The 72,089-nt window shown below is 36.4% G+C and overlaps 2 protein-coding genes and 1 pseudogene across 3 annotated transcripts; all 3 read right to left on the reverse strand.

The window, feature by feature from the left end:
* Positions 1–37,372: 37,372 nt before the first annotated feature.
* Positions 37,373–42,857, reverse strand: LOC137237557 (uncharacterized). Of its 2 annotated transcripts, XM_067761323.1 has the most exons (5): positions 42,807–42,857; positions 42,568–42,736; positions 40,918–41,685; positions 40,757–40,856; positions 38,231–38,277 (listed from the first exon to the last, which is right to left on the reverse strand). In XM_067761323.1, exons 2-3 carry the CDS (start codon positions 42,724–42,726, stop codon positions 41,176–41,178), a joined length of 669 nt encoding a protein of 222 aa, XP_067617424.1. In that variant the 5' UTR covers positions 42,727–42,736; positions 42,807–42,857; the 3' UTR covers positions 38,231–38,277; positions 40,757–40,856; positions 40,918–41,175. The 2 variants fall into 2 exon arrangements, 1 of the variants encoding a protein (XP_067617424.1); XR_010948981.1 differs by lacking the exons at positions 40,918–41,685; positions 42,568–42,736; positions 42,807–42,857 and adding an exon at positions 37,373–37,855 and having other exon boundaries at positions 37,915–38,277; positions 40,757–40,900.
* Positions 42,808–43,348, reverse strand: LOC137237636 (tRNA (guanine(26)-N(2))-dimethyltransferase-like). The gene is made up of 3 exons (XM_067761511.1): positions 43,253–43,348; positions 42,847–43,184; positions 42,808–42,812 (listed from the first exon to the last, which is right to left on the reverse strand). Exons 1-3 carry the CDS (start codon positions 43,303–43,305, stop codon positions 42,808–42,810), a joined length of 396 nt encoding a protein of 131 aa, XP_067617612.1. The 5' UTR covers positions 43,306–43,348.
* Positions 43,349–48,305: 4,957 nt separating this feature from the next.
* LOC137237644 (putative nuclease HARBI1) lies at positions 48,306–60,161 on the reverse strand (annotated as a pseudogene).
* Between the last annotated feature and the right edge of the window lie 11,928 nt (positions 60,162–72,089).

Here is a 72,089-nt window from a genome sequence, read left to right on the forward strand (position 1 = left end):
TCGTACAAACATTCTAGAGTCACCCCTGGTCCACCTTTATGGCGATTTCTCGAAAAGGCGTTCACCTATAGAACTAAAGCCCATTCCCTTTTAAAATACTCATTACCACCTTTTTTTATAAAGGAGGTACGGGGGATTAATAATAACTCCAGTTTTCCAACAATTACTGCTTAAAGGCTGCGATACACGTTTTTTTGGTAATTTTTAAGTTAATGCAGTATTTACTGATATTTGGGCGATCATGAAAGCTTAAACATTATTTTATGTTTGTGTTGCTTCTCAAGAAAATTCAAGATAAACTGAAATGTCATAGAAAATGGTTCGTGTTCATCCAAACTGTCATCACCCGTTTGAAATAAATTGGGGATGCTCGTTTTCACGAAATATCTCGCTCCTATCCCATGTAATAAGATTTGATTGCAATATTTTGCGCCACTGGAATGCGGAAACGTAATCAAAATGCAAAATGAAGTTTAAAATCTTTCAATTGGTATGACATGTCGTATGATGAACATTTTATGAACTAACAACTTCTTCGTGAAACTATTCATTTGAGCGAGTTTAAACTCCAGAAAGGGTAGATGGAACAATAAAATGTTTTGTTATTGACAATGGCAAGGTTAAACACAGCTTAATTTGTACTTTTACTATAGTTCAGACTTGCCCTAAAAAACTTGACATAAGGGCAGCTCAAGAACACTGTTTGCCTTCTAATCGTTTGTAACTCTGCAGGTAGTTTATTAAATAATATACATGATAATGTGGTGTAGAGTTACGAAAAGGAGTGGTGCGAAAGCTAGGTGCGGATATAAGACGATTTGCTTCTTAGTTCGTAGCGATTGTACATAGGGATTTCCCTCAATTAAAGAAAACGTTTAAAACTTTTCAATAATATAAGTGTCGTAAGGGAAGGATATTAAGTTTTCTGAAATGATCCTTTGAGTGCGTTAGACGACCAGTGTTGCAAAATCTTCGAATAAGACACATCTGAGGCACTAAGAGAGATTTTCTTAACGCTGTAGGCACCATCCAAGCATACTTTTTTTTAAAGTATAGAAAGAAGGTACGCCTGATAGCATATACTTTTCGACAGCAGAGATATGCGATCACCAATTTTGATTCAATTATTATAACCAAACATTTCTCGAAGCATTTCTTGTCGCATCTTGATATCTGGTAAAAAATTACAGAAGAGTTCGGCTGGATACAATTATTTGAGCACAAACTGTGACGCATGCAATCTGATGCATGAAAGATTATTTAGGATCTCGGTATTTCCATACCGCAAAGGCTAAAAAACATTAATACACATCATAATTTACATCATCAAAAAGGTTAAATGAGTTATTAGACCCGTATGCGATGGCAAGTTCATCAGCAAATGCCGTAAATTTACCAATAAATAGTACCGGAAATATAGAGTTAATATAGATTAAAAACAAAACTGGCCCAATAACCGAGCCCTGCGGTACTCCTAGTGTTATAGCCTCGGTTTTCTTAGACTATTTCCAACTCTTACTTTTTGAACTCTATTTGTTAGGTAGGATTCAAACCAACTGAGGATGTTTCCTCGAAAACCAGCGAAATTAAGCTTCTTGATTAGAATATTGTGGTCCACCATATCAAATGCCTTTGTGATGTCCACAAAAAGGCTTGCACAACTTTTCCTATCATCAATTGCCTTATAAATAAATGAATAAAACTCTAAGAGAGCAGAAAGGCCGGATCTAAAACCAAATTGCATTGAGCTAAAGTAATGTAATTTCTCTAGATAGGCTAATATTTTGCTTTTGATTGCCTTCTCGAAAACTTTTGAGATAGAAGATAGCAGAGATATAGGCCTGTAATTATTTTGGTATTTTTACATTCAGCGTGCTTTGCACACAGAGTGTGTTAATTTGATTGGATAACGGTTGGATGTACAGGTAAACGGAATCGAGATAGATATAGACTTCCATATATCAAAATCATCAGTGTCGAAAAAAAATTTGATTGAGCCATGTCCGTCTGTCCTTCTGTCCGTTAAAACGATAACTTGAGTAAATATTAAGATATCTTCACCAAATTACACGAGCTTATCTAGACCCAGAATAGATTGGTATTGAAAGTAAGCGAAATAGCATGATAACCACGCCCACTTTTTATATATGTATATAACATTTTGGAAAACAAAATGATCTGATTATTTAGTAAATAATACACACAGAATGTTGAAATTTGACGTGTGGACTGATATTGAGACTCTTGATAAAAATTAAAATTTTTTTTTTTAAATGGGCGTGGCACCACCCACTTGTGATAAAATCAATTTTACAAATATTATTAATCATAAATCAAAAATCGTTAAATCTGTCGTAACAAAATTCGGCAGAGTGGTTGCCTTTACTATAAGGAATGCTTTCAAGAAAAATTAACGAAATCGGTTAAGGACCACACCCACTTGTATATAAAAGATTTTTAAAAGAGTCGTGGATGAATAAAATAAGCTATATATTTGCAAAAAAAGCTTTATATCAATTTAATTGTCTTGTTGTTTATTATTTGTAAGGCAATCAATTGCTTTGTATATTTCCCAAAAAAATTCACATAATTTCATTGACCACCTTTTGCATTTTTATACTCAGTTGAGCAGAGCTCACAGAGTATATTAAGTTTGATTGGATAACGGTTGGTTGTACATATATAAAGGAATCGAGATAGATATAGACTTACATATATCAAAATAATCAGGATCGAAAAAAAATTTGATTGAGCCATGTCCGTCCGTCCGTCCGTCCGTCCGTTAACACGATAACTTGAGTAAATTTTGAGGTATATTGATGAAATTTGGTATGTAGGTTCCTGAGCACTCATCTCAGATCGCTATTTAAAATGAACGATATCGGACTATAACCACGCCCACTTTTTCGATATCGAAAATTTCGAAAAACCGAAAAAGTGCGATAATTCATTACAAAAGGCCGTTAAATCGACGAAACTTGGTAGATGAGTTGAACTTATGACGCAAAATAGAAAATTAGTAAAATTTTGGACAATGGGCGTGGCACCGCCCACTTTTAAAAGAAGGTAATTTAAAATTTTTGCAAGCTGTAATTTGGCAGTCGTTGAAGATATCATGATGAAATTTAGCAGGGACGTTACTCTTATTACTATATGTACGCTTAATAAAAATTAGCAAAATCGGGGAAGGACCACGCCCACTTTTAAAAAAAAATTTTTTTTAAAGTAAAATTTTTACAAAAAATTTAATATCTTTACAGTATATAAGTAAATTATGTCAACATTCAACTCCAGTAATGATATGGTGCAACAAAATACAAAAATGAAAGAAAATTTCAAAATGGGCGTGGCTCCGCCCTTTTTCATTTAATTTGTCTAGGATACTTTTAACGCCATAAGTCGAACAAAAATTAACCAATCCTTTTGAAATTTGGTAGTGGAGTAGATTTTACGACGTTAACTGTTTTCTGTGAAAATGGGCGAAATCGGTTGATACCACGCCCAGTTTTTATACACAGTCGTCCGTCCGTCCGTCCGTCTGCCCGTTAACACGATAACTTGAGTAAATTTTGAGGTATCTTCATGAAATTTGGTATATATGTTCCTGGGCACTCATCTCAGATCGCTGTTTAAAATGAACGATATCGGACAATAACCACGCCCAATTTTTCGATATCGAAAATTTCGAAAAATCAAAAAAGTGCGATAATTCATTACCAAATACGTATTAAGCGATGAAACTTGGTAGATGAGTTGAGCTTATGACGCAGAATAGAAAACTAGTAAAATTTTGGCCATTGGGCGTGGCACCGCCCACTTTTAAATGAAGGTAATTTAGAAGTTTTGCAAGCTGTAATTTGGCAGTCGTTAAAGATATCATGATGAAATTTGGCAGAAACATTACCCTTATTACTTTATGTCTGCCTAATAAAAATTAGCAAAATCGCAGAACGACCACGCCCACTTTTTAAAAAATTTTTTTTTAAATTCAAATTTTAAAAGAAGAGTTAATATCTTTACAGCATATAAGTAAATTATGCCAACATTCAACTCCAGTAATGATGTGCTGGAACAAATTACAAAAATAAAAGAAAATTTCAAAATGGGCGTGGCTCCGCCCTTTTTCATTTAATTTGTCTAGGATGCTTTTAATTCCATAAGTCGAACAAAAATTAACCAATCCTTGTGAAATTTGGTAGAGGCTTGGCTCCTAGGACGATAACTGTTTTCTGTGAAAAAGGGCGAAATCGGTTGAAGCCACGCCCAGTTTTTATACACAGTCCTTCCGCTCGGCCGTTAACACAATAACTTGAGCAAAAATCGATATATCTTTACTAAACTTAGCACACGTACTTATCTGAACTCACTTTATCTCGATATAAAAAATGGCCGAAATCCGACCATAACCACGCCCACTTTATCGATATCGAAAATTACGAAAAATAAAAAAATGCCATAATTCTATACCAAATACGAAAAAAGGGATGAAACATTGTAACTGGATTGGTTTATTGACGCAAAATATAACTTTGGAAAAAACTTTGTAAAATGGGTGTGACACCTACCATATTAAGTAGAAGAAAATGAAAAAGTTCTACAAGGCGAAATCAACAGCCCTTGGAATCTTGGCAGGAATACTGTTAGTGGTATTCCATATATAAATAAATTAGCAGTACCCGACAGATGATTTTCTGGATCACCTGGTCCACATTTTGGTCGATATCCCGAGAACGCCTTCACATATACATCTAAGGGCCACTCGCTTTTAAAACCCTCATTAATACCTTTAATTTGATATCCATATCGTACAAACACATTCTAGAGTCACCCCTGGCCCACCCTAATGCCGATATCTCGAAAAGGCGTCCACCTATAGACCTAATGCCCCCTCCCTATTAAAATGCTCAGTAACACCTTTCGTTTGATACCCATATCGTACAAACATTCTAGAGTCACCCCTGGCCCACCCTAATAGCGATATCTCGAAAAGGCGTCCACCTATAGACCTAATGCCCACTCCCTATTAAAATGCTCAGTAACACCTTTCGTTTGATACCCATATCGTACAAACATTCTAGAGTCACCCCTGGCCCACCCTAATGGCGATATCTCGAAAAGGCGTCCACCTATAGACCTAATGTCCACTCCCTCTTAAAATGCTCAGTAACACCTTTCGTTTCATATCCATATCGTACAAGCATTCTAGAGTCACCCCTGGCCCACCCTAATGGCGATATCTCGAAAAGACGTCCACCTATAGACCTAATGCCCACACTCTCTTGAAATGCTCAGTAACACCTTTCGTTTGATACCCATATCGTACAAACATTCTAGAGTCACCCTTGGTCCACCTTTATGGCGATATCTCGAAAAGGCCTCCACCTATTGAACTAAGGATTACTCCCTTTTAAAATACTCATTACCACCTTTCATTTGATACCCATATCGTACAAACACATTCTAGAGTCACTTCTGGCCACCCCTAATGGCGATATCTCGAAAAGGCGTCCACCTATAGACCTAATGCCCACTCCCTCTTAAAATGCTCAGTAACACCTTTCGTTTGATACCCATATCGTACAAACATTCTAGAGTCACCCCTGGTCCACCTTTATGGCGATTTCTCGAAAAGGCGTTCACCTATAGAACTAAAGCCCATTCCCTTTTAAAATACTCATTACCACCTTTTTTTATAAAGGAGGTACGGGGGATTAATAATAACTCCAGTTTTCCAACAATTACTGCTTAAAGGCTGCGATACACGTTTTTTTGGTAATTTTTAAGTTAATGCAGTATTTACTGATATTTGGGCGATCATGAAAGCTTAAACATTATTTTATGTTTGTGTTGCTTCTCAAGAAAATTCAAGATAAACTGAAATGTCATAGAAAATGGTTCGTGTTCATCCAAACTGTCATCACCCGTTTGAAATAAATTGGGGATGCTCGTTTTCACGAAATATCTCGCTCCTATCCCATGTAATAAGATTTGATTGCAATATTTTGCGCCACTGGAATGCGGAAACGTAATCAAAATGCAAAATGAAGTTTAAAATCTTTCAATTGGTATGACATGTCGTATGATGAACATTTTATGAACTAACAACTTCTTCGTGAAACTATTCATTTGAGCGAGTTTAAACTCCAGAAAGGGTAGATGGAACAATAAAATGTTTTGTTATTGACAATGGCAAGGTTAAACACAGCTTAATTTGTACTTTTACTATAGTTCAGACTTGCCCTAAAAAACTTGACATAAGGGCAGCTCAAGAACACTGTTTGCCTTCTAATCGTTTGTAACTCTGCAGGTAGTTTATTAAATAATATACATGATAATGTGGTGTAGAGTTACGAAAAGGAGTGGTGCGAAAGCTAGGTGCGGATATAAGACGATTTGCTTCTTAGTTCGTAGCGATTGTACATAGGGATTTCCCTCAATTAAAGAAAACGTTTAAAACTTTTCAATAATATAAGTGTCGTAAGGGAAGGATATTAAGTTTTCTGAAATGATCCTTTGAGTGCGTTAGACGACCAGTGTTGCAAAATCTTCGAATAAGACACATCTGAGGCACTAAGAGAGATTTTCTTAACGCTGTAGGCACCATCCAAGCATACTTTTTTTTAAAGTATAGAAAGAAGGTACGCCTGATAGCATATACTTTTCGACAGCAGAGATATGCGATCACCAATTTTGATTCAATTATTATAACCAAACATTTCTCGAAGCATTTCTTGTCGCATCTTGATATCTGGTAAAAAATTACAGAAGAGTTCGGCTGGATACAATTATTTGAGCACAAACTGTGACGCATGCAATCTGATGCATGAAAGATTATTTAGGATCTCGGTATTTCCATACCGCAAAGGCTAAAAAACATTAATACACATCATAATTTACATCATCAAAAAGGTTAAATGAGTTATTAGACCCGTATGCGATGGCAAGTTCATCAGCAAATGCCGTAAATTTACCAATAAATAGTACCGGAAATATAGAGTTAATATAGATTAAAAACAAAACTGGCCCAATAACCGAGCCCTGCGGTACTCCTAGTGTTATAGCCTCGGTTTTCTTAGACTATTTCCAACTCTTATTTTTTGAACTCTATTTGTTAGGTAGGATTCAAACCAACTGAGGGTGTTTCCTCGAAAACCAGCGAAATTAAGCTTCTTGATTAGAATATTGTGGTCCACCATATCAAATGCCTTTGTGATGTCCACAAAAAGGCTTGCACAACTTTTCCTATCATCAATTGCCTTATAAATAAATGAATAAAACTCTAAGAGAGCAGAAAGGCCGGATCTAAAACCAAATTGCATTGAGCTAAAGTAATGTAATTTCTCTAGATAGGCTAATATTTTGCTTTTGATTGCCTTCTCGAAAACTTTTGAGATAGAAGATAGCAGAGATATAGGCCTGTAATTATTTTGGTATTTTTACATTCAGCGTGCTTTGCACACAGAGTGTGTTAATTTGATTGGATAACGGTTGGATGTACAGGTAAACGGAATCGAGATAGATATAGACTTCCATATATCAAAATCATCAGTGTCGAAAAAAAATTTGATTGAGCCATGTCCGTCTGTTCTTCTGTCCGTTAAAACGATAACTTGAGTAAATATTAAGATATCTTCACCAAATTACACGAGCTTATCTAGACCCAGAATAGATTGGTATTGAAAGTAAGCGAAATAGCATGATAACCACGCCCACTTTTTATATATGTATATAACATTTTGGAAAACAAAATGATCTGATTATTTAGTAAATAATACACACAGAATGTTGAAATTTGACGTGTGGACTGATATTGAGACTCTTGATAAAAATTAAAATTTTTTTTTTTAAATGGGCGTGGCACCACCCACTTGTGATAAAATCAATTTTACAAATATTATTAATCATAAATCAAAAATCGTTAAATCTGTCGTAACAAAATTCGGCAGAGTGGTTGCCTTTACTATAAGGAATGCTTTCAAGAAAAATTAACGAAATCGGTTAAGGACCACACCCACTTGTATATAAAAGATTTTTAAAAGAGTCGTGGATGAATAAAATAAGCTATATATTTGCAAAAAAAGCTTTATATCAATTTAATTGTCTTGTTGTTTATTATTTGTAAGGCAATCAATTGCTTTGTATATTTCCCAAAAAAATTCACATAATTTCATTGACCACCTTTTGCATTTTTATACTCAGTTGAGCAGAGCTCACAGAGTATATTAAGTTTGATTGGATAACGGTTGGTTGTACATATATAAAGGAATCGAGATAGATATAGACTTACATATATCAAAATAATCAGGATCGAAAAAAAAGCGATGAAACTTGGTAGGTGAGTTGAGCTTATGACGCAGAATAGAAAGCTAGTAAAATTTTGCCCATTGGGCGTGGCACCGCCCACTTTTAAATGAAGGTAATTTAGAAGTTTTGCAAGCTGTAATTTGGCAGTCGTTAAAGATATCATGATGAAATTTGGCAGGAACATTACCCTTATTACTTTATGTCTGCCTAATAAAAATTAGCAAAATCGCAGAACGACCACGCCCACTTTTTAAAAAAATTTTTTTTTAAATTCAAATTTTAAAAGAAGAGTTAATATCTTTACAGCATATAAGTAAATTATGCCAACATTCAACTCCAGTAATGATGTGCTGGAACAAATTACAAAAATAAAAGAAAATTTCAAAATGGGCGTGGCTCCGCCCTTTTTCATTTAATTTGTCTAGGATGCTTTTAATTCCATAAGTCGAACAAAAATTAACCAATCCTTGTGAAATTTGGTAGAGGCTTGGCTCCTAGGACGATAACTGTTTTCTGTGAAAAAGGGCGAAATCGGTTGAAGCCACGCCCAGTTTTTATACACAGTCCTTCCGCTCGGCCGTTAACACAATAACTTGAGCAAAAATCGATATATCTTTACTAAGCTTAGCACACGTACTTATCTGAACTCACTTTATCTCGATATAAAAAATGGCCGAAATCCGACCATAACCACGCCCACTTTATCGATATCGAAAATTACGAAAAATAAAAAAATGCCATAATTCTATACCAAATACGAAAAAAGGGATGAAACATTGTAACTGGATTGGTTTATTGACGCAAAATATAACTTTGGAAAAAACTTTGTAAAATGGGTGTGACACCTACCATATTAAGTAGAAGAAAATGAAAAAGTTCTACAAGGCGAAATCAACAGCCCTTGGAATCTTGGCAGGAATACTGTTAGTGGTATTCCATATATAAATAAATTAGCAGTACCCGACAGATGATTTTCTGGATCACCTGGTCCACATTTTGGTCGATATCCCGAGAACGCCTTCACATATACATCTAAGGGCCACTCGCTTTTAAAACCCTCATTAATACCTTTAATTTGATATCCATATCGTACAAACACATTCTAGAGTCACCCCTGGCCCACCGTAATGGCGATATCTCGAAAAGGCGTCCACCTATAGACCTAATGCCCCCTCCCTATTAAAATGCTCAGTAACACCTTTCGTTTGATACCCATATCGTACAAACATTCTAGAGTCACCCCTGGCCCACCCTAATAGCGATATCTCGAAAAGGCGTCCACCTATAGACCTAATGCCCACTCCCTATTAAAATGCTCAGTAACACCTTTCGTTTGATACCCATATCGTACAAACATTCTAGAGTCACCCCTGGCCCACCCTAATGGCGGTATCTCGAAAAGGCGTCCACCTATAGACCTAATGTCCACTCCCTCTTAAAATGCTCAGTAACACCTTTCGTTTGATACCCATATCGTACAAACATTCTAGAGTCACCCCTGGCCCACCCTAATGGCGATATCTCGAAAAGGCGTCCACCTATAGACCTAATGTCCACTCCCTCTTAAAATGCTCAGTAACACCTTTCGTTTCATATCCATATCGTACAAGCATTCTAGAGTCACCCCTGGCCCACCCTAATGGCGATATCTCGAAAAGACGTCCACCTATAGACCTAATGCCCACACTCTCTTGAAATGCTCAGTAACACCTTTCGTTTGATACCCATATCGTACAAACATTCTAGAGTCACCCTTGGTCCACCTTTATGGCGATATCTCGAAAAGGCCTCCACCTATTGAACTAAGGATTACTCCCTTTTAAAATACTCATTACCACCTTTCATTTGATACCCATATCGTACAAACACATTCTAGAGTTACTTCTGGCCACCCCTAATGGCGATATCTCGAAAAGGCGTCCACTTATAGACCTAATGCCCACTCCCTCTTAAAATGCTCAGTAACACCTTTCGTTTGATACCCATATCGTACAAACATTCTAGAGTCACCCCTGGTCCACCTTTATGGCGATTTCTCGAAAAGGCGTTCACCTATAGAACTAAAGCCCATTCCCTTTTAAAATACTCATTACCACCTTTGATATCCATATCGTACAAACACATTCTAGAGTCACCCCTAGTCCACCTTAATGGCGATATCTCGAAAAGGCGTCCACCGATAGACCTAATGCCCACTCCCTCTTAAAATGCTCAGTAACACTTTTCGTTTGATACCCATATCGTACAAACATTCTAGAGTCACCTCTGGCCCACCCTAATGGCGATATCTCGAAAAGGCGTCCACCTATAGACCTAATGCCCACTCCCTCTTAAAATGCTCAGTAACACCTTTCATTTGATTCTCATATCGTACAAACACATTCTAGAGACACCCCTGGTCCACCTTTATGGCGATATCTCGAAACGGCGTCGACCTATGGAACTAAGGATCACTCCTTTTCAAAATACTCATCAACAGCTTTCATTCGATACCCATATCGTACAAACATATTCTAGAGTCACCCCTGGTCCACCTTTATGGCGATTTCTCGAAAAGGCGTTCACCTATAGAACTAAAGCCCATTCCCTTTTAAAATACTCGTTACCACCTTTGATACCCATATCGTACAAACAAATTCTAGAGTCAGCCCTGGTCCACCTTTATGGCGATATCCCTAAATGGCGTCCATCAATAGAACTCTCTCTTTAATACCTTCCATTTGATATACATGTCATACAACCACATTCCAGGGTTACCCTAGGTCCATTTTCCTACATGGTGATTTCCCTTATTTTGTCTCCATAGCTCTCAACTGAGTATGTAATGTTCGGTTACACCCGAACTTAGCCTTCCTTACTTGTTTTGGTTAGTACCACACCAAAAAGAAAGACGAGCGTGCATTTGAATAGAGACCAATTACTTTCGCTCATTTGAAATCGTCCGTCTCTGTTTGTTAACGATGAAATAGAATTTGATAATTTTTTCATAAGCGTCGGTTTTTCCTCTTTTAAATCAATTTCAAGATCAGCCACATCGGTGTTATCAGTCATGTTTGCCGCTTATTGATGCTTCTCCGAATGTATCAAATTCTGTGTGGGATCAGTTGATTGGTGTAAGTGGTATTGCGCTCGGTTGGACTTTTATTTAGTTTATTACTCGTTTAAGCTTCGATTTCTTTAATTACTATTACTATTTTTTTTATTTTTGGTATTTTATTTCCCAATAAATAGGAAAAACTTCAAATTAAAAAAATGGGCGTGGCACCGCCCCTTTTATGACTAAGGAATTTTCTATGTTTCGAGAGTCATAACTCGAAGAAAAATTAACGGATCGTAATAAAACTGGAAAAAAGGGAATAAAAAAGTAAAAGTGTCTAAGTTCGGGTGTAAACGAACATTATATACTCAGCGTGAGCTTCAATTGCACATTTCATTTAAGATAAATTACTTTTCTACATAACACGTGACATCGCCCGTTTAAAAAGAACTGTCTCCCCATTTTATCTTACAATAAAACTTGATAACTGAAATATCATTGATTCAAAACTATTTTTTGCTAAGTTATAGCTTATTATTCTAGTCTACGAACTTTTTAAACTTAATTTATATCTAAGTTGCCATGGTCTTTAACCGACCCCGGCCATTTTTACTAGAAATATTTTCTAATATAGGGAAAATTTTTGTACCATATTTTATTATGATCCTTTAATTTTTCTTCGAGTTATGGCTCCCGAAACATAGAAGATTGCTTAGTCATAAAAGGGGCGGTGCCACGCCCGTTTTTTTTTAATTTGAAGTTTTTCCTATTTATTGTTATAAATCCACTTGGGAAATGAAATATGCACTAAAATGGAATTTTCTCGAAAAGCGCTCGGGGAAGTGTCGTAAAATTTTGGTGCTGAGCTGCTTTCGCTCTTAAGACATAAATTCGCAAAAAAAGCTGAGGCGGTATGACTTCGAATTAAAGCATAATTGATGCACACCGGAATATCCATTTTGGCTACGGGCACTTTGCTATACAGAAGTAAGGTTGTCTAAGAATATTAACATAAGGTGTAACAGAACATTATATACTCAGCGTGAGTTTCAATGTTACAGTTCATTTCAGATATTATTATTCTAATCCTACTGAAGCACATGTAAAACACAAACTATTCCCAAAAAGTCTCTCCCAATTACGACAAAACTTGGTAAGTTAAATATTATTGATACAAAATTATTTTTAGCTAAGATATAGCTTATTATTCTAGACTACGACCTTTTAAACATCTTTTAACCGATCACGACCATTTTTACTAGAAACATTTCACGCTATAAAGAAAATATATATTCCCAGTTTTATTAAGATATGTTAAATTTTCTCCGAGTTATGACTCCCGAAACATAGGAAATTGCTAATCAAAAAATGGGCAGTGCCACGCCCATTTAGAAACACTTTAATATTTTATAACTTTTTGTTATAATTCCACTTGGAAATGAAATATCATTTATATAAAGCACTTTTTGCAAAGATTTGGCTAATTTTATTCGTCCACGACCCTTTTAAAATTCTTTTATATAAAAGTGGGCGTGGTCCTTAACAGAATTCGTTACACTTGCTTGGAAGCATTCCTTATAGTAAAGGCAACATCTCTTGCCGAATTTTGTTATGATAGGTTTAAAGGTTTTTGATTTAAGATTAATAATATTTGTAAAATTGATTTTATCACAAGTGAGCTTTTTATCAAGTCTCAGTGTCAGTCCATACATCCATTTTCAACATTCTAGGTTCATTATTTACTAAATAATCAGGTTTTTGTGTTTTCCAAAATGTTATATATGTAAAAAGTGAGCGTGGTTATCATCCGACTTCGCTCATTTTAAATAGCGATGGGAGGTGAGTGCCAAGGAACCCATATACCAAATTTCAATAAGATATCTTAATATTCACTCGTGTGCACAGGCGGGCGGACGGACGTACATGGCTTAATCAATTCTTTTTTCATCTTGAGCATTTTGGTATATGGAAGTTTATATGATTAATTAAAATCTCTTAACAAAAATTTGTTTTTTTTTTCTTTAATTGGTAAAAATGGATACAAATTTACAGAGCAATAAATAAATTAAATTATTTTTTCTCATTTCCATATGTGTAATACTCCTATATTGCTAATAGAAAATGCTCGCAATGAGTTTCGAATTCGAAATTAAAACAATTTTTGTGATTGTAACAGCATAAGTGTGAAAAAATAAATTTAAATTTAGGTACATTCGTTTATTGAATACAAAAACAAAACCATTCGAACGGCAATATATCGGCACTCCGATGTTTGTGAGTGTACCTAACCTGTAGCAGCAATATAGGAGTATTGCATATGTATATGCTTATTTCGAAACTGTCTTCAAGGAATTTTTCCGCTGAACATGAATCAGGGGTGAAAAACTTTGCACCTTATTCCGTTTTTGAGAAAATGGGGTTGGAGACTCCAAAATTGGTATTATTTGAACAAAGTCCTTGTGTTTAGGGTGCTTATTTTTTTGTTTATTTTTTTTTCTCTTTATTGATGGCGTATTTATAAAATAATACAGAGGTTTTCTCTAAAAATACATTTTGTTTGAGAAGATAGCTTAACATTGTAAGTCATATTTGCTTACTACGCTGTCAATTGCGTTAGTAAAATAAATAAGTATACATGGTTTATACAAGTTTTTTAGTTTACCTTTAATTTACAACAAGTAAGGAAGGTTAAGTTCGGGTGTAACCGAACATTACATACTCAGTTGAGAGCTATGGTGACAACATAAGGGAAAATAACCATGTACGAGGGAAACCTGGAATGTGTTTGTATGACATGTGTATCAAATGAAAGGCATTAAAGAGTATTTTATGAGGGAGTGGGCCATAGTTCTATAGGTGGACGCCATTTAGGGATATAGCCATAAAGGTGGATCAGGGTTGACTCTAGAATGCGTTTGTACGATATGGGTATCAAATGAAAGGTATTATTGAGTATTTTAAATGGGCGTGGACCTAAGTTCTATAGATGGACGCCTTTTCGAGATATCGCCGTAAAGATGGACCAGGGGTGACTCTAGAATGCGTTAGTACGATATGGGTATCAAATGAAAGGTGTTAATGAGCATTTTAAAATGGAGTAATCCTTAGTTCCATAGGTGGACGCCGTTTCGAGATATCGCCATAAAGGTGGACCAGGGGTGACCCTAGAATTTGTTTGCACAATATGGGCATCAAACGAAAGGTGTTAATGAGTATTTTAAAAGGGAGTGGGCCTTAGTTCTATAGGTGGACGCCGTTTCGAGGTATCGCAATAAAGGTGGACCAGGGGTGACTCTAGAATTCGTTTGTGCAATATGGGTATCAAACGAAAGGAGTTAATGAGTATTTTAAGAGGGAGTGGGCCTTAGTTCTATAGGTGGACGCATTTTCGAGGTATCGCAATAAAGGTGGACCAGGGGTGACTCTAGACTTTGTTTGTACGATATGGGTATCAAATGAAAGGTATTAATGAGTATTTTTAAAAGGGAGTGGCCTTCGTTTTATAGGTGTTCGCCTTTTCGAGATATCGCCATAAAGGTGGACCAGGGGTGACTTTAGAATTTGTTTGTATGATATGGGTATCAAATGAAAGGTGTTAATGGTTATTTTAAAAGGGCGTGGGGCTTAGTTCTATAGGTGGACCCCTTTTCGAGATATCGCCATAAAGGTGGACCAGGGGTTACTCTAGAATTCGTTTGTGCAATATGTGTATCAAACGAAAGGAGTTAATGAGTATCTTAAGAGGGAGTGGGCCTTAGTTCTATAGGTGGACGCCTTTTCAAGATATCGCCATAAAGATGGACCAGGTGTGACTCTAGAATGCGCTTGTACGATATGGGTATCAAATGAAAGGTGTTAATGAGTATTTTAAAAGGGAGTAATCCTTAGTTCCATAGGTGGACGCCGTTTCGAGATATCGCCATAAAGGTGGGCCAGGGGTGACTTAGAATTCGTTTGTGCAATATGGGTATCAAACGAAAGGAGTTAATGAGTATTTTAAGAGGGAGTGGGCCTTTCTGGACCAGGGGTGACTCTAGACTTTGTTTGTACGATATGGGTATCAAATGAAAGGTATTAATGACAGTTTTAAAAGGGAGTGGTGGCAGTTGTATACGTGAAGGTGTTTTCCAGATATCGACCAAAATGTGGACCAGGGTGATCCAGAACATCATCTGTTGGATACCGCTAATTTATTTATATATGTAATACCTGCCAAGATTTTAAGGGTTTTTTATTTCGCCCTGCAGAACTTTTTCATTTTCTTCTACTTAATATGGTAGGTGTCACAACCATTTTATAAAGTTTTTTCTAACGTTATATTTCGCGTCAATAAAACAAAACAATTACCTTACCATATTTCATCCCTTTTTTCGTATTTGGTATAGAATTATGGCATTTTTTTCATTTTTCGTAATTTTCGATATCGAAAAAGTGGGCGTGGTCATAGTCGGATTTCGTTCATTTTTCGTACCAAGATAAAGTGAGTTTAGATAAGTACGTGAACTGAGTTTAGTAAAGATATATCGATTTTTGCTCAAGTTATCGTGTTAACGGCCATGCGGAAGGACAGACGGACGACTGTGTATAAAAACTGGGCGTGACATCAACCGATTTCGCCCATTTTCACAGAAAACAGTTAACGCCATAAAATCTATGCCCCTACCAAATTTCAAAAGGATTGGTAAATTTTTGTTCGACTTATGGCATTAAAAGTATCCTATACAAATTAAATGAAAAAGGGCGGAGCCACGCCCATTTTTAAATTTTCTTTTATTTTTGTATTTTGTTGCACCATGTCATTACTGGAGTTGAATCTTGACATAATTTACTTATATACTGTAAAGATATTAAATTTTTTGTTAAAATTTTACTTTAAAAAAAATTTTTTTTTAAAAGTGGGCGTGGTCCTTCTCCGATTTTGCTAATTTTTATTAAGCGTACATATAGCCACCGTGGTGTGATGGTAGCGTGCTCCGCCTATCACACCGTATGCCCTGGGTTCAACTCCCGGGCAAAGCAACATCAAAATTTTAGAAATAAGATTTTTCAATTAGAAGAAAATTTTTCTAAGCGGGGTCGCCCCTCGGCAGTGTCTGGCAAGCGCTCCGATTGTATTTCTGCCATGAAAAGCTCTCAGTGAAAACTCATCTGCCTTGCAGATGCCGTTCGGAGTCGGCATAAAACATGTAGGTCCCGTCCGGCCAATTTGTAGGGAAAAATCAAGAGGAGCACGACGCAAATTGGAAGAGAAGCTCGGCCTTAGATCTCTTCGGAGGTTATCGCGCCTTACATTTATTTTTTATTTTATCTTCAACGACTGCCAAATTACAGCTTGCAAAATTTTAAATTACCTTCTTTTAAAAGTGGGCGGTGCCACGCCCATTGTCCAAAATTTTACTAATTTTCTATTTGCGTCATAAGTTCAACTCATCTACCAAGTTTCGTCGCTTTATCGGTCTTTTGTAATGAATTATCGCACTTTTTCGGTTTTTCGAAATTTTCGATATCGAAAAAGTGGGCGTGGTTATAGTCCGATATCGTTCATTTTAAATAGCGATCTGAGATGAGTGCTCAGGAACCTGCGTACCAAATTTCATCAAGATACCTCAAAATTTACTCAAGTTATCGTGTTAACGGACGGACGGATGGACGGACGGACGGACGGACATGGCTCAATCAAATTTTTTTTCTATCCTTATTATTTTGATATATGGAAGTCTATATCTATCTCGATTCCTTTATATATGTACAACCAACCGTTATTCAATCAAACTTAATATACTCTGTGAGCTCTGCTCAACTGAGTATAAAAACTAAAGAAATACAAGGAAAATAGAATCTAGTTCATTAAAAAAAAACGAGCCAGTTTGTATTTCGATAGGTTTTTTTGACATTCGGCCGTTTTTTCTTAATTTTTTTGTGACACAAGAAAATTTTGTTTTTAGTTTGAAAATTTGGTGCATAAAACACTACTAAAATCAACTTTCTTGTGAAAAAAGTGAACCATCAGAGACCGAAATAATTTTCGCGTGTTATTTGTATTGTTTTAATTGTTAAAAGTGTTAATGTAAAAATAAAATGTAAAACATAAACAAAAACATGTCAAACTCACTAATTTTGGGGGAATAGTGGTCTCGTTTTTTCATGATTGAAAATGTTTTTGTGTTTTGAAGTTCCGATAAAGTTTCGACAGTTTTTTTAGTTTGGAATCCAAGCAAAATTAAAGTAGTGTCATATATGCTTAACAAATCTATGTTTTAGAAACTAACTAAACTCTATATTTTCTAGTCTTGAAAACGTTTCAATAAATTAACATTTAGTTTCAGAGATATTAGAGTCCAAAATTGGTGGTCGAAAAATCGAACAACGGCCAAAAATGGGTTAAGTTTAAATAACGCCTGACAATTTATTTACCGCCTACAGTGGCCGCACACAACTCTTGCTTTTACCAGTGTGTATTTCGATAGGTTTTTTTGACATTCGGCCGTTTTTTCTTTATTTTTTCTGACAAATGAAAATTTTATTTTTAGTTTGAAAATTTTTTGCATAAAAACACAACTGAATTCAATTTTCTTGTGAAAAAAGTGAACCATCAGAGATCGAAATCCTTTTCCCGTGCTATTTGCATTGCTTTTATTGCCGAAAATGTTAATAAAACATAAAATTTAAAACATAAACAAAAACATGTCAAACTCACTAATTTTGGGGGAATAGTGGTCTTGTTTTCTCATGGTAGAACTTGTTTTTGTATTTTGAAATTCCGATAAGGTTTCGTGAGTTTTTCTAGCTTGGAATCCAAGACGTGTCATATAGGTATTATTGAAAAATTTACCCTACGCTATATCTCAGAATTTTATTCGAAATATTTGAAATCAAGGAATCAACATAGAGACTGTATAAGCAATAAAAAGTGGCACGAGAACTTAGAAACAACAATATTTTCCTAAAAGCAATATTTAGTTCTAAAACTTGACGTTATATGTATATTGAATTATTTGTTTTAGAACTCATTCAGCGAAGTACTTTCAATGGTGAAAAATGTATAGAAATTGATGTATTAACAAGTAAGGAAGGCTAAGTTCGGGTGTAACCGAACATTACATACTCAGTAGAGAGCTATGGAGACAAAATAAGGGAAATCACCATGTAGGAAAATGGACCTAGGGTAACCCTGGAATGTGGTTGTATGACATGTCGCCATAAGGTGGACCAGGGGTGACTCTAGAATATGTTTGTACGATATGGGTATCGAATGAAAGCTGTTAATGAGTATTTTGAAAAGGAGTGATCCTTAGTTCCATAGGTCGACGCCGTTTCGAGATATCGCCATAAAGGTGGACCAGGGGTGACTCTAGAATGTTTGTACGATATGGGTATCAAACGAAAGGTGTTACTGAGCATTTTAAGAGGGAGTGGGCATTAGGTCTATAGGTGGACGCCTTTTCGAGATATCGCCATTAGGGGTGGCCAGAAGTGACTCTAGAATGTTTGTACGATATGGGTATCAAACGAAAGGTGTTACTGAGCATTTTAATAGGGAGGGGGCATTAGGTCTATAGGTGGACGCCTTTTCGAGATATCGCCATTAGGGTGGGCCAGGGGTGACTCTAGAATGTGTTTGTACGATATGGATATCAAATTAAAGGTATTAATGAGGGTTTTAAAAGCGAGTGGCCCTTAGATGTATATGTGAAGGCGTTCTCGGGATATCGACCAAAATGTGGACCAGGTGATCCAGAAAATCATCTGTCGGGTACTGCTAATTTATTTATATATGGAATACCACTAACAGTATTCCTGCCAAGATTCCAAGGGCTGTTGATTTCGCCTTGTAGAACTTTTTCATTTTCTTCTACTTAATATGGTAGGTGTCACACCCATTTTACAAAGTTTTTTCCAAAGTTATATTTTGCGTCAATAAACCAATCCAGTTACAATGTTTCATCCCTTTTTTCGTATTTGGTATAGAATTATGGCATTTTTTTATTTTTCGTAATTTTCGATATCGATAAAGTGGGCGTGGTTATGGTCGGATTTCGGCCATTTTTTATATCGAGATAAAGTGAGTTCAGATAAGTACGTGTGCTAAGTTTAGTAAAGATATATCGATTTTTGCTCGAGTTATTGTGTTAACGGCCGAGCGGAAGGACAGACGGTGGACTGTGTATAAAAACTGGGCGTGGCTTCAACCGATTTCGCCCTTTTTCACAGAAAACAGTTATCGTCCTAGGAGCCAAGCCTCTACCAAATTTCACAAGGATTGGTTAATTTTTGTTCGACTTATGAAATTAAAAGCATCCTAGACAAATTAAATGAAATAGGGCGGAGCCACGCCCATTTTGAAATTTTCTTTTTTTTTTGTAATTTGTTCCAGCACATCATTACTGGAGTTGAATGTTGGCATAATTTACTTATATGCTGTAAAGATATTAACTCTTCTTTTAAAATTTGAATTTAAAAAAAAATTTTTTTAAAAAGTGGGCGTGGTCGTTCTGCGATTTTGCTAATTTTTATTAAGCAGACATAAAGTAATAAGGGTAATGTTCCTGCCAAATTTCATCATGATATCTTTAACGACTGCCAAATTACAGCTTGCAAAACTTCTAAATTACCTTCATTTAAAAGTGGGCGGTGCCACGCCCAATGGCCAAAATTTTACTAGTTTTCTATTCTGCGTCATAAGCTCAACTCACCTACCAAGTTTCATCGCTTAATGCATATTTGGTAATGAATTATCGCACTTTTTTGATTTTTCGAAATTTTCGATATCGAAAAATTGGGCGTGGTTATTGTCCGATATCGTTCATTTTAAACAGCGATCTGAGATGAGTGCCCAGGAACATATATACCAAATTTCATGAAGATACCTCAAAATTTACTCAAGTTATCGTGTTAACGGGCAGACGGACGGACGGACGGACGACTGTGTATAAAAACTGGGCGTGGTATCAACCTATTTCGCCCATTTTCACAGAAAACAGTTAACGTCGTAAAATCTACTCCCCTACCAAATTTCAAAAGGATTGGTTAATGTTTGTTCGACTTATGGCGTTAAAAGTATCCTAGACAAATTAAATGAAAAAGGGCGGAGCCACGCCCATTTTGAAATTTTCTTTTATTTTTGTATTTTGTTGCACCATATCATTACTGGAGTTGAATGTTGACATAATTTACTTATATACTGTAAAGATATTAAATTTTTTGTAAAAATTTTACTTTAAAAAAAAATTTTTTTTAAAAGTGGGCGTGGTCCTTCCCCGATTTTGCTAATTTTTATTAAGCGTACATATAGTAATAAGAGTAACGTCCCTGCTAAATTTCATTATGATATCTTCAACGACTGCCAAATTACAGCTTGCAAAAATTTTAAATTACCTTCTTTTAAAAGTGGGCGGTGCCACGCCCATTGTCCAAACTTTTACTAATTTTCTATTTTGCGTCATAAGTTCAACTCATCTACCAAGTTTCGTCGATTTATCGGTCTTTTGTAATGAATTATCGCACTTTTTCGGTTTTTCGAAATTTTCGATATCGAAAAAGTGGGCGTGGTTATAGTCCGATATCGTTCATTTTAAATAGCGATCTGAGATGAGTGCTCAGGAACCTACATACCAAATTTCATCAAGATACCTCAAAATTTACTCAAGTTATCGTGTTAACGGACAGACGGACGGACGGACATGGCTCAATCAAATTTTTTTTCGATCCTGATTATTTTGATATATGTAAGTCTATATCTATCTCGATTCCTTTATATATGTACAACCAACCGTTATCCAATCAAACTTAATATACTCTGTGAGCTCTGCTCAACTGAGTATAAAAATAAAGTTTGATTTCACGTAAGTATGTATTGAGTTCTTACCTATTAAAGTGATTATTGTGATACATTTTACTGTTAATATTTTATTATGTGGTTTACAGATCAAAATTATAATTGTGTAGTAGCAGAATTTTAACTTGCCTCTTGAAGTCGATCATATTAACACATATCTTAACATTTTCAGGCAGTTTATTAAACAATATTACACCATAACTACGTATAGAATTTGTGCTTCTTTGCGTTCGGAAATAGCAATTCCTTATATTCAATGCGTCTCTGAATTGATATGTTGGATTCTCTGTGAAGTCTAGGTCAAAGTTATGTTTTATTAGATTACTTTTGATTTTGAAAACAAGTATCAAGGTTTGTAAGATGCTATGCTTATTGACATCTATCCTATCTTCATATAAACTAATTGTAGGGGTAATTTTTGGCAGGAATATTATATTTTTAATTATTTTATTTTGTAGTATTTGTAACTCGCTTATTTTGTTATCTGCGCACCGGCTCCAAAATGTGTTTAAATATGCTATTTGAGACATGAAATATGCCTCGTAAAGTAGCCAGAGTTGCTTTCTGGGTACATTATTTCTACTTCAATATATGGCCAAGGTTAATAGTATCAAATTAAGTTTCACTTAGCTTACATGTATGCTCGTTCCAATTTAAGTTAGAGTGGAACCATACTCCTAGATATTTCCGCTCAGGAACCCTTTTGATGGAAGTGTTTTCAAAGTCGAAACCAGGATAATCACTAATGGTTGGAATCGGTTTATAGTTATTAAATATAATGAAATTGGTTTTTGCTAAATTAATTTTTAGCAAATTGTAATCTTACTTACTTACTTAATTGGCGCTTAACCGTCTAAACGGTTATGGCTGTCCAACAAGGCGCACCAGTCGCTCCTTCGCTCCGCCAACCGGCGCCAATTGGTCACACCAAGGCAGTTTAAATCGTTTTCCACCTGGTCCTTCCAACGGAGTGGGGCCACCCTCTACCTCTGCTTCCATAGGCGGGTTCCGATAGAAACACTTGCTTGGCCGGAGTATCATCTCTCATTCGCATAACATGGCCTAGCCGGCGCAGCCGCTGTGTTTTAATTCGCTGGACTATGTTGATGTCAAATTATAATCAACCACTTTTTTATCTTTTCCAAGTCCATCTTAACTTTGGCTACCAGTTCCTCCAATGTACCTGCAGAGTACATAAACATGCCATCATCAGCATAGAACTGAATGGTACCTTTAAGTTTGAGTTTTAGTTCGTTATTATATAATATACATATGAGTAATGTTGCCGCTAGTTTTGATCCTTGCGAACACCCGTTTCATATCCATAGTAGAGCTTCTAATATTATTTATTTGTACGAACTCGAATATTCTTAGTTCTTTTCCTTCCAACCCTCATTCAGCTAGCTTCCGAACAATTATTTCTAAATTGATTGAATCGAAAGCCTTCCATAAATCCATTGCTACTCTTAATATAGAAACATAATTCCTTTTATCGAGGTTTTCATATATGAATTTTGTACATGATATTTGAGCTTTCTACAAAGCCGAATTGGTTTTTATCAATTATCTCGTTTTGAGTCAGAAATTGTTTGAGATGGTTAAGTAGTATGCTTTCAAATATTTTATCGATCGTGCTAAGCTTGGTTATGGGCCAGTAATTTGAACACAATTCCTTAGTTTATCCTTTATGCACAGGAACCACTGAGATAATCTTAAGCTCATTCGGGTACTGACCTGATCGAAAACAATCGTTTATGAATTTGCTGATCGGATCAGCAAGATCATGTTTATATTTTTTTAAAAAATTTCGCAGATATTCCATCTGAGCCATTGGCGGACTTTACATTCAAAATGTCTATCGCTTTTGTAACTTCTAGGGTATTACATTCTGCTATAGTGAATGGATATATTATATTATTTGCTGGATTATCTATGAAGTTGATATATGCGGTATTTCAACAACTGTGACAAAGTATTCATTGAGACTATTAGCAATATCAGTAACACTTTTAATCTTCTTTCCATAAATAATTTCCTTTATAATTGACCACGTCTTAGTTCCAGAATATATGTTTTCTGTTATTTTATTACCAAAGTATTAATTTTTCAAATAGTTGGACGTGTTTCGAACTTTAATTTTTAGTGAGTTTTACTGACTTTCAAAAACGAGATTGTTCCTATACTGTATTTTCATTTTATAATACTTATTTTTATTTCTAATCATGTTAGCAAGCTCAGAAGTCATCCAGGGATTCCTGCAGTCATCTCTTGATTATTTATCTTTTTTGTATATTTTTTTATACAATTTGATAAAGAGGCATAGAAATCACTAAAAGAAGAAGAGATGATTTCATTGATTGCACTAGTATTTTCAAAGGCACTACAGTCAAATACCTCTAGCAGCCTAACATTATTATCTTTAATAAATTTTTGGTTCATCTCTATGTCAATGTATATAAATCTGTGATCTGAAATCGGATTATCTTGCAGGGAAAAGAAATAATTTAGCACAACTTATCTCATAAAACGTGATCAGTTATACTGCCAATGGAATTTTTCTTTCTTGTAAACATTTCTTGACATAAACTATTCAAGCAAATGAAGCCGTTACTGTAGAACGTGTTGAGGTACCTACTTAACAGTTTCGTTATTATTATTTAGCAAATTTAGATTGAAATCACCAATTATAATAGAACTTTTATATTTCAAAACTTCGTTTTCAATGAAACTGATAAAAGATGCCGTATCTGAAGGAGCATTATTTATTATATTGAAACTATCCATTATACGTGAATACAATATTTAATAGATTTTTTGAATTATGTAGGTATGTATAGAGTTATTTAATTTCTTTATGCCTTCAATAGATTCGATTTTTATTACACCACTGTTTTCTTCTTTTCTAGCCAAGAGTTTAGCACCTCTTACCCACACAAATTTGTATTTTTTTTTTCAAGCTTCTTGCTGCTTTAATAATAATTTTTTAAATAAACCGGTTAACTCTTTTTCCATCAGGTGATGGAAGTTAATATTTTCTCAATCTCGTATTTGTATTGGGCAGTATCTCAGACACATCTATTTGTTTCTCTTTCTTTCTGAATTCCATGCATTTCATTCTGAATTCTTCGTTTCTCATTTTGACAATCAGTGCATATGTTTTAAATTTGTTTTTTTCATTTTGGTATATTTCAACGATTTCGTTGTCATCAACTTGGAGTTTACTTGTTTTCCTATTCCAACCAGTGAGCTGCAATTATTCATCTTTTAAGGTTGTTAGTGGACTAACCAAAAAATTAGTATTAGTGCGTATGCAAACAAAGAATATCAAGCACTTACATCCACTAACACACATTTACATAGTCATGCTTCGTAAAATGAATAACCGCTCATAAGCCTCGAAGCAGTTCAGTATTCAATTAACTTATTGATCAAGAAAGTCAACTGTGTTATACGAAAACACTAATTGGAATAAGTAGGACTGACAGTGCAATAAAATGAATAAAGTCATATCAGTTTCCTGACGCCAGCAACGCAACGATGTACACGAAACTAAGCTGAATACAGCGACAAAGTAAAACCGAAGATAAACGAAGTATACAGTGTATTACACACGAAATCAAAGTGCTACTGAGTTAAAGCGACTATGACAGCAATGGGCAAAACGGCTCGTATGAGCCTTTTGCTCACTCGGGCACGCTTTCCACATTTAAGTGCTTGGTAAGGGTCGATCAAGTAAGTGCTGGTATGTGGGGCGAAGAACACAGGAAGAGAATAATATACAAACACACATAAGATTGATAAAGAGAGAAAATAGAGCTGCCACCGCTCTTACTATTGAATATAGTAAGCATTTTAGGATAAACTAGCCCTTTACCGGGGGCTTCACTCGCACTAAAGGCCACAAATATATAATGGCTCTTTTGTGATTCACAACTCGAACTGAATTTTCAGTTGTAATTTTAAAAGTTCCTTTATGATTCGAATCATAAACAAAGCAAGTTTTAAAATTAGAAAAATTGTCGCCGTAAATCAAACACACATGCAACACATGCTCCAACAATTTTTGCAGTGTGGATTTAACGATATATGTATGTGAGCTGAAGAAATTTGAAAATTCCTCCATAATTTGAAATTTATAAATGAAAGCAGTTATGTTTATAATAAAAATGGTAAAAGCAGTCGTTTTTTATGCGACTGTTACCTTTTTTTATTTGTAAACTGATACATTTCTTTCTAGGCTCACGGCAACACTGCCAACAAGTCTGAAAAGGGTTTCGTTTTCACACGATTGTATACGAAATGTGCATTAATACGCTTTTATACTAGTACTTCCTCTAATGCTACTACTTTAAAAATACTTTTTTAAATACTTTTATGTATATATTGCCAAAGGAATCGTGTTGCATATAATTAAATGTATGTGAAGGCGAAATGAATGGCAATAATGCGCTGCTTAACATAAAGTCGACTTCAGTCTATGGTTATTCCGTTTTTCGTATTTCTTGCCAAAAAATGTATGTAATTGTTTTCGTACTATTGCAACACAGTTTGGGAATTGGTTTTCAAGGTTGAGAGAAAATATTTTCATTTCAGTTTTTTAGTGTTTCCGTAACCTTCTTGCCATAGTGTACCTATACCAAGTGTGTTCACTAAGCGATAAACGTCAAAAATACAAACAGCCTCGCTCACCTGATGGAAATCTCAGGTCTAGAGTCGCATTTTTGGTCTCAACGACAACATTTTTGACTACCAATCGTATCGACTTTTTCAATTTTTCAATCATTCGGCGCACTCGGTAATGGTATCCATTTTGAATTCGCTGTCATTCCGAATCCAGCGAGTGCCTGTCAGAATGCTTGACAGATAAGTCAACACACTTGTACTTGTACACTATGCCTTCTTGCGATGAATATCGTTTGAGACGAAGCGTACGATATTTCCAATGTATTTTTTTACTCTCCTAACACCCCAAAACACACAAACGTCTCACCAAGCACTCGCTGGCATTGAAGGAGCCGAAAAAAGGCCCATCCCTGGACTATGACATCAGTTTATACTCAACAATGTCATATATGAATGAGACATATGTGTTACGGGGCACTCGTATGTATTTTCTATTTTATGTGCTAATCACTCATAGTATTTGTCTGTACTTGACTAAGTACACATTGAGACACAATTTTTTAGCTCATGACTAAGTGCACTAATTGTATTAGTACTGAAAGCAGATCTCTGATTCCAACTACAACGTCCTTCCACGTTGATTTTTTTTTATTTGCGGCAAGTTTGTTATGATTAGATCATTATACCTTTCATGAAAATGAAATGGTATATTAATTTCGTCACGCAACCCAAAATTGTAAGTCCTTAAAGGAAAATAGATAGACCCACCATTAAGTATACCGAAATAATCAGGATGAAGAGCTGAGTTGATTTAGCCATGTTCGTCTGTCCGTCTCTCTGTTTGTATGCAAACTAGTCCCTCAATTTTTGAGATATCTTGATAAAATTTGGTGAGCGGGTGTATTTGGGTGTCCGATTAGACATTTGTCGGAACCGGCCGGATCGGACCACTATAGCATATATCCTCCATACAACCGATTTTTCAGAAAAAGAGGATTTTTGTCATATCTTACTCAATTTAACAGATTGAAGCTTCAAACTCACCATATAATTTCGTATATCGCACATATTGTTGCCTGAAAAAATTGATGAGATCGGTCGTATATATAGTATATATCCCCCACAACCGATTGTTCAGATAAGAAAGTTTTCGTAATTACTGCCCTATTTTAAGAGCTAGAGGCTTCAAATTTCAATGAATGCTTACGCATATCGCATATATTGTTGTCTGAAAAAATCATAAAGATCGGTGGCATATATAGTATATATATGGTGGTATATATAGTATATCAAGCAGTCTTACCGTCATAGGGAATGTGGATGGCAAAGAACGAATACTGACTGTAGATACGGGCGCATCTCATTCCTTGATCCGATCTGACTTGGTCAACAGGAGAGTAAAACCGTTACCTGGAGCAAAGTTGCGAACGGTCACTGGCGAGTATAACCAAGTTCAGGGAGAAGTGATATGTGAAGTATTGATTGGGAAGGTCGTGGTCCTACACAAATTTGTTGTGGCGGAGATTGTTGATGAAGTTATATTGGGAGTAGATTTCTTGGTTGACCATGATATCAAGATCGATATGCAGAGAAGGGTGATGCGTTATGAGAACCAAGATGAGCCACTTAACTTTAGTTTGGAAAAAGGGTTCAGCAGTAATCGGGTACTGGTGGAGAAGACTCGACGAAGGCCACGAAATTCAAAGGTAAAGGTTGATGGAACAAATGGGCCAAACAAATCAAAACCGAAGGTACCTGTGAGAGAAACACTGGTATTGAAAAGCCCTAACGGACGTACTAAAACCAAGAAAGAATGCAATGGTGGTTTCAAGCCAAGGCACACTACTGTTGTGAAGCGTCGGAACGATACTGATTATGCAAAGGAAATCCGTCCAGCGCAAGCTCTGCGAAGTAATTCTTCATTGGCCAAGAAACAGATTGCGAGGGAACGATCCAGAATAATGAGTAGTAAGATACGGCAGGGAAAATAATTCGGAAGGTTTCCGGAATGGAGATTTGGTACTGTTAAACAACCCTCACCGGCGGAAAGGTGTTCCAGCCCAATTTCGGTGCAGTTGGGAAGGCCCGTACAAAGTTGTGAAGAAGATCAGTGATACCATCTACCGCATAAAAACCACTGGGAAACCACGGATTAGAAGGGTGGTACATTTGGAGATGCTAGCGGCGTTTAGATTGGGAGATTTGTCTGATCGGGACGATCAGACTTAGGTGGAGGGCAGTGTTACGAATATTAGCAAAACTGAGGAGCGCTGCCATCTCCAGGCCGATGCTAAGCAGTGACGTGAATTCACATCAATAATTCAATCATTATGTATCTACATAAACGAATCAATAATTGCGTCTACACATATGTACACATTCCGACGAGCAACATTTACATACAAGGCAGCAGAGATGAGATGTCACACACCGATGAATTTACTTATACGCTTATGTGTGTGCGGGAGACTGTAAACTACAAACACATGCATATATCTTATCTGAGTTGTCACAAGAGAGAGCAATAATTTGTGCACGTAGTTGTGGCTGGCGATTTTGTAGCCGAAACAACTAGTAAGTTCTGGAACTCGAAGAGCCTAGAAGTATGCAGCGTAAACTATAAAAGCGGGGCAAGCGAGTAAGAATTAATTCAGTTTGATTTGAGTTGATCAGCAGTTACGACTAAGACGATATCTAGCGAGCAATAGCAGTATTATTTTGATTAGTGGAGTTTCATTTGAGCTATCAGTTTGGTTATTAAGCTATTCGTTGCACAGTTTGAGTGTTATTGTGAAGTACTATAATAAAGGCCATTTTTCCATTGTTCAATATTGGAGTTATTTATTCAACAGTTTAGCGATACGAACCTAGCAAAAGGGCAAATAAGAGGATTTGCAAGTAAATTCGGTACAATATTTTCGCAATTTTAGCCCCATTTTAACAGCTAGAGGCTTCAAATTTCACCGAATGCTTACGTATATAGCATATATTGTTGTCTGAAAAATCATAGCGATCGGTTGTATATATAGTATATATCTCATAAAACCGATTGTTCAGATAAGAAACTTTTCACAATTTCTACCCCCTTCTAACAGCTATAAGCCTCAAATTTCACCGATTGCTTACATATATAGTATATATTGTTGTGTCAAAAAATCATAGAGATCGGTGATATATATAATATATATATGATGGTATATATAGTATATACATATAGCATATATATATTTATACTCAGTTGAGCAGAGCTCACAGAGTATATTAAGTTTGATTGGATAACGGTTGGTTGTACATATATAAAGGAATCGAGATAGATATAGACTTACATATATCAAAATAATCAGGATCGAAAAAAAAATTTGATTGAGCCATGTCCGTCCGTCCGTCCGTCCGTTAACACGATAACTTGAGTAAATTTTGAGGTATCTTGATGAAATTTGGTATGTAGGTTCCTGAGCACTCATCTCAGATCGCTATTTAAAATGAACGATATCGGACTATAACCACGCCCACTTTTTCGATATCGAAAATTTCGAAAAACCGAAAAAGTGCGATAATTCATTACAAAAGACCGATAAATCGACGAAACTTGGTAGATGAGTTGAACTTATGACGCAAAATAGAAAATTAGTAAAATTTTGGACAATGGGCGTGGCACCGCCCACTTTTAAAAGAAGGTAATTTAAAATTTTTGCAAGCTGTAATTTGGCAGTCGTTGAAGATATCATGATGAAATTTAGCAGGGACGTTACTCTTATTACTATATGTACGCTTAATAAAAATTAGCAAAATCGGGGAAGGACCACGCCCACTTTTAAAAAAAATTTTTTTTTAAAGTAAAATTTTTACAAAAAATTTAATATCTTTACAGTATATAAGTAAATTATGTCAACATTCAACTCCAGTAATGATATGGTGCAACAAAATACAAAAATAAAAGAAAATTTCAAAATGGGCGTGGCTCCGCCCTTTTTCATTTAATTTGTCTAGGATACTTTTAACGCCATAAGTCGAACAAAAATTAACCAATCCTTTTAAATTTGGTAGGGGAGTAGATTTTACGACGTTAACTGTTTTCTGTGAAAATGGGCGAAATCGGTTGATACCACGCCCAGTTTTTATACACAGTCGTCCGTCCGTCCGTCCGTCTGCCCGTTAACACGATAACTTGAGTAAATTTTGAGGTATCTTCATGAAATTTGGTATATATGTTCCTGGGCACACATCTCAGATCGCTGTTTAAAATGAACGATATCGGACAATAACCACGCCCAATTTTTCGATATCGAAAATTTCGAAAAATCAAAAAAGTGCGATAATTCATTACCAAATACGCATTAAGCGATGAAACTTGGTAGGTGAGTTGAGCTTATGACGCAGAATAGAAAACTAGTAAAATTTTGGCCATTGGGCGTGGCACCGCCCACTTTTAAATGAAGGTAATTTAGAAGTTTTGCAAGCTGTAATTTGGCAGTCGTTAAAGATATCATGATGAAATTTGGCAGGAACATTACCCTTATTACTTTATGTCTGCTTAATAAAAATTAGCAAAATCGCAGAACGACCACGCCCACTTTTTAAAAAAATTTTTTTTTAAATTCAAATTTTAAAAGAAGAGTTAATATCTTTACAGCATATAAGTAAATTATGCCACCATTCAACTCCAGTAATGATGTGCTGGAACAAATTACAAAAATAAAAGAAAATTTCAAAATGGGCGTGGCTCCGCCCTTTTTCATTTAATTTGTCTAGGATGCTTTTAATTCCATAAGTCGAACAAAAATTAAGCAATCCTTGTGAAATTTGGTAGAGACTTGGCTCCTAGGACGATAACTGTTTTCTGTGAAAAAGAGCGAAATCGGTTGAAGCCACGCCCAGTTTTTATACACAGTCCACCGTCTGTCCTTCCGCTCGGCCGTTAACACAATAACTTGAGCAAAAATCGATATATCTTTACTAAACTTAGCACACGTACTTATCTGAACTCACTTTATCTCGATATAAAAAATAGCCGAAATCCGACCATAACCACGCCCACTTTATCGATATCGAAAATTACGAAAAATAAAAAAATGCCATAATTCTATACCAAATACGAAAAAAGGGATGAAACATTGTAACTGGATTGGTTTATTGACGCAAAATATAACTTTGGAAAAAACTTTGTAAAATGGGTGTGACACCTACCATATTAAGTAGAAGAAAATGAAAAAGTTCTACAAGGCGAAATCAACAGCCCTTGGAATCTTGGCAGGAATACTGTTAGTGGTATTCCATATATAAATAAATTAGCAGTACCCGACAGATGATTTTCTGGATCACCTGGTCCACATTTTGGTCGATATCCCGAGAACGCCTTCACATATACATCTAAGGGCCACTCGCTTTTAAAACCCTCATTAATACCTTTAATTTGATATCCATATCGTACAAACACATTCTAGAGTCACCCCTGGCCCACCCTAATGGCGATATATCGAAAAGGCGTCCACCTATAGACCTAATGCCCCCTTCCTATTAAAATGCTCAGTAACACCTTTCGTTTGATACCCATATCGTACAAACATTCTAGAGTCACCCCTGGCCCACCCTAATAGCGATATCTCGAAAAGGCGTCCACCTATAGACCTAATGCCCACTCCCTATTAAAATGCTCAGTAACACCTTTCGTTTGATACCCATATCGTACAAACATTCTAGAGTCACCCCTGGCCCACCCTAATGGCGGTATCTCGAAAAGGCGTCCACCTATAGACCTAATGTCCACTCCCTCTTAAAATGCTCAGTAACACCTTTCGTTTGATACCCATATCGTACAAACATTCTAGAGTCACCCCTGGCCCACCCTAATGGCGATATCTCGAAAAGGCGTCCACCTATAGACCTAATGTCCACTCCCTCTTAAAATGCTCAGTAACACCTTTCGTTTTATATCCATATCGTACAAGTATTCTAGAGTCACCCCTGGCCCACCCTAATGGCGATATCTCGAAAAGACGTCCACCTATAGACCTAATGCCCACACTCTCTTGAAATGCTCAGTAACACCTTTCGTTTGATACCCATATCGTACAAACATTCTAGAGTCACCCTTGGTCCACCTTTATGGCGATATCTCGAAAAGGCCTCCACCTATTGAACTAAGGATTACTCCCTTTTAAAATACTCATTACCACCTTTCATTTGATACCCATATCGTACAAACACATTCTAGAGTCACTTCTGGCCACCCCTAATGGCGATATCTCGAAAAGGCGTCCACCTATAGACCTAATGCCCACTCCCTCTTAAAATGCTCAGTAACACCTTTCGTTTGATACCCATATCGTACAAACATTCTAGAGTCACCCCTGGTCCACCTTTATGGCGATTTCTCGAAAAGGCGTTCACCTATAGAACTAAAGCCCATTCCCTTTTAAAATACTCATTACCACCTTTGATATCCATATCGTACAAACACATTCTAGAGTCACCCCTAGTCCACCTTAATGGCGATATCTCGAAAAGGCGTCCACCGATAGACCTAATGCCCACTCCCTCTTAAAATGCTCAGTAACACTTTTCGTTTGATACCCATATCGTACAAACATTCTAGAGTCACCTCTGGCCCACCCTAATGGCGATATCTCGAAAAGGCGTCCACCTATAGACCTAATGCCCACTCCCTCTTAAAATGCTCAGTAACACCTTTCATTTGATTCTCATATCGTACAAACACATTCTAGAGACACCCCTGGTCCACCTTTATGGCGATATCTCGAAACGGCGTCGACCTATGGAACTAAGGATCACTCCTTTTCAAAATACTCATTAACAGCTTTCATTCGATACCCATATCGTACAAACATATTCTAGAGTCACCCCTGGTCCACCTTTATGGCGATTTCTCGAAAAGGCGTTCACCTATAGAACTAAAGCCCATTCCCTTTTAAAATACTCATTACCACCTTTGATACCCATATCGTACAAACACATTCTAGAGTCACCCCTAGTCCACCTTAATGGCGATATCTCGAAAAGGCGTCCACCGATAGACCTAAGGCCCACTCCCTCTTAAAATGCTCAGTAACACCTTTCAATTGATACCCATATCGTACAAACAAATTCTAGAGTCAGCCCTGGTCTACCTTTATGGCGATATTCCTAAATGGCGTCCATCAATAGAACTCTCTCTTAAAATACTCTTTAATACCTTCCATTTGATATACATGTCATACAACCACATTCCAGGGTTACCCTAGGTCCATTTTCCTACATGGTGATTTCCCTTATTTTGTCTCCATAGCTCTCAACTGAGTATGTAATGTTCGGTTACACCCGAACTTAGCCTTCCTTACTTGTTTTTTTTTGCGATTTCGGCCCCATCTTAACAGCTAGACGCTTCAAATTTCACCAAATGCTTACGTATATAGCATATATTGTTGTCTGAAAAAATCATAGAGATCGGTGGTATACATATTATATATTTCATATAAACTGTAATTTTTGCCCCTTTTTTACGGCTAGAAGCTTCAAAATTCATCAAATTTCATCAAATAGTTACGTTTGCGTTATATATTTTTGAAATACGTGATTCGTAGTCATAGTTTTTACATGCACACCACAAAAAACGTGAAGCTTTGCATCCTCACACAAAGTACCTACCTATTTTTATACTCAGTTGAGCAGAGCTCACAGAGTATATTAAGTTTCATTGGATAACGGTTGGTTGTACATATATAAAGGAATCGAGATAGATATAGACTTCCATATATCAAAATAATCAGGATCGAAAAAAAATTTGATTGAGCCATGTCCGTCCGTCCGTCCGTCCGTTAACACGATAACTTGAGTAAATTTTGAGGTATCTTGATGAAATTTGGTATGTAGGTTCCTGAGCACTCATCTCAGATCGCTATTTAATATGAACGATATCGGACTATAACCACGCCCACTTTTTCGATATCGGAAATTTCGAAAAACCGAAAAATTGCGATAATTCATTACAAAAGACAGATAAAGCGACGAAACCGGCAGATGAGTTGAACTTATGACGCAGAATAGAAAATTAGTAAAATTTTGGACAACGGGAGTGGCACCGCCCACTTTTAAAAGATGGTAATTTCAAAGTTTTGCAACCTGTAATTTCGCAGTCGTTGAAGATATCATGATGAAATTTGGCAGGAACGTTACTCCTATTACTATATGTACGCTTAATAAAAATTAGCAAAATCGGAGAAGGACCACGCCCACTTAAAAAAAAATGTTTTTAAAGTAAAATTTTAACAAAAAATTTAATATCTTTACAGTATATAAGTAAATTATGTCAACATTCAACTCCAGTAATGATATAGTGCAACAAAATACAAAAATAAAAGAAAATTTCAAAACGGGCGTGGCTCCGCCCTTTTTCATTTAATTTGTCTAGGGTACTTTTAACGCCATAAGTCGAACACAAACTAACCAATTTGAAATTTGGTAGGGGCATAGATTTTATAACGCTAACTCTTTTCTGTGAAAATGGGCGAAATCGGTTGACGCCACGCCCAGTTTTTATACATAGTCGTCCGTCTGTCCTTCCGCATGGCCGTTAACACGATAACTTGAGCAAAAGTCGACATATCTTTAATGAACTTAGTTCACGTGCTTACTTGAACTCACTTTATTTTGGTATGAAAAATGAACGAAATACGACAATGACCACGCCCACTTTTTCGATATCGAAAATTACGAAAAAAATGCCATAATTCTATACCAAATACGAAAAAAGGGATGAAACATGGTAAGGTAATTGGATTGTTTTATTGAAGCGAAATATAACTTTAGAAAAAACTTTATAAAATGGTTGTGACACCTACCATATTAAGCAGAAGAAAATGAAAAAGTTATGCAGGGCGAAATAAAAAACCCTTAAGATCTTGGCAGGTATTACATATGTAAATAAATTAGCGGTATCCAACAGATGATGTTCTGGGTCACCCTGGTCCACATTTTGGTCGATATCTGGAAAACGGCTTCACATATACAACTACCAACACTCCCTTTTAAAACTCTCATTAATACCTTTAGTTTGATACCCATATCGTACAAACTCAATCTAGAGTCACCCCTGGTCCACATTTATGGCGATATCTTGAAAAGGCGTCCACCTATAGAACTAAGGCCCACTCCCTTTTAAAATACTTATTAACTCCTTTCGTTTGATACCCATATTACACAAACGAATTCTAGAGTCACCCCTGGCTCACCTTTATGGCGATATCTCGAAACGGCGTCCACCTATAGAACTAAGGCCCACTCCCTTTTAAAATACTCATTAACACCTTTCTTTTGATACCCATATTATACAAACAAATTCTAGAGTCACCCCTGTCCACCTTTATGGCGATATTTCGAAAATGCGACCACCTATACAACAACCATCACTCCCTTTTAAAACCCTCATTAATACCTTTAATTTGATACCCATATCGTACAAACACATTCTAGAGTCACCCCTGATCCACCTTTATGGCGATATCTCGAAAAGGCGAACACCTATAGAACGAAGGCCCACTCCCTTTTAAAAATACTCATTAACACCTTTCATTTGATACCCATATCGTACTAACAAAGTCTAGAGTCACCCCTGGTCCACCTTTATTGCAATACCTCGAAAAGGCGTCCACATATAGAACTAAGGCCCACTCCCTTTTAAAATACTCATTAACTCCTTTTGTTTGATACCCATATTGCACAAACGAATTCTAGAGTCACCCCTGGCCCACCTTTATGGCGATATCTCGAAACGGCGTCCACCTATGGAACTAAGGATTACTCCCTTTTAAAATACTCATTAATACCTTTCTTTTGATACCCATATTGTACAAACAAATTCTAGAGTCACCCCTGGTCCACCTTTATGGCGATATTTCGAAAATGCGACCACCTATACAACAACCACCACTCCATTTTAAAACCCTCATTAATACCTTTAATTTGATACCCATATCGTACAAATACATTCTAGAGTCACCCCTGGTCCACCTTTATGGCGATATTTCGAAACAGCGTCCATCTATAGAACTAAGGCCCACTCCCTTTTAAAATACTCATTAACACCTTTCATTTCATAACCATATCGTACAAACATATTCTAAAGTCACCCCTGGTCCACCTTTATGGCGATATCTCGAAAAGGCGAACACCTATAGCACGAATACCCACTCCCTTTTAAAAATACTCATTAAAACCTTTCATTTGATACCTATATCGTACTAACAAAGTCCAGAGTCACCCCTGGTCCACCTTTATTGCGATAACTCGAAAAGGCGTCCACCTATAGAACTAAGGCCCACTCGCTTTTAAAATACTCATTAACTCCTTTCGTTTGATACCCATATTGCACAAACGAATTCTAGATTCACCCCTGGCCCACCTTTATGACAATATCTCGAAACGGCGTCCACCTATGGAACTAAGGATTACTCCCTTTTAAAATACTCATTAACACCTTTCATCTGATACCCCCCCCTGCAAAAACTCTCCACGTCATTTTACTAGTCATTTTACGGTCATTGTGACTTTCTGCAGCGGTTATATTCATAGTCACGTTTGCATGGGCGTGATGAACTTTTGTGACCAAATTTTCCGTTTCGTTCCTATTAATGTGATCGTGCATTCCGCTCCCACTTATAGGATGTGAGCATAGCACTGTGCTGCTCACACACGTCACAATGCTCGTCAATTGGCGGTCATTTTTCCGTCATTTCACTCTACATTTTCGAGCCATTTGACAATCAATTTTACTGCGGTTTTACCATTTATATAACCGCCATATAAAGTGAATTTTACCTGCAGATTTACTTTACCTGGAGCAGCCATATGAATAAAATATGAACCAAAAAAATCGAATTTTGAATATTTATTATTTTCAATATTATTATATATGTACGTGAAATTGGAACTTATATTAATCCAGTTCATATAAAACAGAAGAACTTTAATAATAAATAAACTCGCTTAATTGGTTTTTGTTTTCCAATCTCTTCTAAGCGAGCAAAAAAATAATATTAAGCTTTAGACAAACCTCCAATTATTTGAATAATCTACAACTTAAAGCTTAGTAGAAATTCAGATCAAGAATATTCAAAGGTGTCGTGGATCCGATTGCTGTCGTAATTGATGAACTTAAAAATGTACGACTAGTAATTGAGTCAGACTTATTATTGTTCTAAATCTAATCATTCAAGCAATAATTCTGCAACCCATAGCAGGAGTATTGATTGGTTTCAAATCTAATTCCAACAGCAATCGTACCACGGCATACTTTATTATATATGCACATAAAATTGTAACTTAAATTAATACAGTTCATATAAAGAAAAGTAAGTACTTTAATAATAACATAAACTCTCTTAATTGATTTTTGTTTTCAAATTGAAATCTTTTCTAAGCGAGCAGAAAATAATTTTAAGCTTTAGAAAAAACTCCAATTATTTGAATAATCTACAACTGAAAGCTTAGTAGAAATTCAGATTAGGTTTACTCTTTTTTCAGATCAAGAATATTCAAAGGTGTCGTAGAATACGATTGCTGTCGTAATTGATGAATTTAAAAATGTACAACTTGTAATTAAGTCAGACTTATTATTGTTCTAAATCTAATTATTCAAGCAATAATTCTACAACCCTTAGCAGGAGTATTGATTGGTTTCAAATCTAATTCCGACAGCAATCGTATCACATCCCTTATTATATATGTACGTGATATTGCAGCTTAAATTAATACTGTTGATATAAAGAAAAGTAAATACTTTAATAATAAATAAACTCTCTTAATTGGTTTTTGTTTTGCAATTGAAATCTTTTCCTGTGCAAGCACATCGCTAACCTGTGTTGGCAAAAGATATGATTATACTGTCTTCGATAGATAGTCGGGCGAGCCGTTACTCGGCGAAGTAGAGATGACCGTTGTGTCGGTGGCAGCTGTTACAACAGCAGTTTCTAACTTTACACCATCCGTACAGTGTGATGAATGCTTCACTGCCTTTTCCAATTGCTTGGCGCCAGCAATTTTTGCTGTTTGTAAAGCTTTAGCTGTAATGCAAATATATAGATGGGTTAAAGTGGTTTTCGTATGTTATTCAACAACTCACCCTATACCATCATCACAGCCTCCTCATCGATTTTGAATATGTGTACTGTTTCAGTATTCAGACCCAGTTCGTTTGATGCAATATTTTCGATTTGATGAATATGTATACTATCCGTTAGGCAGACAATTAGGTGCGTTCGATTCATTCATATACTGTGGGTATTTGAGCCGTAGACGCAATTGATATATTGTAACATTTGTAAACAGTTGGGTTTCTCTGCTGTCACCATCACCACTAGAGAGCTATTGAAGAAACGCTCGACCAAGATATGTTGCGATTTACAGGTATAGATTTTTTCCACCTTGTCAGTTATTGATGGAGAAAATGCGAAAGCTATATTTACCATCCAATACGGAAATGGAACTGTGGAGGAAGAAACATTTTATAAAATTTAATAAAACCAATAAATGATAGTTGTGTTAAAATGGGGTAAAGTATCGTATGTTAAAGTATAGCGAAGTTTGAATAGGTCTCATTCTTCATTCTTAGAAACATGTACGAAGGTACCTCGTAAGATATTAAAAATCCTCAACGCTTTTTTGCAATAACTTAAAAAAAACTCATATTCATCAAATTTCTGTTTTACTTCTACATATCAATAGCTACCTTTACCACCAGAAGGAGCCAGTATTGCTTCTACACCTATGCTATTGTTTCCTACACCGATGAGCTTTGTAATAAAATAAACAGCTATCTCCCCAATCTCTCCAGTTTTGTCGCCTCGGGAAACCTGATATTGTAACCAACCAAATCATCGGTGATCTTATTTAAAACATGGCCGCGCCAAATGTCGACCATATGACATTACCCTACCGACTGTCTTACACCTTAAAATTTTGGGTGTGATTTTCATCAGGATCTACATTTTGGTGAGCACGCAGCCGCAATTGTTCCGAGAATTCAGAGCCGTACCAAAATCCTCAAATCCCTCGCTGGCAGTACCTGGGGAAAGGATAAAGAAACGCTCATGACTACACACAAAGCAATTAGCCAGCCGATTAAGTGCTATGCGTCACCCATATGGTCGCAAAGCCTAAAAATTACCCACTGGAAGAAGCTACAGGCCTGCCAAAATACTGCTCTCAGAATTGCCACGGGCTGTCTTCTTATGTCCCCAGAACACCATCTGCATAATGAGGCGAGAATACTCCCCATCAGGGAGAGAAATGAGATGCTGACCAAACAGTTCCTGTTGAATACCCAGAAACCTGAGCATCCCAACAGACATCTGATTGGTCAACCAGCACCTCCTAGGGGCCTAAGGAGTTATCTCCGTAAGCATTTTGAGGAAAAACGGCTCCTGAGAACCCAGCCGTATGAAGCGAAAAAACACAAGCAGGTCCTTGGTGAACTCCATAAACAAGCGTCGGACCTTTATGCTAGGAATTGCCCGGTGAATCTAGTACTCAAAGAAAAGTATCCAAACCTCGCGGAAGAGGAACGCATACTCCCCAGAGAAAAGCGAGTCACTCTAGCTCAACTTCGTTCTGGATACTGTAACAGGTTAAACTCTTACCTATCCAGAATCAACCCCGACATACAAACTGTATGCCCCGCTTGCAATGTGTCCCCACATAACACCAACCATCTCTTTAATTGTAATGTGGAACGAACGCCTCTAACACCCCTTTCATTATGGTCCCCCCTGTCGAAACAGCAAGTTTCCTTTGACTCCCGTTAGAGGATATTGATGATAATTTCTGATCGGTCGCACCTATTGGATGGGGCGAAGCACTGCTACAATAACAACGTGTGAAAGATGGTTGCATCATTCGTTTATTGCTCCCTGTTGTTTTGCTTATATTTTTTTTTCTCAATTTTAAACAAATTCGCAACAATAACTAAACTTTTAATTTGTTAACAAAAATAGAAATGCGCAACAAAATTTCAATTGGCAAATCAGCTGACTTCGAAGATTCGAAATTCCTATTCCCCAATTATTGTTCTCTCTAGGAGAAAAGAATTGGAGGAATTTTTCTGCGGTGCTATTAAGGCAATGACCTTTGACCTCGAGTAATTTTTTTTTAGCTCGAATAGGATAGATGGGGACTTTTAATTTTAATATTTTTATGGTAAACTAGAGGTCCTCAATAAAATTTGGCTTTGTAGTAATTTTTGTTATTTTAATTGTCTAAATTAGCCGTTCTAATATTAAAATCACCACTCTCAATACAAATCAAAAAACAAGTATGAAAAAGTTGTTAACGTTACAGTGCTTATGGATTCATTTTAAGAGTGCATTAAAAGAAAAAAGTTTTGTTAAGCACATTTTTAAAAAGGAAAGGAAAGGTCGGTAAAAATGAGACTTACCATATATTCATATCGGCTGCTGAGTGGAATATCACCAAATCTCGGCTGCCGTTCCAAAAACTTCCTTTCTCAGAATTCGTTTGAAGAGCGCCCTATCTTAGAATTTGTTTCATAAACACTCCAGCTATTGTCAAAATGTGTTGTATTTGAGCTCAGATCGGTCATTTTTGAAGCCAAATCTGAGTTAGGGCGCTCTTCAACCGAATTCTGTGATAGGGCTTTTCTAATATACGGGGTTATTCAAATATTTTCTGAGAAAGGTGCTTTTCGAAACGGCACCCGAGACCGGGTGATATTGCTGTAGCAGTGCTTCGCCCCACCTAACTGCTACAACAACAACCGGGTGATATTACAATCAGCAGGCGATATGGATATAAGGTTTCATTTAGTTGTCCCATTTTTACTGAGCTTTTGTTTTTGTGCCTTTCGTTTTACGGATATGTTTAGATATAAGTTTTTTTATTAACTTTTAAAATAAATCCATTTTTAACTGCCGGCCGTTCAAACTCTGAACCCTATTGTATATTCTTACGATTTCAATGAGAATGATTTCCCACACTCTGAGCACGAGTATGGTCGCTCGCCGGTATGCATACGTATATGGCGCTTTAGCTTAGATGAAGTTGTAAAATCTGTGAATTAACGATCAGTAAAATGAATATCATTTACAATCACAGTCTTATAAACCTTTACCCTTGTTGCAGAAATTGCACGTATATTTTCGTTTAGGTTTTGGCGGCTGCTGAATTTTAGTGGCCAAATTTTGCTTTAATTTAGCCTCCTCCTCCTTTAAGGCTGTCATATTTCGCTCCCGCGTTTCTGGATCTTCGTCTTTGTGCGTAGTTAAATGCGTACGTAACTCCGTAAAGTGAGGAAAAGTTGATGGGCAAAACTCACATCTATGAATATTTTTGCCCAGATGTGTACGTAAATGCGACAGCACTGGATCGCTTACAGCAAAGGTGCATTCGCAGTATTCGCATTTGTATGGTTTTCCACCGGTATGAGTACGTATATGACGGCGTAGATTTTAAAATAGTTTCCATCGGCGCTGCGCTTTTTAGCATCTTCTTTAACCATATCCTTGTTCTCGCTATGTATGTACTTAAATAGTGTGCTGTCAGGATCGGATGCTGTTTTATCACACATTTTTTTCAAAGCCATAAAACTTTCATCAGACGTACGTTGCTGTTGGCATTCAAATATAGTTTCGTCACAAGATGTCTTAGTTGAAAAATTATAAGGAATCCTCTTTATAGTGTTTGCATTGTTGGATTTATTTTCATCCTCCATTTCAAATAGTTTGTTCATTGCATTTCCGCTAACAGCAACGTTACTTTCGTGTTGATCCACATTCGCTACATGAGGAGCTGCGCGTGCTTCTAGCAAAGTTTGTAGATCCTCCTCTAAATCCAAGCTAAAGCGTTGGCAAGATACCGGCTCTTTAGCAGGCGTTGTAGCCTTTACAAATGTGTTCGTGAATCGAGAAAAAAATGTTGAAGATATTGTTTGTATTAATTTTTAATAATAGGTATATATTACCATGCTAAAGTGATTTATCTTTTTAAAAGTAAAGTAATAAAGTTCTACAAGCTAGTAGCTACTTTTTAGTCAAAGATTTGGAAAAATTTCAAATTCTTATATAGTAAGCCAATTTACTCTACAGTATTTAAAACATCCATCTCCATGCTCACTCGAATGGTTACTATAAGAAGTTATATTTTGTTGAACCACAGCAGACAAGGCGCGGTAATCTTCCAGGGTTTTCGTTACGAAATATCTTTTCCCGATAAGCTTATACCACTTGAGCACGCTACGTTGTGTTATTATTTTATCCAATAGTTTCTTAATGGTTGCCCCATCATTTGAAATTGTGGCCTTACCACTGGAATCAACAATATGCTTGTCCATATTACGTGAACCCAATGTAGTGCGTACAGCGTCCACAATTGAATGCGAGGTATTGATGTTGGATATAATGAATATTTTTTACATAAAAACTCATGTACCCAATAAAAGTTCAGGCATACCGCCGATAACACACCTTTTAAACGACGTTGTGTCCAAATCACTTAGCGGTTTTTCTTCTATGATTTGTAGCAATTCTTCAACAAACGTTGGATCATGTGTGGGATGCGACCAAAGTGGACCGCGCATCTATATTTGGGAATATAAGAAACAATTTGGTGTGAATAATTGGTGCCAGTTAACCCTCTGAAAAAGCGACTGACGCGCCTTTTTGAACGGACATAACCGTTTAAACGGTTAAGCACCAATTAAGTAAGAAGGAAAAAATTTCATTTATTCGAGTTTAAATACTTAAGTGGGATAGTTGAAACTTACATGATGTTTATCACCGCAATGCGCACAATTTGTATTAACATTTGGTCCAGTTGGTATACCGAATTTTTCTTCCGCATTGCCTTTATCTGAGATCTTGCTTTTTACAATACCCATAGGCTGTAGCGTATAGGTATCACAACCAGTGCATTGAAATACCATTCATTGTTTGCTGTGTTCATAATATAAAGATATGGTAAGTAATTGGATTGTGGTAAAAGGCCAAAATGCTGTATACCAACCTCATGCTATATTTACACTTCGCTTGACTACTATGCATACGCACAAATACGAGTATAGAAAAATTGGCAGAAATGCTCAAAAGTGGCTCAATATATTTTCCATAACGATTAGAGTGCGTTTCAATGCAATGCAATAGTATACGCAATCCCATCTCATGGCAGCATTTCATACGCAAAGGCACAGAACTATATTTGGCATTGCAGGCTTCAGGCGTATTGCCTGCCAGCACAGCCATATCATTCGCAGTTACAAGTAATGAACCCCCACTCGTCAGTGATTGTATAGCGCCATCCAGAAAGCGATTCGGACAACCATAAGGATCTAGGTCTATAACATCGAAACGCTTCTCATATGAAGTTGAAAGGTACATGAGAGTCCTATTGCGAATTTTATTATTGATTATTACAGTTAAATCACTAGCTATTGATTCGTATATCAAACCTACATTGCATCCCCTTCGCTTGGCACAATTAAATGTTCCACTCCATTGTGTCGCATATTTACGCTAATGGAATCTACTGCCGCCTTAGATAGATCATTTGCAACAATTTCACGCACGCCTGCTACTTCTTTTGCATAACTTATGATACGTAAACCTGTTGCAGCAAGCGCTTCCAATATTCGCAGTCCATCGTCGTATTTTACACCACCAGCCGTGTATGGTTTCTTGTCATTAGCATTGCTTGCTTTCCTTTGTATTTTGTGGATTTTTATGCGCCGCCGCTTCCCGCTCTCTTATCAACCGCTTTGAGTATACATTAAGTACTGAAATACTTAAATCACAATTAAATTCGTGTACTGGATTGTAGAATACGGCCCCGCCGGCAATAATTTCTGTAGTGCTTTCTTTGATCACACGTTCGGGTGCTTTGTCGTTCGTAGCGATCTGTTAATTCATAAAATTTAGGGCGATTTTGTTAATAACGCGAAACATATATTTACCTTATTTTCAGATATTTCCTCAACTTCCATTTTGGCTTTAAACTGCTGTGCATCCAAGTTTTTGTTATCAGCTGTTCGGTGGTGGCATACGCTGGCTGCTGCTTTCGTTGAATAGTGAATCGTGGAAACTGTTTCAACAGAGGAAATATTTAAGCATTAAAGATGCACAACGCTGTTTTTTTATAAATCAACGATGATAGCCAGCCTTGGGAGGTTGTTGCTGCTGCTATCGTGGCCTTGCATTACCCGGTTGCTAATGTGGTATATACCTTGGTATAACTGGATGTGGCGTCATTGCCCCACTTGGTCCAGTTGATGCGGACCACGAACAACAACCACCACGACCTACACTGTTTGGGTTCACTTTGCTGCTGCAAACACACCTCCGTCACAATAATTAATGGAGACCATGGAGGGGTATCTCAACAAGAGAGGCTATTTTATTGCACACATAGCCGTTTTTTTACACCGAATTTTCTAATCTTTTTTTTTTTCAATTTTGGATAATAAATCTTAATGGTAACAAGAATTTTTTTCTTGTATGTATGTGGAAATAAAAATTTACTATTCTGCATTAGAATTGCTCACGATTATTTATACTATGCTATTACATATTTCACTTTCTTTCTTTATAAACATGCACACATTGATACGAGTTTTTTTTGCTAAAACATACTTTAGTAGACCAAAAAATATTAAAGAATGCGTATATTAATTTCTGCAAAATGTAAATCACACAAATTGAAAAAATTTTCCACTTTTCTGCAGAATTAGAAATGGCGGATTTTTCGCACGCAAAAATGACGTATTTTGTTATCCCTATGAAAATAATAGGTGCGAGAGAGCACGATACATTGTGGGAAAGCAAAATTTGTCAGCATGCTATTTCATTTGCACAATTTTTCATTCCAAATCGTCACCCTTGTCAAAAATTCGTGTGGCTGTGTGCTTTTTTGGTCACACGACTTTTGCAGGGCCATATCGTACAAACGCATTCTAGAGTCACCCCTGGTCCATCTTTATGGCGATATCTCGAAAAGGCGACCACCTATACAACAACCACCACCTGTAATACCTTTAATTTGATACCCATATCGTACAAACACATTCTAGTGTCTACCCTGGTCCACCTTTATGGCGATATTTCGAAACGGCATCCACCTATAGAACTAAGGCCCACTCCCTTTTAAAATACTCATTAACACCATTCGTTTGATGCCCATATTGTACAAACAAATTCTAGGGTCACCCCTGTTCCACCTTTGTGGCGATATCTCGAAACGGCGTCCACCTATGGAACTAAGGATTACTCCATTTTAAAATACTCATTAACACCTTTAAAGTATATATCTCATACAACCGATTGTTCAGATAAGAAACTTTGCGCAATTTCTGCCCCATTTTAACAGCTAGAAGCTTCAAATTTCATCAAATGCTTACGTATATAGCATATATTGTTGTCTGAAAAAATCATAGAGATCGGTGGTATATATATTATATACCCCATATAAACTGTAATTTTTGCCCCTTTTTTACGGCTAGAAGCTTCAAAATTCATCAGATTTCATCAAATAGTTACGTTTACGTCATATATTGTTGAAATACGTGATTCGTAGTCATAGTTTTTACACGCAGACCACAAAAAACCTGAAACTTTGCATCTTCACACAAAGTACCTATCTGCTTTTTATTTTATATTTATCTTAAAAATCGTTTAGGTATGTAGATCTGTTCACTATATATTTCTTATCTTATACATCCGATTATTCGGAGATTACGAACGGGATAAGATTATTGTTCAGCCCCATTCATGAAAGGTATGAACTCTTCGGCACAGTCCCGTTCTTACTTGTTTTTATGTTCACTTTGTTTAAGTGTAATTATATCTTTTCAACAGTCCTTACTTTTTTTTCATATCAGAGCTTTGAGCTTTAAGCTCCACCAGTTCTTTTTTAATTTGCTTTTCTCCTCCGAGAGTCTAACTATCTCACTCTTGAGCGCATCAAAGCTATCCCTAATATGTTGCTGTGAGTTTTTAATTTTGTTCATAGCTTTTTCTATCCACTCTTATTTATTTGGCGGCCACCGTGGTGTGATGGTAGCGTGCTCCGCCTATCACACCGTATGCCCTGGGTTTAACTCCCGGGCAAAGCAACATCAAAATTTTAAAAATAAGATTTTTCAATTAGAAGAAATTTTTCTAAGCGGGGTCGCCCCTCGGCAGTGTCTGGCAAGCGCTCCGATTGTATTTCTGCCATGAAAAGCTCTCAGTGAAAACTCATCTGCCTTGCAGATGCCGTTCGGAGTCGGCATAAAACATGTAGGTCCCGTCCGGCCAGTTTGTAGGGAAAAATCAAGAGGAGCACGACGCAAATTGGAAGAGAAGCTCGGCCTTAGATCTCTTCGGAGGTTATCGCGCCTTACATTTATTTATTTTTATTTATTTATTCTTATTTATTTAATTCGCAGCACGCTCAAAAAGTAGCACTTGACAGCTTGAAAGCTTTTTTTATTTTTAACTTATAGCGTTTTCTTTTCTGAAATCAATGATTGCCTAAATAAATGGTAAAACCTTAATAGAGTTGCTCCTATCGCTAAAAAGTGGCAACTTTTATCGTGCACAAAACGAACATAACTGGCTACCCCGTGTATCAGCTGATTCTCTAAAGCGCGCTGTCAAGAAATGGTAATAAAAAACCAAATTTACACAATTGTTGTAAAAAAATTACGGAAATGGAGAATTTTATGCATTTTATAAAAATGGACACACAAAATGTTAGCCCATCATTCAAAACTTTACAGCGCAAGTATGAATAATAAATTTAAACTACAATTTCAAAGTTCCACTGGATTTTCCTCTGCAGTGTGGTCAGAAGGTGAAACACGTATCCTCCTCGATAGGTACGCCCAATACTTACCTGATATTCTGATATTGGCCCACTGAAAACACTCAAGAATTAAAAAGATATGTGGGTAAAGATTTCAACAGAAATTGAAGGGAAAATCCCGAAACAGTGCGAGGATCGCTATAAAACGATCATCCGGCGAACGAAAGCAGTTGTGACGAACAGCAACGCAACAGGAGCAAAAAGACAGAAAATAGATTTCAAAAGCGAGCTCGATGAAATTTGTAAAATTGATGACTCCCTTGCACCCGAAATCCAAATGAGCAGCCGTAAAGCTGTCGCTAAATGCAAGGAAGTTGTAAAATGCGAAACAAAGAAAAAAGTAAAATCAATCCACACATTGAAGGAAATTGCACAAAATAAAGAGGAATAACGGGAAAGACGTCATCGGGAAAAAGTTTATTAGAAAAAATACTGGAAAATAAAAGTCAATAGAAGTCCTAATTACAGCCATAGTTGTGCACAACTATGATCACAGCACAAAGTTCCTAACCACATCACATTTTAAAGACTGAATTCACTTTTTATTTTGTTTAACAAAAGAATGCATTTACTTAATTTTTGTATTTATTTATTGAAATAAAAATCAAATGATTATTTACATATGTATGTTGTTGTACCAGCACTCCGGTCTGCTTCATCGGAAGCCATACGGATATTAGTCTGTACAAATAAAATTTTACAGATCGAAGTTGCGATACAGTAACTCACGTCTCTCTTGGTAGGTTGCTTTCTTTTGGCTGTAGGTAGTTTATTAGATACTATTTACTGACGATTTGATTACCTTACACAATAGATGGCATTCAGGAGTTATGAGAAGACATCCAGTCGCAGTTTTGAGTGAGGTATTATGGCAGGCTTGCAGCTTCTTCCATTGGGCGTCATGTAATGCAGGTGACCATATTGGCGACGTGTAGCACAGTACCGACTGGCCAATTGCCTTACATGTAGTCAGTAAAGCTTCTTTGTCTTTCTCTACAGAGGCCACACCAAAGATTTTGGTAACCACCCCACGTCACCCCTTGTTTAAACCTTCTGGGCGTAAATATAGCGTTCCTAAATTGAACAGAGGCACGCCTGCCACTGAGATAATTTGCGGTCCAGCTTTTTATACTTGCTGGGAAACCATGTAATAATGCCCGACTGGCTACTGTCCTCTTTAAGACAAAGGCCGACATCACCGCCTCACAGGAAGCGCGATGGAAGTGGCATGACCGAGAGAGAGAGACAATAGGGTCTTGACATGTCTACCACAGTAGCCCCTCACTAGGGTATGCATCTTGTCGTTGGTGTGAGGGCGTATCCGAACTTCATAGCACCCGACTATGAGGCGGATCTGTTTAGGACTGGAATATACGCCGTTTCGCCTCATAGGAGGACGGCGAGATGTCAGTGACAAATAACTGCCAATCCCCTAATCTAGGGTGTTATGCGGACCGAGCCTATTGGATGATTTGCAGCCAGGGGTTAAATTCGGCTGTATTCCAACGGAGCCTTCTCGATACCGGGCCACCTCGAAAAGTATTGATGGCCTTACCACAGTAAGGGGCGCTGCTGTGGCGGACGGTTCTTGCCCCGTATACAATACTGGACCGCTGAGCCCGCCTTGTCTGGCAGGTAGTGGTATGGAAAAGATGAAGGACTCATTACCTAATTGTAATAAGGACGATGATAAGAGGACTGAGTCGCATGCCAAGGACGACAACTAAATAAATAAATAAATAAAATGAATAAAGCGCAAATCACGGTACCAAAAGTTAAAGTATGGATATCATGCGTGATGAAGTCGGATTATGGATGGTCTTAATTGGATTAAATTACATACAGACTTAACTAGATGCATCGGCTGATTGTTGAATTGCAGGAAGATTACATCACAATGGGAACTCTACGAGGCCAAGAAATCAGTGGACAGGGGCACGCAGCAGGGAGGGGTGCTATCACCTCTGTTGTGGGCGCTGGTCATCAACCAACTGCTCAGGCGACTCGATGAGGGGCCCGTAAAACTTACGGCTTACGCAGATGACATTGCAATTGTCATAAGTGGAAAGAGCCTTCCAACGATTAGCTCTTTGATGATTCGGGCGTTTCGGGATATTTATACCTGCGCATCTAATGTCGGGTTGAAAATCAACGCGGAGAAGACGGATATGGTCTTGGTTACAAAGAGGCACAAGGTCTTAAATTGGAGCAGGCTCAATTTAGGAGGGGTGACCCTACAGAAGAAACCTTGCACAAACTATCTAGGAATCATCCTAGACAGTAAGCTGTAATTGAAGCTCAACGTGGACGAGAGGGTGAAGAAGGCATCAACGGCACTTTATGCATGTAAAAGAATGCTGGGGTGTACGTGGGGCTTATCGCCCTCTCTTTCTCATTGGGTTTTTACAGCGATTGTAAGCACTATTCTCTACTATAGAGTTCTTGTTTGGTGGAAAGCCACACAAAAACCAACCTACCTCAAAAAATTAGAAGGAGTATGCAGACTTTCAATGCTTAGCATTACGGGAGCCCCGTAAATAACCCAAACGGTTGTACTGTATGCCAATCTGCACATTCCACATATAGACCTGGTAGGAGAGAACTTAGCTTTAACAACTGCAACCAGGCTCGGTGCCTCGGGGCAGCTTCGTTTCGGCACCCGTATTTGGTAGCAGATGAAAAGAGAGACCTCCACTGAGTTCGGGAACAAACTTGGTCTCCCTTGATGTTCCCAATTGGCGTCAGTTATCGCGAAATATGGATGACTGTTGCGAAACGGCCAACTCCGCCTACGTGGCTAAACGCCAATGAATGATGACGACGTAATCATTAAACTATTATGTCGGTATCGTTCCAACGGACCTGCCACACTAGGCCAGGACTGATCACGAAAAAAAAATCTAAATATTTAATAAAACGAATTTCGTAACACTCCGTAACATCTTTTATTTCTTTGAAATATTTATGTTTATGGTTTCGCATGTTGGAAAAATTGTTTCTAATTTCATTCCGCTTTAGCTGCCCCAACTGAGTTAGCAGCTGATCTCTTCTGTCACCCCCGTTGCCGGCGATATCAATGTCACAACTATCATTTCTTGCTATGCAAATGTTGTGAAGTGTGCAGCAAGCTATAATGAACTTCGCCATGGTTTCGACATTGTGAAAATCTAGGCGCATTAGCTGGCGAAACCGAGTTTTTAGGACACCAAACGTGTTTTCTATTTTTACGCGCGTTTGGCAAAATTTTTGATTTACTTCTTCTCTGTTTCGCACATATTTCCATAATCTCGAAATGGTGTCAGTAAATATTCACGAAGAGGATAGCGTAACAGCGCCCTAAACTCAAACACACCACATCAAGCATGCATCAGCTGTTCATGTACGAGTTGACCGAATGCAACCCAGCGCTTGTTTGGCTCGGCAAGAATAATTTGAGACTTTGATACAAGTGGTTGTGCCTAAAAAGATAATTTTACACTATAAATTGGAAAACATTAAAGATAGATATTTAAAGAAACTTTTAAATAAAGTGAAGTATTTTTAACAAGCCGATTTGTGTATTAATACCACTTCGGAGATAAAATGAAGTTTTCAATAAAGGCATATGCTAAAATATGCTAAATGGCGACCGTGAAGCGCGGGCCAGCCGCGAATGGAAATTAAAGGCATACACAAGGGCGTGGAGACAAAATGGTGGCGTACGCCACCACCACGTATTTTTTTCAAGTTTGCAATTTTATGGGGCTGCATCGCATACATCATGCCATTGACAAACAATATATACACGTTTAATTACGGAAATAACGAAAGCTGTGGTAAGCATCTAAAATAACCTCAATTTTTGTGACTGCGGCGCGGGAGCACCTAAAATAACCTAAATTTTTGTGACTGCAGCACCCAAAATAACCTCAATTTTTATAACCACATTGATTTTCACATTTCAAAATTTTTTGACTACATTAGTTTAAATAAGTGATTAAGTCTACAATATAGTTAGCCACATCCATTCGAACATACTACACTTGTTTTGCTTGCATGTGTACAATTATTAGGGGGGCTCATGTAACCGTATAAATGCCTTATAAAGTGTGTAAACGTATAAATTTATCTAGTGCGTAAACGAACTATCAAATTTTGTATGAAAAATCATTTAAACAATTTGTATAAATTTACGCGCACATTTCATTGTGTAAACGCGGTAAACTCAAAGGAATGCAACCTTGCAGACATTACAGCAGGCACTTTTATCAGAAATCTCCAACATCAGCAAGTAATTTACAAGAATATCTTAGTAAAGACGTTTTAGTTTTGATTTTTCAATTAATCTTGGCATTTTTTAATTTGTATAACAATCAAAAAATTTTTGTTTGGCAATATTACAGCTGATAAACAATCAAGTTTATCAAGAGTATTTCTAGGTTGGTTCATATAACAGCGTGTGTAAATGGATATAATTTTACACCTTATAAGTTTATATGCTTTCATGAGTCCCCCTATTATTACACATGTATATTTTCTTTTGCATGTGAACTTTACAGGTTATGTATGTTATAAAGCGATTTATAGTGAATCCAAAAGTGCGATTTTTGCAAACAGTATTTCCCTAAACTCTTAACGTGTTCTTAAACCAATTTTTCAAATAGTCTTCTACAAATATCTTTCTTTTCAAATTTTCGGAAATTTTGACCTATTTCCACGTACATGTGGTAAAGTTTGGATTTTTTCATTACATACGGTAGTTTCAAAAAAAACCAAATAAGATTTTTCATATAAAACGATGGTTCCGGAAAAACCAATTAAGATTTCTTTTAATAAACCGGTGCGTCTGTGATTACCACATACCTATATACTTTTGGACCAATTTCAAATTCAGTTACTTGCTACAGATTTTTCATACCAATAGTGCAGTGTCAATCAAATTTTCCACTGAATTTCTAAATATTTCGTCAACGACAATTCACTGTAAATAAGTTCCTTTTTTTTCAAATTTCTTCTGCTCAACATTTCAACTTCAAATATAAATTTTGACATTCAAACAAGTGCTTCTATAATTCCATAGTTTGAACTGAACTTTTTTGCTATTCCGATAACTACATATGTACAACCTTAGATATAGGAAGCAAGTGCAAAAAACTTCAGATTCAGAATCCGATACCGATAAATCAGCTTCAAGCTACGAAAGTTTAACGTCATCTTCGACCGAAACCGTCACAAACCAGAAAAATAAATTATCCTTGTCGACAGATTTCGCAGGCTTCTAAGATTCTTCTAGTAAAATTTTAACTTCTACTTCAGATCCAAATCTTAACGACGATTCAATTAATACAAAAGTTGCCTCACTTTCTTCTAATTCAGCTTCAGATCTTAACGATCAAATCATGGCAACACTTGAGGAAAATAAAACTTTCATTAGCATGTGTGCTACTTCGATCAGAGAAAACTATAGCGGTATTCATCTAGCACTCGAGACCTTTATAGATAAAATTGAATTACTCGAAGAGTTTGTCGATGAAACTTTAACTGGTACTTTTATAGCATTCCTAAAATCAAAACTGGAGGGTAAAGCTCGTGAAGCAATACCGACGCAAGTATCTTCAGTTAACGAATTTAAAATAGCTCTACGTAATAGGATAAAACCAGACAACTCGAAGTTCGTGGCTGGAAGAATCGTGGCGTTACAAGTAAATAACAACAACTATACTGATTTTGCGGCCACCGTGGTGTGATGGTAGCGTGCTCCGCCTATCACACCGTATGCCCTGGGTTCAACTCCCGGGCAAAGCAACATCAAAATTTTAGAAATAAGATTTTTCAATTAGAAGAAAATTTTTCTAAGCGGGGTCGCCCCTCGGCAGTGTTTGGCAAGCACTCCGGGTGTATTTCTGCCATGAAAAGCTCTCAGTGAAAACTCATCTGCTTTGCAGATGCCGTTCGGAGTCGGCATAAAACATGTAGGTCCCGTCCGGCCAATTTGTAGGGAAAATCAAGAGGAGCACGACGCAAATTGGAAGAGAAGCTCGGCCTTAGATCTCTTCGGAGGTTATCGCGCCTTACATTTATTTTTTTTTTTTATACTGATTTTGCTAGACGTATTGAGGAATTGTCGGACTCATTGGAGCGTTCGTTAATTATTGAGGGTATAACCCAGGCTAAAGCGCATGAAATGGCGATTGAGCAAACTGTAAACCTTTACCGGTTGAATGCAAAGTCAAGCTTCGTTAAGTCAATTCTCGCTTCTACTTCATTCACCGACTCAAACGATGTCGTAGCAAAATTAATAGTTGAACAGTCTAATGAAGTTAAAGAACGCCAAGTACTCGCTTTCAGGTCTCGCGGTAACAGCAATTTTCGAAATTTTCAAGGTGCCTATCGGGGTCGTAATTTTTCCAATCAAAATAATCGTAACTTCAATGGTTACAGGCAAAATAGGCAAAATTTCAATAACTTTCACAATTCAAATCGTGGTAATCAACGTCAAAATTTTCGTTTTTCAAACGGTAACCGTTATCAGAACAACAAGAGCAACAATAGTAGTAATAACTATCGCGTGAATAATGCGAATCGACCAACTTCCACTCTTATGAGTACTAACAACGCAAATGTGCGTGCTTTAAAAAACGCTCATGCCCCTCAGGAGCGAACAGTGGGGGAGCAAGAGACTTACGATTAACCGATTCTTCAAAAAATGTTTCTATAAAAAACATTTATTGTCTAAACCTTAATTTCTCAGACTTTATCCAATTAAATATAACCGGATCTAACAAATGTTGCACCTTTTTAGTCGACACGCAAGCCGATATTTCATTAATTAAAATCTCATGCATTAACAAAAATGTATCAATCAATGATAATGATATAATTAATATTACGGGAGTTACCTCAGATGTGGTTCCTACCTTGGGAACGTTCACAACAAATTTACATTTTCCAAATTTTTTATTCAGCATACGTTGCACGTGGTGAATGACGATTTCAATATTCCGTCCGATGGAATATTAAGTAAAGACTTTTTGAAACAAAACCAATGCGAAATCAGCTATGCGACAAATAGTTTTTCTTTTTGGATAAAAGGCAAAAAAGTCTCACTTCCAATCCTACACGGTACGGAAAGTGACTCTTTTGTTATTCCGCCAAGATGCGAAATTTTCAGAATTTTTGACTTAGGAAAGTCACCAGAACCACTGTTCGTGGACTCAAAAGAAATAGCCGAAGGCGTCTTTACAGCAAGATGCATAATCGATACCGATAATCCGATATTAAAAGTTATAAATACCAAATACAATTAAATGCATAAAAAGTTGCAACATTCGTACAGAAAAACTATCTAAATATAACGTTTACAAAATCAATAAAACAGACAATCGAACCAATCGTGTTAGCGAACTAGAACAAATTTTACAAATCCAAATACCCAAATATGCAGAAAGGAATTTGCTTGAGTTATGTTTAGAGTATTCGGACATTTTTGCGTTAAATAATGACAGAATGACACAAAACAACTTCTACGAACAAAAACTCCGACTTTCAGATACAACGCCAGTGTACATCAAAAATTATCGCCTTCCACACTCTCAGCGCGAAGAAATAAACAACCAAGTTAGTAAATTATTGCAAAATGATTTAATCGAAGAAAGCTTCTCAAACTATAATAGTCCACTTATAATTGTACCAAAGAAAGATACAACGGCGAAGAAGCGTATAGAATGTGCGTAGATTTTCGCGCAGTAAACAAAAAACTAATAGCCGACAAATTTCCGCTCGCTCGAGTAGATGATATTCTTGACAATCTTGGCCGTGCAAATATTTTTCAACGCTTGACCTCTTTTCGGGTTTCCACCAAATACCTCTACACCCCGACTCACGCTACATAACCTCGTTTAGCACTGGCCGTGGATCATTCATATGGAAAGTATTACCTTTTGGGTTGAACGTTGCAACTAACTCTTTTTCCAGAATGATGACGATTGCTTTTTCAGGCATTCCGCCTAACGTAGCTTTTTTGTATGTGGATGACATTATAGTGATTGGATGTAGCGAAAAGCATCACATTATCACATCTGTTTCAAGTATTCAGCACATGTAGAAAGTTTAACCTTAAATTAAATCCTAATAAATGCCATTTCCTTAGACCAAAAGTAACCTTTTTGGGTCACAAATGTTCGGCAAAGGGCTTGCTGCCAGACCCGTCAAAAATGGAAGCAATTAATAAATATACAAAACCAACCGACAAAGACGATTGCGACGCTTTGTAGCGTTTGCGAATTATTATCGAAGGTATATATCTAATTTTGCTTCACTGACAGCACCTTTAAACCGCTTGAATAGGAAAAAGGTAGACTTTATTTGGGATAGTGCTTGTCAAAACGCATTTCAATCATTAAAATCCGCTTTAATGTCACCACAGTTACTACAGTATCCTGATTTCAAAAAACAGTTCATAATTACGGTAGGTACATCGAAGGCAGGTTGTGGTGCTACATTGAGTCAGGTTCATGAAGATAACGATTTACCCATTTGCGTGTAAATCATTCACTAAGGCGGAGCAAAAGAAACCAATTATTGAATTAGAGTTATTAGCAATATATTCTGCGATAAAGCAATTCAGACCATATATTTATGGAACGAACTTTCTAGTAAAATCTCACGCATCTCATTTGACGAAATAAAGAACTCGACTAAACAAATTCTTGCGGTAAAAACACGGGCGATGTCAAAACAACAATCTGATACAAATTTACCAACTATTTCTAACGACTCAGACAATACAATACAGACAGTCAAGGTTTATGACAAATTTTCATTTACATTTTCTAATAAAATTCCACGTATTAGATCCACAATTTTCTATGATGAGAAAACTAAAATTTCAAAATTACAAATTCACTCGCTTATCAAACATAAAAAATTTGAACTAGTTAATACTGAGATTGCTAACGAAATAACAAATCTAGGCGAGTTACTTTGGAGGTTACAATACGAAGCCGACAATCACGGTATTAATAAGATAGAATGGCCAAGAGATGATTTATTTTTCAAATATTGTACTATTTTAAAGTTAAAACAAAGTGGAAACAAAATATTAAAGACGTTAGAGATAATATTGACCGACCCGGTAGAGATCATAACAACGGAAGACAAAAAACTCAAAATTATGTCAATTTATCACAACGATGCCATCTCAGGTGGACATTGCGGTGTTAAAAAGCTGTACGCAAAAGTTCGTACTAAATTTTATTGGAAAAACATGACCCGAGACATTGCGAAATATGTGAAAAATTGCCAACACTGCCTATTAAACAAAGTTAAACCAAAAACTAAAGAAAAGCTAGTGTTAACACCAACACTTTGTAAACCATTTGAAATAGTAGTCATTGATACAATAGGACCGTTGCCAGAATCGAAGTATGGTGACAGGTTCGCAGTTAACATAATTTGCGATTTAACGAAGTACTTAGTAACAGTAGCGGTTCCGGATAAAACTGCGAAAACCATAGCTGCTGCGGTATTCGAATCATTTATTTTAACATTTGGTCCAATGAATTCTATCAAATCTGATCTAGGCACAGAATATAAAAATGAAGTGTTTTCAGAGCTGACAAAACTTTTAAAAATCAAACACGAATTTTTCACAGCGTATCATCATGAAACGTTAGGTTCAATCGAACGAAACCATCGAGTATTTAACGAATACTTGCGCGCATATCTTAATGACACGTTGTCGGACTGGGATACTTACTTGAAGTATTTCACGTTCTTTCACAATACCACTTCGAATACAGTTTTTGATAATAAATTTACACCGTTCGAATTAGTATTCGGTAAAAAACCCATTTTACCTAGTGAATTTTAAAAAGCAAAAGTTGATCCAATTTATGATGTAGAGAATTACGCGAAAGAGTCGAAATACCGCATGCAAAAATCACATATATTGGCGCAAGAACTTTAAAAAAAAAAATAAAGTTCGAAATAAATAGTATTATGACAAACATGCCTATCCGTCAAAAATTAGCGTAAATGATAAGGTTCTAATACAAAAAGAACCGCGCGATAAACATGCAAGTATATATCAGAGGCCGTACGTAGTTAAAGAAATAGATGGGACGAATGTAAAAGTGTCTGATAAAGAAAAGAAAAAATTAAAAAAAAAAGAATAAATAAATAAATGTAAGGCGCGATAACGTCCGAAGGGATCTAAGGCCGAGCTTCCCTTCCAATTTGCGTCGTGCTCCTCTTGATTTTCCCTACAAATTGGCCGGACGGGACCGACATGTTTTATGCCGACTCCGAACGGCACTGCAAGGCAGATGACTTTTCACTGAGAGCTTTTCATGGCAGAAATACACCCGGAGCGCTTGCCAAACACTGCCGAGGGGCGACCCCGCTTAGAAAAATTTTCTTCTAATTGAAAAAACTTATTTCTAAAATTTTGATGTTGCTTTGCCCAGGGTGCGAACCCAGGGCATATGGTGTGGCAGGCGGAGCACGCTACGATCACACCACGGTGGCCGTAAATTAAAAACTGTTCACAAAAACCGTGTACAAAATGTACAATAATTCTTTAGGCAACTCACATTTTATTTACAAATACAATTTACAAATTTAGAATGGTAATATTTATATAATAACTTATTTTAAACGCATTTCTATACAATGTTTAAAAAAAAAAACCTGCAATGTATCAAATTTACAAATAAATATAAGATGTACGATGATACTACTTAGTAGCTAAAATAAAATTCCACGCAAAAGCTAAACCATAAACATATGCGATATAATGATGAATTATATAAATCCAAAAATCTGACATTTCAAACAAATTATATTATTTATATACATTTGCATATCAAATTATCATTATAAGTTTTGCTTCAAAAAAAAAAAAAAAAAAAAAAAAAAACGGAAAAAAGTCTTAATTATAGAGAGAAACTCAAATAATTATATTTACATCCTTAAACATAAGACAAATATATGTTAAACTATACACTCCAGATAAATGTTGTGTTACAACGAAAATACTATATTATAATTTATAATACTTAAAACTTTACAAAATAATGTGAGTAATGAATTGAAACTGAATACTTATACCAAAATTGTATACATATACCATAACTATACTATATTTGCATATTGCAATGCAAAATTTTCAATTACATTGTACATAGACATTTAATCACCAGTAATTAAAACTTTAAACAACTTCAATAACATGTATAAGTAAATTTCATTCTCATTAACTGAAATTACTCTACATATTAAATAAGTTTATAAATTTTTGTATCAACTAGAAGATAAGGTGATGTATGTTTGAGTTCATAAATGTAACATTATTCAATCAAATAATATCAGGTAAGAAGAAGCCAGCAGAATTGATCAATCTGCCGACTTCTTTTTTCCAAAGGAGGGTGATTTAACGGCGCCCTAAGCTCAAACACACCACATCAAACATGCATCAGCTGTTCATGTACGAGTTGACCGAATGCAACCCAGCGCTTGGCTGGCTCGCCAAGAATAATTTGAGACTTTGCTACAAGTGGTTGTGCCTAAAAAGATAATTTTACAATATAAGTTGGAAAACATTAAAGATAGATGTATTTAATTAGCGAGCTTTGCTCATATTGCTTTATACAATGGTTTTTGTAATTGATATTAGAGAAAAATTGTAAGTTTACAAACGGCGATGGTTACTAGGACATGTTTCTGAATTTCACTTCTTCATCAGCTAGCTTTTCGGGAGCTGAGCGTTGAACTCGAATCTCCAACATTCATATCAGTGCAAAGGTAGATGCGTTTAGCTGCTAAGCCGTATGAATGTTCCGTTGTTCGCTGTACAATTGGTCTCTAAGAGTTGCCTTTTTTGTTTATATTCCTTTTGATCACCATGTAGACACATACACTCTCTATGTAGTTTATTCCTAATGGTGTGGATATGATTTTTAGGCGCGCTTTTGAAAGCTTAGTAACATTTGTTCGGATTTTTACAGTATTTGTTTTTAATACTTCCGCTGTTTCTATTATATCAATATGATCATATGTATTTAATTAGCGAGCTTTGCTCATATTGCTTTATACAATGGTTTTTGTAATTGATAAGTATTTAAAGAAACTTTTAAATAAAGTGAAGTATTTTTAACAAGCCAATTTGTGTATTAATACCAATTTGGAGATAAAATAAAGTTTTCAATAAAGGCATATGCTAAAATATGCTAAAATAAGCAGAATCACCAAGCAAGTGGTATTTTGGTGCGCATGCATTTTGCAATTCACTTCCAATGAATAATAATTTTAAAACCCGTGAGTCATGAATTTTACCTGTCTACACGTCCAAAAAACGTAGATTTGCATCGCTAATTTCTTGTAGGGTTATCGAAACAGAGTCATGCCTGTTTGTGTAAGTGGAACGGATTTTACCCTTAGGCTTTTTGGCGGTAATGTAGGTACCATCTATACAACCCAAAACGTTTGGAAACCCAGCAATCTGTAAAAGGTAAAATTTTAGATAATGTATTGATTAGGTAAATTTTCTTCCATGTATATACATGATCACAGCTTTAGCGCACTTTTCCGAATTTATGCGATTTTGATTTGTAATTAAAAACTTCCTTTAAATAGATTTTGCTGAGTTTTTTTTTCACTGTGTGAAAGTGCGCTGAAGTCTGACTATAGACGAATGACCTTTTCAAACTCTCTTGCTATCGCTTCTTTTTCTTCTTCTTCCTTAGGAAATTTTATTGTTTCCGGCGCCACGTCTTCAACAAGAAAACTCAACACTTTATTAAAGGTTGAGTGAAGATTTGACAACGATACATCAAAAAGATTTGCCACTTCTCTAAAGGTTGTCTTATTAGCGCTGAACCTAAAGGATACAGATTCATTAAATCCCTGTATTATAACATGCGTGGTAATACACTATGATCTAGGTTGATTGGTAATACTCGTCAATAAATATCCGGAGAGGTGTCAAAAGACGAGTTTTGAACTCAGAAATATTTACGAGCAAAACACTTGTGTTGGTGCGTGTACAACAAAATCATCAAAAATACGTCAATCAAAATTATATGCAAGAGTTTTTGCTCATATCTTTTTACATCAATTGATACCGATGTCAAAACACATATTTTCATACCCCTACCGGTATTTTTGGACTTCTATTAATAGTCGAGTATTACAGTATCCTAGAGCATTACAGTGTCACACCATAAAAAGGAAAGCATATGGGCTTCTGCTGTTGATTGCGGTCTGCCTCCCTGGTAGCTCCTCTCCGTATAAAATCTGCTGGAAAAATAGGTTTCCACCAGATATTCTGCACTTCCACGTGAAATGCGGAAGTTGTTTTTGAACTACAAAAATATAATTAATGGATATGAATACATACATATGCCTTCTTGGCCAAATTGATACACTTACCTCCAAATCAGTGTAGGAAGGCACAACTCTTTCTATGAAGCCTTTAACTTTTGGGTGAGCGCATCTATCAACGAGTACGGCTTCCATTTCTTCATCAGATGATGAAGAAGAGTCCATAAATTCGTTTTAAAATTTATTAGTAATTATTGCTTCCATATTTAGTTTGCCGCTTTTTAAAAAAATTATGAAAATAAATTGTCACGATCAGTTGTTTTAGCAGAATTGCACTGCCACACCGCCATTTTATGCAGGGTAAAAGTGTAACGCTTTTGCGTTGCGAGCAGGCAACAATTTTCACAAAAGAACGAAATACCCCGTAAAGGCGTTGTCTGCTTTTAAAATAGAACAACAACCCTTGCGCGGCGTGCAAAAAGTGTAACACTTTTGACAGAAAAGGAAACGCTATTAAGGTATCATACTTTTAAAAGAACAAGTCTAGTTTATATATTTTTCAAAAACGGTAATTTCTAATATTTTAAAAATTAAATAAAAAATGGTCTTAGAACTATGTACATATGTCAGTATATGGGATTTACAATTGTGTTTAGCCTATATGCATAAAGTAAGTATTTAAGTATGTGCTTATTTATTCATACTTACTTGCACTTGCAGGAGAAGCTCATTACGACGGCGGTGATGTAGATAAATGCAGAACATTACATGTTGAGTTAAGCATGAAATTATGAACATAAAAAATTAAAAAAACAAGTAAGCGTGTCTAAGTTCGTGTGTAACCGAACATTATATACCCAGCTGAGAGTTTTCATCGTCATTTAGTTGACGTTTATGACAGCAAAAATGGGTGTGGTTGTCACGTTTAATAGAAATTGTCCTCTTTAAAAACGAACAGATCAAGTATTTTTCAACTTATGTCTTCTGAAACGTAAAATAACGATTGCTCAAAAGCACTGGCAGTACTACAGCAATAATTTTTTTTTAATTAAAATAGTACATACATATATGAATTTATTTTTGGCAAAGATATTGCTTTTAAATTCGTTTACAGTAATTTTAAAAATGTGATTTTAGGCGTGGTCGTTAACCGATTTCCTTTAAAAATGTTTGATGTTACTTTGCCCGATAGTTGAACCCAGAACCTCGGTGTGGTAGGCAGAGCAGGCTTCTACCGCACAGCGGCGACCAATATTTGCCAAAGTTATATATACATATATATAAAGTGGGAGCGTCATCGTCCGATTTCGCTCGTTTTAAATAGCGATGGGTGATTTGTACTAAAGGACCCACCAAAAGATATTTCGAAAAAGATATTACTCAGGACGGACATGGCTGAATGAATTGTTTTCACCCTGAACAGTTAGATGTATTACTTACTTACTTAATTGGCTCTTAATCGTTTAAACGATTATGGCCGTCCAACAAGGCACGCCAGTCACTTATTCGGTCTGCTAACTGGCGCCAATTGGTCACATCAAGGGAATTTAAATCGTTTTCCACCTGGTCCTTCCAGCAGAGTAGGTGCCGCCTTCTTCCTCTTCCGTTTAGTGGTGAGCTAATGAGAGAAGGCGACAGCCTGGCTAGGCCACTCTGACATGTTCGTTTTAAGGCTAGCTGGGGGATTCCATCCGCGGCGTCTGTCCACCATAAGGTGCAGCTCGCTATATAAACGTGCAACTAATATATTCATCCACGCTGAGCGGTTGTGCGGTGGGCTTGGCATCCGCCACGTCAAACCACACTACAATGAAAAACCCACTTTGATATATGGAAGTCTATATTTATCTCGATTAGCTTATACCGTTACAAGCTAGCGTTATGCCAGCAAAATTAATAAACCCTGTGATTGTTCGGCTGAGTATAAAAACGTGTAAAAGAATATTACAATGGTACGTGGTTATTTGTTTGGTAGTTTTACTCACTGACCAATTTTAAGAAACAATATAAAAACTGCAACAGATTGGTAAAATAAAAAAAAGAAATGGAACTGACAAAAATTATTTAAAGGCGGAGTCCTATACCGAGCCCAAATTATGTTCCATTATCGTAGTATTTGTTTTGTTTTATTTTTTCTACAATATTGTATTCGAGATTAAAATAATGATAAAATCCGAGGAAATTCCTGCACGGGTAGAAAGAGGACTTGTTCCATAGGGGTAGGAAGAGAATCTGTCCGGCAGTATCCGTAGCGATACAAAGATGACATGTCCCACACTACCCGTAGGAGTGCAAAGAGGATCTGTTGAACAAAAGATGTAAGGGTATAAGAAAGAGTAGCCGACAGTGTGCGTATAGGTATAAAGAGGAGCAGTTTAACCCTACCCGTTCAGACATAAACAGGTACAGTTGGTCTCTCCATAGGATATGCTCAAAGAAAAATGATCAATTAGGGCAGTCCCCGCTTAATTCATACAAATAGACAACATTGGTTAATTCTTTGTAGTTCCATAAATAGAACAAAAGCAAAAATACCAGTTTCATTGAAACCGCCAACAAAAAGCATAACTTGCGTGTTCAAATCCCACTCCCGGGAGAAAAGGCATTGAAGATATTTACAAGGTATAATAGAAACAGCTGTCGCCTTGTCCGTCCTGATGTCACGTTTTTACATTTTTCCCAAATTATTAAGAAAAACGATCACTCCAACCCATATAAGCCTCATTTCGGAAGCATCCTAGAAAAATCGCATTTTTTGTAGGGTATGTACATATATACGTTTAGTAATGAAATTAAAGCATTTTTTAGGGCTGCGCAATTAAAGCGCATCATTTTTCAACTCTTGTCAAGTCTGTATGAAAGTTATTCAGAGTCGTTATGTGCGAAAATTATTATTACAGAAATTAAGGATAACATAATCTCTTTGAAAATAATCATGTTCATCAAATACCATTAATTAATATTTATACTTTCCGGGTTTTTTAGACATGTACTTACTTACTTACTTACTTAATTGGCGCTTAACCGTCTAAACGGTTATGGCCGTCCAACAAGGCGCGCCAGTCGCTCCTTTGCTCCGCCAAACGGCGCCAATTGGTCACACCAAGGGAGTTTAAATCGTTTGCCACCTGGTCCTTCCAACGGAGTGGGGGACGCCCTCTACCTCTGTTTCCATAGGCGGGTTCCGATAGAAACACTTTCTTGGCGCATCATCTTTCATTCGCATAACGTGGCCTAGCCAGCGCAGCCGCTGCGTTTTAATTCGCTGAACTATGTTGATGTCTGCGTATAGCTCGTACAGCTCATCATTAAGTCTTCTTCGGTACTCGCCATCGCCAAAGGGTAGAGGTCCATAAATCTTTCGAAGAACTTTTCTCTCGAACACTCCCAAAGCCGCTTCATCTGCTGATGTCATGGTCCATGCTTCTGCCCCATATAGCAGGACGGGTACGATAAGTGATTTGTAGAGTATGATTTTCGTTCGCTGAAAGAGGACTTTACTTTTCAATTGCCTACTTAGTCCAAAGTAGCATTTATTGGCAAGATTGATAATTGGCTAGATTTTAGTGCTGATGTTGTTGCTAGTGTTGATGCTGGTTCCCAAATAAACGAAGTCTTTTCCTATTTCGGAATTATGGCTGCTAACAGTAGCGTGGTTGCCAAGGCGCATATGCGCTGACTCTTTGCTCGATGACAGCAGGTACTTCGTTTTGTCCCCATTCACCATCAAACCCATCTTTACCGCTTCTTTTTCTTTTAGATATGTATCTCAACTAAATTCGGCCCGCCGTGTAGTGGTAGCAGCGTGCTCCGCCTACCACATTGAAGGTACTGGGTGCAAGTCCCGGGCAAAGCAACATCGCAAATTTAGAAAATATAGAAAGTAAAGTCTTAAATTACAAGAAAATTTTCCTGAACGGAGTCGCCCCTTTGCAGTGGTTGGGTAAACCCTCCGATTGTATTTCTGCCATGAAAATGTTCTCAGTGAAAACGCAGGTTGCAGAGCACCTCAGCCCAAATCTCCTCGAAGATAACACACTCCAAGTTTAAATTTTTGTTTTATCTTACTTGTATTCCTTACAGATTTTTTAAGAAAACAGTCAAGAGTAAAGAAAAATGTAAGATATTGTAACGATTTTACTGCAAATCCTCTTATTTGCAACCCTCTGCTAAGTTCGTATCGCTAAACTGTTGAATAAATAACTCCAATATGTAATAATGCAAAATGGCCTTTATTCAAGTACTTCACAATAACACTTGTACTTTGCAACGAATAGCTTACTTAATAACCAAACTGATTGACAGCTCAAATGAAACTCTACTATTCAAAATAATACTGCTATAGCTCGCTAGATAGCGCTTAATCCAAATCTCAAATCAAACTGAATTACTTCTTACTCGCTTGCCCCGCTTTTATAGTTTACGCTGCATACTTCTAGGCTCTTCGATTTCCAGAACTTACTAGTTTGTTTCGGCTACAAAATCGCCAGCCACAACTACGTGCACAAATTATTGCTCTCCTTTGTGACAACTCGGATAAGATATATGCATGTGTTTGTGCATTGCCGCTCCGCTGCTCGTATACGTACATATGTGTAGACGCAATTATTTATTCGTTTATGTAGATACATAATGATTGAATTATTGATGTGAATGTTTGTAGTTTACAGTCTCTCGCGCATGCATAGGCGTATAAGTAAATGCATCTGTGTGTGACTTATTTCGGCTGCCTTATATATGTGTATACATGATTTGATTATTGACGTAAATACTGCTTATCGTGGCCTTAGCATCGCCTTAGTGATGGGATAACTTAGTGATGGTAATATCCGTGACAATATATATCTCATATAACCAACTGTTCCGTTAAGGGGATTTTCTTCATTCCTACACCGTTTTAACACGAACAAATGTGAAGTTCCGTCATTTCTCCCTCGATTTAATAACTAAAGATGTGAAATTTTGTAAAATGACAAACATGCTCCCCAGGAAGTTCTATAGAAATCTCTGGGATGGATTATTTATATAAAAAACAGCCGATATAGCCGATTGATCTGATAAAATGGTTTTACGAATTTTTAGCAATATTCAAGAGCTGAAAAGGTATTGTTGAGTTATTAGTATGTCGCACTTTTTATTGTAAGCTGATGCACATCAAAAATTTCATATTTCGAGATTTTATGATATGAAAATTTCATATTTCGAGATTTTGTGAAATAACCGCTTAGTGAGATTATAATGATATATAGAGAATACCTAAAGGGCCAAAATTGACCGCCATAACTATCTTTAAATCAAATTTTTATAATGAAGCTGTATGAAAAAATAAAACTTCATTTGCGTTTTACCGAAAAATGTTCAGAATTCAAATAGATCAAATATAATAATAGTACATCGTCGATTATTCGAATAACTGCTCCTTGCCGAATATTCGAATAATCGTTGTGAAATATATGTACATAGTTCATTTTGAATGCATACACAAATTTAATTGTGGTGTCAATTAACATCTACGTGGGCTGACAATATTTCTATATATGGAAATATTTGCTCAGATTCTACTGATGTCTCTGGTATACACAAATACTTCGTCATAAAACTGTTTAGTTCAAGATAAACCGTACGTTATTTTGAAAGGAGGTCAATATTATGTCCGATTGTTGGTTCAACCATAAGCTAATAAAGTTTTGGCCCAACGCTTTTTGTTTGGTTTTGGCCCTCGAATAAAAGGACCACATCGGTAAATACTGGATTGTATGCTTCTTGTGAAATGTTGCCCGAAGTTTGCTTCTGACATAACCATAAACCTTTAAGATAGTCTTCAAAGGTAGGTTCTTATATCAACGATCTATACCCTACAGTCAAACTTACCAGCTGTATACTAGATGAACACTAGCTTGCCAAAATTCCCAAATAGTTCGAGTTCTGTTTTTTCCATATTGCAACTAGTATTTTTAACACGAGTGTCTGTTAATGTCAGTCAATATATGCATCAGAGTCCTAGAAATAACATGCTAGTTAGTTTATGCAAGATGACTTTACCCTTTGTAGTATTACACAATTTTAAAAACCACTTATGGTACTTGAGTCCTGAATGTGTGGCTTTACCATTTTTTGATAACAGTGTTTCTGTTGAGTCAAAAAAAGAGATGATGAAGGCATTGAGTCGTGAGACTTTAGATGAAGACGTAAAACGTGCCTCAATTCAAAATTTAAATGTTATGCATGTTATTGAAGGCGGAATGGATAAGTTCATTTCTTCTGAGCCAAACAATTTTTTTCTTCGCTTTAAAATCAATACAGAATTTTTTAAAAATGATCCAAGTTTATGGCCTGCGTATAGTAATTTTAAAACTGCTCTTCAAATTGTTAATGACATCCACGTGGTAAACGATACAGCTGAACGAGCGGTGAAAGACTACAACCCAATGCTCACAAAAGACGAGGAACAAAAACAATATATATTGCAAGTAGTCAAAAACTATCAAAAACAATTTCCTATGAGCACGAAGGAGAGTTTATTACACAATTTTTTATAATTACAACATTTAATAAAATAAATAATCATCAGGCAAAGAATGCTAAGATACGTGAAAATTTCGCTGTTATTTTTTAATTTGGTTTTTTCTGGATTAAATATTAATGTTAAAGAAAGCTAACACAAAGCAACATTGTTCATCAAATATGTCCCTAGAATATTTGTGAATAAAGTTTTTCTATAAAATAAATATTACTGAAGTTAAGAACAATTAAAGCGAGCAATAGTGAGAAAAATAGCATTTTTAGCAAACTTTGTGGGCTCAAGGCACGCCCAATAACTATGCAAACGATCTAAAATTTGTTATACTCAGTTGAGCAGAGCTCGCAGAGTATATCAACTTTGATTGGATAACGGTTGGTTGTACAGGTATAAAGGAATCGAGATAGATATAGACTTCCATATATCAAAATCATCAGTATCGAAAAAAAATTGGATTGAGCCATGTCCATCCGTCCGTCCGTCCGTCCGTTAACACGATAACTTGAGTAAATTTTGAGGCCTCTTCATGAAATTTGGTATGTAGGTTCCTGGGCATCCATCTCAGATCGCCATTTAAAATGAACGATATCGGACTATAACCACGCCGACTTTTTCGATATCGAAAATTTCGAAAAACCGAAAAAGTGCGATAATTCATTACCAAAGATGAATAAAGCGTTGATGGTAGGTGAGTTGAACTTACGACGCAGAATAGAAAATTAGTAAAATTTTGGACAATGGGCGTGGCACCGCCCACTTTTAAAAGAAGGTAATTTAAAAGTTTAGCAAGCTGTAATTTGGCAGTCGTTGAAAAAATCGTGATGAAATTTGGCAGAAACGTTACCCCTGTTACTATATGTGCGCTTAATAAAAATTAGCAAAATCGGAGAACGACCACGCCCACTTAAAACATTTTATTTTTTAAGTCAAATTTTAACAAAAAATTTAATATATTTACAGTATATAAGTAAATTATGCCAATATTCAACTCCAGTAATGATATGGTGCAACAAAATACAAAAATAAAAGAAAATTTCAAAATGGGCGTGGCTCCGCCCTTTTTCATTTAATTTGTCTAGGATACTTTTAATGCCATAAGTCGAACAAAAATTTACCAATCCTTGTGAAATTTGGTAGGGGCTTATATTCTAGGACGGTAACTCTTTTCTGTGAAAAAGGGCGAAATCGGTTGAAGCCACGCCCAGTTTTTATACACAGTTGACCGTCTGTCCTTCCGCTCGGCCGTTAACACGATAGCTTGAGTAAAAATCGATATATCTTTACTAAACTCAGTTCACGTACTTATCTGAACTCACTTTGTATTGGTATAAAAAATGGCCGAAATCCGACTATGACCACGCCCACTTTTTCGAAATCGAATATTACGAAAAGTGAAAAAAACATGCCATAATTCTATACCAAATACGAAAAAAGGGATGAAACATGGTAATTGGATTGGTTTATTGACGCAAAATATAACTTTAGAAAAAAACTTTGTAAAATGGGTGTGACACCTACCATATTAAGTAGAAGAAAATGAAAAAGTTCTGCAGAGCGAAATCAAAAGCCCTTGAAATCTTGGCAGGAATACTGTTCGTGGTATTACATATATAAATAAATTAGCGGTACCCGACAGATGATATTCTGGGTCACCCTGGTCCACATTTTGGTCGATATCTCGAAAACGCCTTCACATAAACAACTACCGCCACTCCCTTTTAAAACCCTCATTAATACCTTTAATTTGATACATATATCGTACAAACAAATTCTAGAGTCACCCCTGGTCCACCTTTATGGCGATATCCCTAAATGGCGTCCACCTATAGAACTAAGGTCCACTCCCTTTTAAAATACTCTTTAATACCTTCCATTTGATACACATGTCATACAAACACATTCCAGGGTTACCCCAGGTTCATTTTCCTACATGGTGATTTTCCCTTAGTTTGTCTCCATAGCTCTCAGCTGAGTATGCAATGTTCGGTTACACCCGAAATTAGCCTTCCTTACTTGTTTTATTTACCATACATACAGTAATCGATTTTCGATTTTGGAAATGGAATAATCGTTGAGTTGCGATTATTCAAAGAAATTCGAGTCATATATGTACAAAAATCCTAATTCGACTAATCTCCCTCCCTCTCTCTTCATCTTATCATTATACTTTTATTCACTCCTCCCTCTTCCCTTCTCTTTCTCTGCGTCCCTTTTTTCCTCTCCGTCCAAGTCCTAATCCCAGGCCTGCTCACAGTCCATTTCCCGGAATAAAGTGTCGTAAATACTAATCAAGCAAAGGGCTATGCAAAATTTCAGGAAAATCGAACCATAAATAGAGTTTGTTCGAATAGATCAGACCTGGTCCACTTTCCGGAAGGCAACTTCACAGGAACATTCTTGATTTTGCCATGAAACGACCCTGCAAATTTGAATAAAAGGGGGGAGTGGTTTCGGAGTCCATAAGCGGAATACAAACATCTATTTAGTGCACAAACGTTAGCATATACATTCATACAAATGTACTATAAAATACAACTTTTATTTAAGTATTTTAAGGAAATGTTTAAAATGTTTGAGGAAAGCGTATTTTTCAAAAGATGTATGCATTCTTAACGAGTTATGTGGTATTAAATTGGGAACATGCATAAATATGTACATACATAAGACAAGCTGTTATGAAATGAAAACACATATACATCCATACATATCTATAAATGTACTCACGAAATTAAATCACGCTACCGAATGCTTTCTTTTTCACTACCCTCCAAAAATCGTCGGACCATATGGTCCACTGGAGTACTTACCATTCTACTCCACTGTAATGCAGCGATGGACAAACTCATGTTTCTACACCAACATGTTGTAAGCCGATCATTGCTCGTGTTTAACGATTGTAATCACTAAACGATGTTTATTGGACTGTGGGTACTCCATGGATTACTGTGATGTAATGCGAAGCTGGAGTATATGGTCTAGTCCTAGGACATCGCAATGTTAATTGGACCATATTTTTGTATGAATTGTGGTTAATTTTGGAGCACTCGCTTGGTCCATAGCGAGTACTCCATACATGCATGCATGGAGTACTCGCGATTTTTGCAGGGTACTCGATATAATTAAACATGTAGGTATGTGACACATAATGTTATCTGAATGACCCACTCAAAGCAAGTTTAACCGTACAGATCACAGTGAACAAACACAAGCACTGCATTTTTTGGAGAAAATATTATGTTTGTTAATTGAAGTTTGCTCATATTCAAAAGGAATCAAGCGTTGTTTTTGATGCAGAACAAAGGTACATATTTCAAAGTTTTGCTGCAAAGAAGACATTTAAAAATCGATCCTTCCATTTTGGAGTTATAGCTGTGTAATTTTATGATTTTTTTCAAACATTTTTGGCAATTTGCAACGCCCCTATAATATAAACCTTCAAATTATATTGAAAATGTCCGTCTCACGTGGCTAAACATTCAAATGCAAGAAACCGGAGTATTCTGTGTGAAGTGATGGGGGTACAATGATAATAATCAACTTTATTTTATAAGCTTTAAAGGCTTTGACTATTGCAGAACCACCCACGACTGAACCAGCTATCACAAAATTATATGCATCACACTGCAAATTGACAGAATTAAACCTAGTACCGTCTCTTAATGGGATCGATCTGCGCTGTTTCGGAAATATTGCGATGTGCTTCATGGTAACTACAAATCGTTTTACAGACGTTTATTTTATTAATTAGTCCGGAATAATAAAGATGAATAATGACTAAAAAAATTTATTCATTAAAATGAAAATAAAAAATAAAAGCATTATTCCATGAACCGGAGTACAAGGAAACAACTCTGATATGTAGATCTTTGAGCTTTTTTTCATACCAATTGTGTTTTTTTTTTGCAAACAAATTATTACTTTTTTTCTCAATCTGATTTTGAATTTTTTTCCTCAAGCTGATAGTTCGAAACTATAGTTTCAAAGCTTGAACCGAAACTTGATTGAGAAGTACACATTAAGATGCCAACATCCAAATACGCAATAAATTATACATTTTCACGGTGTGCTTGAACTATGTTTAAATGCGAAGTCGTATCACCTCAACTTCTTTTTAGGGATATCTGAGAGCTAAAATCAGCTCAGCAATAAAATTTTACGTAGATTCAAAATTGATAAGTGATGCACTAATTTAGATTTTGAATATATTTTTGGTAAGGTATCTTGAACATTTCTTCATACCAATTACATTGTTGAAAGCGTAAAAATATCCTCTTTCTGATGACATATAAGTCTTTTTCGCAGACTTAGCAGAAATAAAATTATAAGGCAATATATGAATCAACCTATGAAAAAAAATTTTCGGCCCCTAACTCTAAATATTGGGCGTCTATTGGAAATTTTAAGTATGCAGGGTTTATATGCCCGACTAGACCTGCAAATTCAGATACACCTTGTCAAGAGCATATTTTTACTGTCAAACAGTGCAATTGATATTACATGATGATGTACTAAAATGCAGTTTTCATAAAAAGCCCTCATGAAATTTTCTTAAAATTTTATTGCTGAACTGATTTTCACTCACAAAATTAGAATCCACAATAAAATCTGAGACAGTATGACTTCGAGTTAAAACATAGTTTGGGCAACACGTGATTTCTTAACATCAGAACTAAAACTTGACAGAGCTAGTCCACTTCGTAGCCCTCGCGCCCTGCAATCGGAAAAAAAGCACTGGAATTGTTGGAAATATATACTAACTAACTACCCATAATATTTCTCAAAAGCAAATAAAAACTAATTTTTGTACGGGTGTGCATGTGTGCAGGAGTCATTACCCTTAATTATACTTCAATTAGGTCAGACGAAAATGGTAGTTTTTTTGATGCCCGTACCGATAATTAAATGCTCGTAACTGAAAATTACTTTTACATTTACCAATGCCGTTTCTGTCTCAGTTTTGTATCATCGTAATTTCGCTGATGGTCCGTGGTGATGATTAATATGTCTTTTCCAGTCTTCGAAACGTTTCATTGGCCATAAAGGCTTATTTCATATTTAATTTGTCTATAGACGTTGTATGTTTATATACTCAAATGTGATAACCTCACAAAGTACGTACACTTATTTTATTCGCCTAGTGGTACCTTGTAACGGCATAAATGAATAGAGATAACTATAACGTTAGCAGAATTTTGAGATATCATATTGAAATTTTGTATGTATATTTCTTGGCTTTATGTGAGAGCTGATAAAGCGACTTCTAAACAAAAAACATCAGGAGCCATCTCATCTACTTTCGGTACTGTCCATGATTCCAAGCCCTACAGGTGTAATGAACGACTTGTAAGGTGTGATTTTTGGCAATATACATCTTCTTTCTATCTATCTATAAATCTTATAAAATAAAAGGGGGACTCATGATAGCATATAAACTTATAAGGTGTAAAATTATATCCATTTACACACGCGGTTATATGAACGCACCTAGTAATACTCTTGATAAACTTGATTGTTTTTCAGCTGTATTATTTCCAAAAAAATTTTTTTGATTGTTATACAAATTAAAAAATACCAAGATTAAGTGAAAAAACAAAACTAAAACGCCTTTACTTGCTGATGTTGGTGATTTTTGA

This window comes from Eurosta solidaginis, chromosome 1, assembly GCF_040869045.1.
Source record: "Eurosta solidaginis isolate ZX-2024a chromosome 1, ASM4086904v1, whole genome shotgun sequence".
NCBI classification, from domain to species: Eukaryota; Metazoa; Arthropoda; class Insecta; order Diptera; family Tephritidae; genus Eurosta; species Eurosta solidaginis.

Excerpts from the sequence above, each read along its gene's own strand:
- LOC137237557 (XM_067761323.1), bottom strand. The coding sequence starts at position 42,726 with ATGGTATTTCAATGCACTGGTTGTGATACCTATACGCTACAGCCTATG. Across the intron at positions 41,686-42,567 it reads ATTGCGGTGATAAACATCAT|GCTACAACGCCTGCTAAAGA; the intron begins GTAAGTTTCAAC and ends ACATTTGTAAAG.
- LOC137237636 (XM_067761511.1), bottom strand. The coding sequence starts at position 43,305 with ATGCGACACAATGGAGTGGAACATTTAATTGTGCCAAGCGAAGGGGAT. Across the intron at positions 43,185-43,252 it reads CCAAGCGAAGGGGATGCAAT|GACTCTCATGTACCTTTCAA; the intron begins GTAGGTTTGATA and ends AATTCGCAATAG.